At 36.4% G+C, this 72,089-nt stretch overlaps 1 protein-coding gene, 1 long non-coding RNA gene and 6 pseudogenes across 2 annotated transcripts; 4 read left to right on the top strand and 4 right to left on the bottom strand.

Moving 5' to 3' along the window:
• The first annotated feature begins 24,209 nt into the window (after positions 1-24,209).
• On the top strand, positions 24,210-36,370 carry LOC107031987 (non-structural maintenance of chromosomes element 3 homolog). The gene is made up of 6 exons (XM_015233528.2): positions 24,210-24,594; positions 28,318-28,616; positions 35,070-35,222; positions 35,347-35,452; positions 35,532-35,646; positions 36,093-36,370. The coding sequence occupies exons 2-6, from the start codon at positions 28,319-28,321 to the stop codon at positions 36,129-36,131; spliced, it is 711 nt and encodes a 236-aa protein (XP_015089014.1). The 5' UTR covers positions 24,210-24,594; position 28,318; the 3' UTR covers positions 36,132-36,370.
• Positions 36,371-38,866: 2,496 nt separating this feature from the next.
• On the bottom strand, positions 38,867-39,845 carry LOC107001086 (annotated as a pseudogene).
• Positions 39,846-40,324: 479 nt separating this feature from the next.
• Positions 40,325-41,512, top strand: LOC107001085 (annotated as a pseudogene).
• A 2,980-nt stretch (positions 41,513-44,492) lies between these two features.
• LOC107001084 lies at positions 44,493-48,572 on the bottom strand (annotated as a pseudogene).
• A 1,712-nt stretch (positions 48,573-50,284) lies between these two features.
• LOC107032431 lies at positions 50,285-52,663 on the bottom strand. The gene is made up of 2 exons (XR_001458362.2): positions 52,386-52,663; positions 50,285-51,083 (listed from the first exon to the last, which is right to left on the bottom strand). It is a non-coding gene; the product is annotated as an uncharacterized LOC107032431 (long non-coding RNA).
• A 923-nt stretch (positions 52,664-53,586) lies between these two features.
• LOC107001083 lies at positions 53,587-54,754 on the top strand (annotated as a pseudogene).
• A 2,430-nt stretch (positions 54,755-57,184) lies between these two features.
• LOC107001082 lies at positions 57,185-58,342 on the bottom strand (annotated as a pseudogene).
• A 240-nt stretch (positions 58,343-58,582) lies between these two features.
• Positions 58,583-70,934, top strand: LOC107001081 (annotated as a pseudogene).
• The last annotated feature ends 1,155 nt before the right edge of the window (positions 70,935-72,089 follow it).

Raw genomic sequence — 72,089 nt, 5'->3', positions numbered from 1 at the left:
AGTTTAACAAAAAATCACTTACAAGATCAACAAAACTCAATTTCAAGTTCATCAATGATCAAAATGTGCAATACCACTAAATGCAATGTCAAATACAGTGATGCATGTCTGACCTATGATACACATACACACATTGTCTCTTGGGACCCATGGTGGACATATTTGTCCATGCATCCATCCTGGAGTGCGATACGATCCTCGATAATAGTAACCATCGCGACGACGATACGTCCTTTGAAATATAATATTCATCGCGGCGCACGATACGATCCTCAAAATGATACATCCTATTATCACATAACACTTATCACAACCATGTCTCAGATCAATGCAAATGACATGCTCAAATAAAAATGAGGAGATAATCATTTTGATAACAAGACACAAGTGCAACTGTGATACAACACCAATAAATAAGCAATAAGCCTCCAAATCATTCTCAAACATCACACAAGGAAATACACGAATTTCATACGCTTAACAAAGGTTTAGAAATCCACTTGCCTCAAATAACCGACCAATCACTCCGGGATTTGAGTCTTCCGTTTTTGTCGAGCTTCCAAACCAATGCAATTTAAGTACATATTCACCATAATGTTTCAAAACTAACAACATCCATATTACTATAAGTTTACCTAGGCCCAGAAGATCACCCAAATCTATAATCAAGTTCCTAAGTTTCAAGCTTAGGGTTATGTCCCAGTTCTTTTCCAATATTCATAATTTGAATGGTATTTATATGATACGATAGTTCTAATATTTAATTATCTATCCCAATATATCAAAACTTAACTCATAATGTGATAATAATAAAAATTTAAGCCAAATCACCAATCATCCGCGGAAAGAACACAACATTCAAACCCCAATACGCCACTGGATACTCATTCTAATTCCTAATTTCCATCCACCTATGTACATAAATAATTACACATTAAAATATTCCTAAAAACTATTCACTATAATTTTCCAGAACCCACGTTGAACATCTACCAATTTCCAATTCTTTCATTTATGAAAAATATTTTGTCCTTTCTCTTTTTCAATATAAGGATTACTTTTCAACACTCACTCTCAGAACAAATTCACATTCATTCATACATATTGTCATAAGTTTGCCCTTATTTTCACTGCTTTAAGTTCGCTATACAACTTTTAGGATCACGATAGGACTTTCTTAGCTTGTAACATAGGCTCAGGGTTAGGTAGGGTATATTTAGGTATACTTTAGTGACTTGTTGCCCTCCTTGACATATCGGCTAAACATACCTCTTTTCATCATTTTATTTCTCCCAATTTCCCATATTCTTTTACCTTGATATTTTCCCTTCTTTCTTCATTTGTGTAAGTGACTCTCTTCTTTTCTTGCTTGTTTTTTTTATTTATTTATTTCACTTTTCTTTCAACTAATTTTTGAGTTACTTTACTTTTGTTCTTTCTCTCTCTTTGTTCTTTTAATCCCACTTTCCACAGCATTCCTCATAATAGCCACCCTCAACTCATGGCTTTGCCATGAGTCAAAGTACACAATACCCAAAGTTGGGTCAGGGCCATAAAAAGGGTTGTTTACTGCATTAGCTACCCTCAACTTATGCTTTTGGCTTAAGCTGAGGTACACATGTCCAAGGAGGGACCAGGGCCAACACATTATTCTCAGAAAAAATCAATTGGGGTGAAAAAGAAAGGTCTAGTTTAAGCTCAAATCATTTGGATCAAAGAAGGATTAATTTCATTTGGTTTTCTTTTATTTAGGCTAAAAATGGGCTATATTGAACAAGGGCCTATGATCCTTTCCTAATTGTCTATTACAGCTTACTTTTAGCAGGACTAACCAGGCAAGTTCTAGCTCAGTACAAATAGTGGACTATTCAAATCTTCCTCACACTCACTTGACATCTCATTACTCTACCAGATTATCAGACACCTAGTTCGAATTTTAGACTTAGGGTCATGCAGTGGTGTACCTCTATGTCATGCTTAGACCCACACATTTATCAATTACTATGCCTAGTCATGCATCATTTTCCATTTTATCAAGATATCATTTTAGCCATCATGCTCCAGAATTAAACTATGTACACAAGATATAGACATGCCGGTTCAACAGAAAAAGTAATCAGTCTTTTGGGGAAAAAGAACACAGGCAAGAAAACCCCAAAAGAGGATAGTGAATTGGGCTACTCAGACTTCACCCTAGCACTCACTTTCCATTTACCCCACCCCCAACAAAAAGACATGCAGTTGTCCCTAATGCATAAAAAAATTGAAATACAAGAGTGGTAGGTGAAGCAAACCTGGGGCGCAAAGCGCAGACGATCAGCAAGCTGGTGGGTCCGGTTTCCCTGAACCCACTACCTCTGTAATCAAGTAAGGGCCAGTCAGTTTGGACTTGAGCTTGCCCGGAAGCAAACGCAACCTAGAACTGTCTCAAAGCACCAAATCCCCAACCATAAACTCTCATTTTTACTTTTTAGTTCATCATCCTTCTTCATCTTTTCTTTGTGGGATTAGGCAGATACCGATTGGAGCTCAACACTCTGCCTCATGGACCTACAAATGTTGAAGGTCGCTTCTTCATTGGTCAACCAAAATTTCATTTGCCCCTTTTTCATATCAACTAAAGCTCTACCCGCAGCAAGGAATGGCCTCCCAAGAATAATAGGCACTTCAAAATCGACTTCACAATCAAGAATAACAAAATCTGCCGGGAATATGAACGACTCCACTTTTACTAGCACATCGTGGAGTATCCCTATAGGCCTTTTCACTGTTCGATCAACCATCAGTAATCGCATCGCAGTGGGCTTTGGGTCACCCAAACCCAACTCTTTGTAAATCGAGAGGGGCATGAGATTTATGCTTTCCCCCAGATCACATAATGCTTTCGCAAAATGTAATGACCCGACTGTACAAGGAAGAGTGAACGCATCCGGATCTTCTTTCTTTTGTACGAGAGATCTTGTAGCAATAGAACTATAATGCTGCATTCTATCATCATCCTCGAAAGTGACCATCTTTTCTTTGTAACCATATTTTTCATAAACTTGGCATAACCGGGCATTTGTTCTAGAGCTTCTACCAAAGGGACATTGATAGAAATCTGCTTCAACATTGAAATAAAACGTCGATATTTACCATCCTCGGTCTTTTTCACTATCTCAGAGGAAAGGGTGGTGGTGGTCTAGGCATGAGAATTACCTTTATAGGGACTTCTGCATCTTTTCCAGTGCTATCTTCTGCTTCACCACTACCCTCTTCCACCTTATTATTATCCTTTCTCACCTTTTCCTCATTTGACGGCATAGGTGGGTCAATGGTTTGCTTACCACCCCGAGTAGTGATTGCCATACAATGTGCATCATTTTTCGAATTTTGGTCAGTGTTGCTAGGAAGAGTGCCCGATTTCCGTGTGTTCACAATCGCAGATAATTAAGCCATTTGCAACTCGATCTACTTAATCGATATTGCATGTGTATCGACTTTTTACCCAATACCCGCTAAATCACTCCTTAACTCTTTAATGTGCTCATCACTAGCATTAAACCTCCTCATCATTTTGTGCAACATATCCTCAACTCGCGCCATACTATCTCCACCATCCCTAGGAGTAACATCATGATTTTGAGGAAGGACATAGGGCCTATTCTTATCATTTCTGTTACCGTAGTTACTTCTGTTGAAGTTGTTGTCGCGGTTGTAGTTTCTATCTCGGACATAATGACCCTCACGGTTATAGTTACCATAGTTCCGACCTTGGTTCCCTTGACCTTGGCGCCAATTATCCTGATTTGAGCCTTGGGCGCTTGGTCGGAAACCCCCCATCTGCTCATTTACTGCATAAGTGTCCTCCGCATAATAGCATTCATCATTAGGAGGTGGTGGTTTAGCCAAGTAGTTGACTGCATTTATCTTTTCTGCACCCCCAGTGACATGTTTTAGTACCAACCCAAGCTCAGTTCTCATCTGAGCCATTTCTTCACGAATCTCATCTGTGGCTGGGTTGTGAGTGGACTGCACTGCGAAGGTGTTTCTCCCTGTATCAGACTTCCTAGTACTCCAAGCCTTGTTATTCCGGGAGATTTTTTCTAATTTTTCAGCAATCTCAGCATAAGGACATTCTCCATAAGATCCACCTGCTATAGTGTCCAACACCGCTTTGTTGTTGTCATCCTGTCCCCGATAGAAGTATTCTTTCAGTGACTCATCATCTATACGGTGATTTGGAACACTTCTCAAGAATGAGGTGAATCTATCCCAAGAACTACTAACTGACTCTCCTGGTAGTGCCACAAAGTTATTCACTCTGTCTTTGTGGTTTAGTTTCTTGGAGACCGGATAGTAGCGTGATAAGAAGACATCCCTTAGTTGGTTCCAAGTAAAGATGGAGTTGTATGGGAGCTCAGTGAACCAAATAGCAGCCTCTCCCGTCAGTGAGAGAGGAAACACTCTGAGCCCTATTACATCTAGATCCAAATCAGGCCTCCCCACACAACTTTTACACACTGCCCTTACCTTAGCTATATGGGCATGTGGATCCTCAGAAGGTAGCCCTGAAAACAAACCTCTGGCAGTGAGCATTTGCATCAGACTACTAGTTACCACAAAAGTGTGGCCTGTGGGTAGAGGAGGCAAAACCAGTGGCCCATCCGAATCTGCTATGTCATCATAGCCTCTGTAGTATGCTTGGGGCCGTGGAGCGGGATTTTGTCCCCTCTGTTGATGTTCACCCGGAGCATCGGGTAACATCTGACCATGAACATCAACCGGAGCTGGGATGTTCTGGTTCGGATCCTCATCATTTATTCCCAAATTACGATTCATATTGCGCAGTGTACGCTCTAACTCGTGATCGTAGGGAAACAACGGTTCTCTTCCTCTCCGTGTATTTGGCATACAAGGAGGATAGTTCTCAAAAGAAATCAAAAACAATAAAACAAAGTAAAATCAAGAAAATATCAACTAAACTATAGTAATAAGTTCAAGTTAATCTAAAAGCTATTTTCCCCGGCAGCGGCGCCAAAATATGATACGCTCAAACTTACTTCTCAAATAAGAAGTAAAGCGGTCGTGTCAAGTAAATAACCCAACTAGTGAGGTTGGGATCGTTCCCACGAGGAAAATAGTCTAGACTTAACTTCAACCTGTTATTACTATTGTTCGGTTGATGACTTCCTTAGAAAGTAAAAACATAAACAGGGGGGTTTGTATTTCCTAATGAGTAAAAATAACTAACGAAATTGAAAGAGACACTTAACAGTTTTGAAAGTTGGAGTTTAATCAATTAATCAAAGTAACTAGGGTTTACGTGTTCCCCACAGGTTCATAACTTGATAATTCTAACTATAACAATTCTTTCCTAGTATCTTGCATGCAAAGTGATAAGTTATGTATTTCTAAATCCTTGGTCCGGCATCTAGAAAATCTCACTCCGCACCTTGGTCCGGCTACGTGTGTTGCTTTCCTAACCCTTATCTTTACCTCATATTAAGCATCGTATTCGATATTTGACTAAGTTATTACCTCGTACCAATCAATACTAGCCTATTAGATAGTCTACACTAAATCTATGTTAATAATTCTTTTCCTATTATCTACCTCCTTGGTCCGGCAAGTAGCATTAAGGCGAGTTCTAACGTTGATCATCCGTTAAAAAGACTTCTAAGCGAAAGAATTATTAATACATGCAAGACACTATTCGAGAATTGTTACTTTAGTTAGGGTTTATCTCATTATTTGCCTATGGTTCCCACAACCCTAGTTATGGAGTTTAGTTACTCATAGCCATAAACACAATATTCAAATATATTAAATAAGAATTCATGTACTTACTTCAATGAGAAAGAATAAAATCCAAAAGGTTGCTTGATTAATCACCAAAAATCACTTGCAAGAATTCTCAAAGTAATCAATAATCTCACGAAAAGTCTAATGATTATCAAGAATCTCACAATACAATGTTCACCAATACGGAGTTTTAACAATCTAAGAGTCTAACGATCAGGTGTCTAACCTCAAAAACGAGGTTTTTCGAACTATTTATAAAAAAACAAAAACCTAATTAAACAAGAATTCTAATTGCTGGAAATCTGCCAAAACGCGGCTGGGTCGACGGACCTCGCGACGGACCGTCGTGGTCACAACGGACCGTCGTGGACTCCGTCGTCCCATACTTGGTGCAATTTCTTCTGCTGCTTTCTTCATTCCCCTCGACGGCAAGTATGACGGACCGTCATAGGCACAACGGTCCGTCGATGGTCTTCGTTCCAAAATACTTCAACTCTCGGAATCTGGGTACTGGGATCACTTCTCTGAACTTCACGACGAACCTGCAGGACGGACCGTCATAGCCATGACGGACCGTCACAAGCTTCGTAATCCCACACTTGGTCAGACTTCCCCATCTTCCTTCAGCAGCTGCACTACGTTGCCACCTACGGACCGTCACAAGCACGACGGACCGTCATAAGCTCCGTAGGTGGTCTCTTCTGCATTTTTCCGCTCAAAATCTCCGCATTCAGCTTTGGACAGATTTCCTGCAAAACAAAGAGAAACTTATATCAAAATTAGCACAAAAAGGCTTTCGGACACACTAAACTTAAGGAAAAAGTATTAATTATACCGTGAAACCACGGTATATCAACACCCTCAACTTAAATTCGTTGTTTGTCCTCAAGCGACGCACTATGACTCACTACACAATCTTTGTACAATAGTATCCATGTTTTATCCTTTGCAATCATTTGGCTATCAATCCCGATTAATCTCATCAAATCTATGCATGCTATCACTATTAGGCTTGAATTTTGTGGGATCAGAACATGACACAGACTCACCATGCATTAACACCTATCCTCTTCAATTTCTCACCGAGGTGCTAACAATTCCGGTATTGCAACTAGTGTCCTCACTTTAGAACAAAATCCTCATTTTTCACACAATGATTTCAGTTTGAGTATAAGGATTACTTTTCAACACTCGCTCTCAGAACAAAGTCACACTCATTCATACCTATTGCCATAAGCTTGCCCTTATTTTCACTGCCTTAAGTTCGCTATACAACCCTTAGGATCACGATAGGACTTTCTTAGCTTGTAACATAGGCTCAGGGTCAGGTAGGGTATATTTAGGTATACTTTAGTGACTTTTTGCCCTCCTTGACATATCGGCTAAACATACCACTTTTTATCATTTTATTTCACCCAGTTTCTCATAATTTTTCACCTTGCTATTTTCCCTTCTTTCTTCATTTGTGTAAGTGACTCTCTTCTTTTCTTGCTTGTATTTATTGTATTTTTTTTATTTCACTTTTCTTTCAACTGATTCTTGAGTCACTTTACTTTTGTTCTTTCTCTCTCTTTGTTCTTTCAACCCCACTTTCCAGAGCATTCCTCATAATAGCCACCCTCAACTCATGGCTTTGCCATGAGTCAAGGTACACAATATCCAAAGTTGGGTCAGGGCCATAACGAAGGTTGTTTACTGCATTAGCCACCCTCAACTTATGCTTTTGGCATAAGCTGAGGTGCACATGTCCAAGGAGGGACCAGGGCCAACACATTGTTCCCAGAAAAGATCAGTTGGGGTGAAAAAGAAAGGTCTATTTTAAGCTCAGATCATTTGGATCAAAGAAGGATATTTCATTTGGTTTTCTTCTATTTAGGCTAAAGATGGGCTATATTGAATAAGGGCCTATGATCCTTTCCTAATTGTCTATTACAGCTTAGTTTTAGCAGGACTAACCAGGCAAGTTCTAGCTCAGTACCAATAGTGGACTTCTTCGAATTTTTCCTCACACTCACTTGACATCTCATCAATATACCAGATTATCATACACCTAGTTCGAATTTAAGACTTAGAGTAATGCAATGGTGTAACTCTATGTCATGCTTAGAGCCACACAATTATCAGTTACTATGCCTAGTCATGCATCATTTTCCAGTTTATCAGGATATCATTTTAGCCATCATGCTCAAGAATTAAACTATGTACAAAAGATATAAACATGCCGGTTCAACAGAAAAAATAATCAGTCTTTTGGGGAAAAAGAACACAGGCAAGAAAACCCCAAAAGAGGATAGTGAATTGGGCTACTCAGACTTCACCCTAACACTCACTTTCCATTTACCCCACCCCCAACAAAAAAAAACATGCAATTGTCCCCAATGCATAAAAATTTAAATACTAGAGTGGTAGGTGTAGCAAACCTGTGGCGCAAAGCACCGTCGATCAGCAAGCTGGTGGGTCCGGTTCCCCAAAACCCATGTCCTCTGCAATCTGGACACCCTCAGTGGTGTCCTTAGTAACAACCGCACTATCAGTAGTGGCTCCTGCTATCTCCACAGTGCGGGAGCTAGACGCCCCAGCCGCTAACTCTGATGCTCTCATCTGGTGCGCCTCCTCCTCAGCAAGTGAGGCTCTCCTCGCATCCTCCATCTCTCGGTGCTCCTTCTTCCGTGCTCGCGCCTCGTCCTCTGCTCGACCCCTACGCCTCTTGGCATTATCTCGAGGGGGAGGTGGTGGAATCTCTGAAGTGGCAAATAGGGCCGCCAACACTGTGTCTTCAGCAGGCTCGACAGAAGGGGCCTCAGACTCCAGCACCCTAGCCTCTAAGATCGTGTCGATATTGCACGAAGACTGTCACTGCAGCCTGAAGAGTCGACACATCCACCGGAGGGGCTGGTCGGGCTAACACCCTCAACTCAAAGGCGTCCAAGCGCTGGTGAACCTCAGTGATCTTCTGCTCTGTATACTGGACCATTTTCCACTCTAGGCGCTCTTCTGACTCAGTAATCGACTTCTGCATCCACGGCTGGATATGATGCAGAAGTGTAGCCATTTGTGCCTCTAATTTTTGGACCCTAGCAAGCGGGACCAGTACCGGTAGAGGGGTTGTGCGAGAGGAGCTCGGGGCAATGCTACTACCCGGGATAGACTCGACCAGGGTAGTGTCAGTGGACGCCGCCTGTGTAGCCGTGCGGGCCTGGGCTACCGTATCAGCAAGATCATCAGCAAGTGGGGGCAGCTCTGGACGGGGCCCTCTGCGTGGAGACAACTCATTGGCCTCATCTCTGATAAGGCCGACGTCAACAATGCCCTGCGGGGTCTTGAGCTGATCTACGTGCCATATAGGCACACCTGTGGACCTGCAGAGAGCAAAGATCATGCACGGGAAAGGGTAAGTAGTACTGACCTTGGAAGCCCTCTCGTCCATTACCGCCTGTAGAAGCCACGCGAAGTCCACCTCGAACCCGGCTATCATCGTCACCATCAACACTGCTCGATCCCATGTAACGATATTATCAGCAGCTATGGGGGAAAGGCAGTGACGGACAATCAGCCACAAGAACTTTGCCGTGAAAGTGAGGTTGGCCTTCTTGATGGCCCCCTTTGGCTCAGTTACCCAGTCGGCACCCTCTCCATCAACTGACAGGTGCAGGGCCATCCACCTCTCGGTGGTCTCTCTCAGTGATGTCTCGCGCAGGAACTGGCCATCTTTAACTATCTGCCAGCGATAGTCAAACTCGGCAGTGAGAGGGGTCCGAGTAGCATCAACACCCTCGCCGTATAGAAACCGGCGGATGGCAGGCAGGGAAATGTCAACCTGTACGCCCCGTACTCGGACCTGCTCCAGTGGGGCCTGTTTAGCGGGGGCAGCCCGCCTATCTATCTGTGATCCGAGAGTCGCTATGTAGGATGCGTAGAACTCTCATACCATTTCTTCACTGTAAAGTCCCAACGGACGTGTTGTCCACTCCAAGTGATGCCTGATGAAGAGATTGTGGATCTCAGGCATCGTTGGGAGACTCCCTGTAAGGACTCGCCGCTCCAAGGTGAGTANAGGCACACCTGCGGACCTGCAGAGAGAAAAGATCATGCACGGGAAAGGGTAAGTAGTTGTGACATTGAAAGCCCTCTCGTGCATGACTGCCTGTAGAAGCCACGCAAAAATCCACCTCGAACCCGGCTATCATCGCCGCCATCAACACTGCTCGATCCCATGTAACGATATTATCAGCGGCTGTGGGGGAAAGGCAGTGGCGGACAATCAACCACAAGAACTTTGCCGGGAAAGTTAGGTTGGCCTTCTTGATGGCCCCCTTTGGCTCGGTTACCCAGTCGGCACCCTCTCCATCAACTGACAGGTGCAGGGCCATCCACCTCTTGGTGGTCTCTATCAGCGATGGCTCGCGCAGGAACTGGCCATCTTTAACAAGCTGCCATCGGTAGTCAAACTCGGCAGTGAGAGGGGTTCGAGTAGCATCAACACCCTCGCCTTATAGAAACCGGCGGATGGCAGGCAAGGAAATATCGACCTGAACGTCCCGTACTCGGACCTGCTCCAGTGGGGCCTGTTTGGCGGGGGCAGCCCGCCTATCAATATGTGATCGGAGAGTCGCTACGTAGGATGCATAGAACTCTCGGACCATTTCTTCACTATAACGTCCCAACGGACGTGCTGTCCACTCCAGGCGATGTCTGGTGAAAAGATTGTGGATCTCAGGCATCGTCGGGAGACTCCCTGTAAGGACTCGCCGCTCCAATGTGAGTGTTCGAGTCATAACTCCTTTGTCATTCAGGAACTTGGCGTCGGAGTAGACTTGAAATAGCCCGTCGACACACCACCGTTTGGGCTGGTCAGTAGCCGGGGTGAGGGCCTGAGCTGGTGAACCTGATGTGGATTCCGAACTGTCAACCTCATCAGACGAGGCCGACGCTGCAGCGGTAGCGGGTGCGGGAACCTCAGCAGAGCCGGAGGCTTCCTCTTACCACGATACTCCTAAGGAGCCAGACGCTCCGTCTTTATTTGTGGCTGACCCAGAGGGTGTGCCGGTCAGTGTGCGCTCCTCATCAGACTGGGAGGCAGTGACTACGCCGGACGCCACCTTTTTGGGTGTGGCTCTGGGAGCACGTGCAGCACGGGAAGGGGTGGAAGTGCCGGGGGCACATACTCGGGGTCACGCTCATCATCCTAGCCAATGACCATGCGGGCAGACAGGGCGACAGACTTCGATCGCCCGCGTGCGTAGATTCGGTCTTGCTTGGGTGCCATAGTAGATAGTACCTGTAAAGGATCAATATTTGTATGAGAAGTGGCAAACAAGACAAGCAAAACCACAAAAACAATAAAAATAGTATGTCATTACTATGGTAACAGGGACACACGACGGGCCTGGTGACGGCTAGTCGTGACTATGACGGACCGTTATGGGGTCCGTCTTGTTTTACTTAAACTACGTATATATGGAGAACCCTGAAGGAGAGTCTCTGACTAGTATGACGGTATGTGCAGGACGGACCGTCACAGGTACGACGGTCTGTCGTAGGTGTCCGTCGTAAGACACTTGAAAAAAAATATGGAGACCCTTAGGAGAGGGGTCTCTGATCGTCATGACGGTCATGCAGGACGGACCGTCGTGAAGACGACGGTCCGTCACATGTGTCCGTTGGGGGACACGTAGAAAAAAATGAGAGACCCTTAGAAACAGGGTCTCGGACAACCAGAACGGTTGTGCAGGACGGACCGACGTGAAGACGACGGTCCGTCACATGTGTCCGTTGGGGGACACGTAGAAAAAAATGAGAGACCCTTAGAAACAGGGTCTCGGACAACCAGAACGGTTGTGCAGGACGGACCGACGTGAAGACGACGGTCCGTCACATGTGTCCGTTGGGGGACACGTAGAAAAAAATGAGAGACCCTTAGAAACAGGGTCTCGGACAACCAGAACGGTTGTGCAGGACGGACCGACGTGAAGACGACGGTCCGTCACATGTGTCCGTTGGGGGACACGTAGAAAAAAATGAGAGACCCTTAGAAACAGGGTCTCGGACAACCAGAACGGTTGTGCAGGACGGACCGACGTGAAGACGACGGTCCGTCACATGTGTCCGTTGGGGGACACGTAGAAAAAAATGAGAGACCCTTAGAAACAGGGTCTCGGACAACCAGAACGGTTGTGCAGGACGGACCGACGTGAAGACGACGGTCCGTCACATGTGTCCGTTGGGGGACACGTAGAAAAAAATGAGAGACCCTTAGAAACAGGGTCTCGGACAACCAGAACGGTTGTGCAGGACGGACCGACGTGAAGACGACGGTCCGTCACATGTGTCCGTTGGGGGACACGTAGAAAAAAATGAGAGACCCTTAGAAACAGGGTCTCGGACAACCAGAACGGTTGTGCAGGACGGACCGACGTGAAGACGACGGTCCGTCACATGTGTCCGTTGGGGGACACGTAGAAAAAAATGAGAGACCCTTAGAAACAGGGTCTCGGACAACCAGAACGGTTGTGCAGGACGGACCGACGTGAAGACGACGGTCCGTCACATGTGTCCGTTGGGGGACACGTAGAAAAAAATGAGAGACCCTTAGAAACAGGGTCTCGGACAACCAGAACGGTTGTGCAGGACGGACCGACGTGAAGACGACGGTCCGTCACATGTGTCCGTTGGGGGACACGTAGAAAAAAATGAGAGACCCTTAGAAACAGGGTCTCGGACAACCAGAACGGTTGTGCAGGACGGACCGACGTGAAGACGACGGTCCGTCACATGTGTCCGTTGGGGGACACGTAGAAAAAAATGAGAGACCCTTAGAAACAGGGTCTCGGACAACCAGAACGGTTGTGCAGGACGGACCGACGTGAAGACGACGGTCCGTCACATGTGTCCGTTGGGGGACACGTAGAAAAAAATGAGAGACCCTTAGAAACAGGGTCTCGGACAACCAGAACGGTTGTGCAGGACGGACCGACGTGAAGACGACGGTCCGTCACATGTGTCCGTTGGGGGACACGTAGAAAAAAATGAGAGACCCTTAGAAACAGGGTCTCGGACAACCAGAACGGTTGTGCAGGACGGACCGACGTGAAGACGACGGTCCGTCACATGTGTCCGTTGGGGGACACGTAGAAAAAAATGAGAGACCCTTAGAAACAGGGTCTCGGACAACCAGAACGGTTGTGCAGGACGGACCGACGTGAAGACGACGGTCCGTCACATGTGTCCGTTGGGGGACACGTAGAAAAAAATGAGAGACCCTTAGAAACAGGGTCTCGGACAACCAGAACGGTTGTGCAGGACGGACCGACGTGAAGACGACGGTCCGTCACATGTGTCCGTTGGGGGACACGTAGAAAAAAATGAGAGACCCTTAGAAACAGGGTCTCGGACAACCAGAACGGTTGTGCAGGACGGACCGACGTGAAGACGACGGTCCGTCACATGTGTCCGTTGGGGGACACGTAGAAAAAAATGAGAGACCCTTAGAAACAGGGTCTCGGACAACCAGAACGGTTGTGCAGGACGGACCGACGTGAAGACGACGGTCCGTCACATGTGTCCGTTGGGGGACACGTAGAAAAAAATGAGAGACCCTTAGAAACAGGGTCTCGGACAACCAGAACGGTTGTGCAGGACGGACCGTCGTGAAGACGACGATCCGTCACATGTGTCCGTTGGGGGACACGTAGAAAAAAATGAGAGACCCTTAGAAACAAGGTCTCTGACAACCAGAACGGTTGTGCAGGACGGTCCGTCACATATGTCCGTTGGAAAAGGGTGCTAGGGCTTTTGGAACGAACCCTACGACGATCCGTCGTGGGTACGATGGTCCGTCATTGGGGTCTCGTTCTGTATATCAGTGACAGAACTGGGAGTACCCCATGCATCCCCGATGAACCCTGGTCAAACTCGTAGTGTTTTGGACCTACATTTGTCTAACCCAACTACCTAGGAAACTAGCAATGCAAAAGCACCTATGTCTAGGGTTGTAAACACGGCAATTTCGAACATTTTTAACCTAGGTTAGACAGAATCTTATAAAAGAGACGAACATATGATGAAGAACTAAGATAATACTAATTAATAAACAAAAATGCAAGATAAATGAGTAGAAATTAGAGACACATACTTAGAATTGGAGAAAAACAAGATGGGCAAGTACTCAGTGACCAAGAAGACACCCACAGCAGTAACTCCGACTAGTAGATGATAACTTCTAGGGCTTTGGAGAATTTTGGGGGAACAATGATCGAGGGAGAGAATGTGGAAGTTGAAAAGAGAGGGAAATGGGAGGTAAAATGAAGGAATGGGGTGAAATGAGGGGTTAGGGGGTTTAAACGGTCTGATTTTGAAAAAGACTCCAGCCGGGTCGGGTCGGGTATGACTCATTAATGACGCAACGACTCCCCGACGACGGTCCGTCTCAGTTGTGACGATCCGTCGTTGGGTCCGTCGTGTGTGACCTAGTTTGAAAATAATAGAAAAAATGTACCTGGTACGACGGAGGCATACGACGGTCCGTCGCAGGCGCAACGGTCCGTCGATGTATCCGTCAGTGGCTGCTGCATAGTAATTTTCTGCAGAATTTTATGGTGATGTGCCTGCAAATTTAAAAACCCATTAGTAGAAAATGCTACCATTACTAAAAAGGCTATAAGTATTGGGTTGCCTCCCAACAAGCGCCTGATTTAATGTCGCGGCACGACTGGGGACACTTGATTACTCAACCTTCATCAAGATGGTTTGACTATATTACTTTATTCCCCGATGTTTTATGCCCAAAATAGAGTTTTATTCTATCTCTATTCATCTTAAACCGCACTCCCTCCTTGGCTTTTAACTCAACTGCTCCATGAGGGAATACTTGGGTAATCAAGTAAGGGCCAGTCCATTTGGACTTGAGCTTGCCCGGAAGACAAGGCGACCCAGAACTGTCTACAAGCACCAAATCCCCAACCATAAACTCTTGTTTTGCATTTTTCTGTTCAGTCTCCTTCTTCATCTTTTCTTTGTGGGATATGGCAGATACCGATTGGAGCTCACCACTCTGCCTCATGGTCCTACAAATGTTGAAGGTCGCTTCTTCATTATTCAACCGAAATGTCATCTGTCCCTTCTCCATATCAACTAAGGCTCTACCTGTAGCAAGGAATGGCCTCCCAAGAATAATAGGCACTTCAAAATCGACCTCACAATCAAGAATAACTAAATCAGCCGGAAAGATGAATGACTCCACTTTTACTAGCACATCATGAAGTATCCCTATAGGCCGTTTCACTGTCCGATCAGCCATCAGTAGCCGCATCGCAGTGGGTTTTGGATCCCCCAAACCCAACTTCTTGTAAATTGAGAGGGGCATGAGATTTATGCTTGCCCCCAGATCACATAATGCTTTCGCAAAATGTAATGACCCAACTGTACAAGGAATAGTGAACGCACCAGGATCTTCTTTCTTTTGTACGAGAGATCTTGTAGCAATAGCACTACAATGCTGCAGTCTATCATCATCCTCGAAAGTGACCGATCTTTTCTTTGTAACCAGATCTTTCATAAATTTGGCATAACCGGGCATTTGTTCTAGAGCTTCTACCAAAGGGACATTGATAGAAAGCTGCTTCAACATTGTTATGAAACGCCGGTATTTACCATCCTCGGTCTTTTTCACTAATCTCTGAGGGAAAGGTGGTGGTGGCCTAGGCATGGGAATTACTTTCATAGGTACTTCTGCATCTTTTCCATTACTTTCCTCTGCTTCACCACTACCCTTTATCACATTATCATTATCCTTTCTCACATTTTCCTCAGTAGATGGCATAGGTGGGTCAATGGTTTGCTTACCACCCCGAGTAGCGATTGCCATACAGTGCGCATCATTCTTTGGATTTTGGACAGCGTTGCTAGGAAGAGTGCCCGGTTTCCGTGTGTTCACTGTCGCAGATAATTGGGCCATTTGCAACTCGATCTGCTTAATCGAAATTGCATGTGTATCAACTTTTTGCCCAATACTAGATAAATCACACCTCAACTCTTTAATGTGCTCATCACTAGCATCGAACCTCCTTATCATTTTGTGCAACATATCCTCAACTCGCGCCAAACTACCTCCACCATCCTTAGGAGTAACTTCACGATTTTGAGGAGGAACATAGGGTCCAATCCTGTCGTTTCTATTACCATAGTTACCCCTGTTGAAGTTGTTGTCGCGATTGTAGTTTCCATCTCGGACATAATGACCCTCACGATTGTAGTTACCATAGTTTCGACCTTGGTTTCCTTGACCTTGGCACCAATTATCCTGATTTGAGCCTTGGGTGCTCGGTCGGAAACCCCCCGTCTGCTCATTTACCGCATAGGAATCCTCCTCATAATAACACTCATCGATTGGAGGTGGTGGTTTAGCCAAGTAGTTGACTGCATTAATCTTTTCTGCACCCCCAGTGACATGTTTTAGTACCAACCCAAGCTCAGTTCTCATCTGAGCCATTTCTTCACGAATCTCATCTGTGGCTGGGTTGTGAGTGGACTGCACTGCAAAGGTGTTTCTCCCTGTATCAGACTTCCTAGTACTCCAAGCTTTGTTATTCCGGGAGATTTTTTCTAATTTTTCAGCGATCTCAGCATAAGGACATTCTCCATAAGATCCACCTGCTATAGTGTCCAACACCGCTTTGTTGTTATCATCCTGTCCCCGATAGAAGTATTCTTTCAGTGACTCATCATCTATACGGTGATTTGGAACACTTCTCAAGAATGAGGTGAATCTATCCCAAGAACTACTAACTGACTCTCCTGGTAGTGCCACAAAGTTATTCACTCTGTCTTTGTGGTTTAGTTTCTTGGAGACCGGATAGTAGCGTGCTAAGAAGACATCCCTTAGTTGATTCCAAGTAAAGATGGAGTTGTATGGGAGCTCAGTGAACCAAATAGCAGCCTCTCCCGTCAGTGAGAGAGGAAACACTCTGAGACCTATTACATCCAAATCCAAATCAGGCCTCCCTACACAGCTTTTACACACTGCCCTTACCTTAGCTATATGGGCATGTGGATTCTCAGAAGGTAGCCCTGAAAACAAACCTCTGGCAGTGAGCATTTGCATCAGACTACTAGTTACCACAAAAGTGTGGCCTGTGGGTAGAGGAGGCAAAACCAGTGGCCCATCCGAATCTGCTATGTTATCATAGCCTCTGTAGTATGCTTGGGGCCGTGGAGCGGGATTTTGTCCCCTCTGTTGATGTTCACCCGGAGCATCGGGTAACATCTGACCATGAACATCAACCGGAGCTGGGATGTTCTGGTTCGGATCCTCATCATTTATTCCCAAATTTCGATTCATATTGCGCAGTGTACGCTCTAACTCGTGATCGTAGGGAAACAAGGGTTCTCTTCCTCTCCGTGTATTTGGCATACAAGGAGGATAGTTCTGAAAAGAAATCAAAAACAATAAAACAAAGTAAAATCAAGAAAATATCAACTAAACTATAGTAATAAGTTCAAGTTAATCTAAAAGCTATATTCCCCGGCAGCGGCGCCAAAATTTGATACGCTCAAACTTACTTCTCAAATAAGAAGTAAAGCGGTCGTGTCAAGTAAATAACCCAACTAGTGAGGTTGGGATCGTTCCCACGAGGAAAATAGTCTAGACTTAACTTCAACCTGTTATTACTATTGTTCGGTTGATGACTTCCTTAGAAAGTAAAAACATAAAAAGGGGGGTTTGTATTTCCTAATGAGTAAAAATAACTAACGAAATTGAAAGAGACACTTAACAGTTTTGAAAGTTGGATTTTAATCAGTTAATCAAAGTAACTAGGGTTTACGTGTTCCCCACAGGTTCATAACTTGATAATTCTAACTATAACAATTCTTTCCTAGTATCTTGCATGCAAAGTGATAAGTTATGTATTTCTAAATCCTTGGTCCGGCATCTAGAAAATCTCACTCTGCACCTTGGTCCGGCTACGTGTGTTGCTTTCCTAACCCTTATCTTTACCTCATATTAAGCATCGTATTCGATATTTGACTAAGTTATTACCTCGTACCAATCAATACTAGCCTATTAGATAGTATACACTAAATCTATGTTAATAATTCTTTTCCTATTATCTACCTCCTTGGTCCGGCAAGTAGCATTAAGGCGAGTTCTAACGTTGGCCATCCGTTAAAAAGACTTCTAAGCGAAAGAATTATTAATACATGCAAGACACTATTCTAGAATTGTTATTTTAGTTAGGTTTTATCTCATTATTTGCCTATGGTTCCCACAACCCTAGTTATGGAGTTTAGTTACTCATAGTCATAATCACAATATTCAAATATATTAAATAAGAATTCATGTACTTACTTCAATGAGAAAGAGTAAAATCCGAGAGTTTTCTTGATTAATCACCAAAAATCACCAACAATCAATGATAATCAAAAGTCTAACAATACAATGTTTACCAATACGGAGTCTAACAATGATCCAGAGTCTAACAGTCTAAGAGTCTAACTAATAATACCGAGTCTAACTATATGGAGTCTAACCTCAAAAACGAGGTTTTTCGAACTATTTATAAAAAAATAAAAACCTAATTAATCAAGGACTCTATTTGCTGGAAATCTGCCAAAACGCGGTTGGGTCGACGGACCTCGCGACGGATCGTCGTGGTCACGACGGACCGTCATGGACTTCGTCGTCCCATACTTATGCAATTTCTTCTGCTGCTCTTCTTCATTACCCTCGACGGCAAGTATGACGGACCGTCATAGGCACAACGGTCCGTCGAGGGTCTTCGTTCCAAAACACTTCAACTCTTGGAATATGGGTACTGAGATTACTTCTCTAAACTTCATGACGAACCTGTAGGACGGACCGTCATAGACACGACGGACCATCACAAGCTTCGTAACCCCACACTTGGTCAGACTTCCCCATCTTCCTTCAGCAGCTGCACTACGCTGCCACCTACGGACCGTCACAAGGACGACGGACCGTCATAAGCTCCGTAGGTGGTCTCTTCTGCATTTTTTCACTCAAAATCTCCGCATTCAGCTTTGGACAGATTTCCTTCAAAATAAAAAGAAACTTATATAAAAATTAGCACAAAAAGGCTTTTGGACACACTAAACTTAAGGAAAAAATATTAATAACACCGTGAAACCACGGTATATCAGACACTCGGTCGGAAACCCCCCGTCTGCTCATTTACCGCATAGGAATCCTCCGCATAATAGCATTCATCATTAGGTGGTGGTGGTTTAGACAAGTAGTTAACTGCATTTATCTTTTCTACCCCCCAATGACATATTTTAGTATCAACCCAAGCTCAGTACTCAGTGAACCATATAGCATCCTCTCCCGTCAGTGAGAGAGGAAACACTCTTAGCCCTATTACATCCAAGTTCAAGTCAGGCCTCCCTACACAAGTTTTACACACTGCCCTAACCTTAGCTATATGGGCATGTGGATCCTCAGAAGGTAGCCCTGAAAACAATCCTCTGGCAGTGAACATTTGCATCAGGCTACTAGTTACCACAAAGGTGTGTCCTTGTGGTAAAGGGGGCAAGACAAGTGGCCCATCGGAGTCTGCTATATTGTCATAGCCTCTGTAGTATTCTTGGGGCCGTGGAGCGGGATTTTGTCCCCTCTGTTGGTGTTTACCTGGAGCATCGGGTAACAACTGACCATGAATATCAACCGGATCTGGGATGTTCTGGTTTGGATCATCATCATTAATTCCCAAGTTTTGATTCATGTTGCACAGTGTACGCTCTAATTTGTGATCGTAGAGAAACAGGGGTTCTCTTCCTCTCCGTGTATTTGGCATACAAGGAGGATGATTCTGCAAGAATCAAAAACAATAAAACAAGGTAAAATCAAGAAAATATTGACTAAACTATAATAATAAGTTTAAGTTAATCTAAAAGTTACTTTCCCCGGCAGCGGCGCCAAAATTTGATACGCTCAAACTTACTTCTCAAATAAGAAGTAAAGCGGTCGTGTCAAGTAAATAACCAAACTAATGAGGTTGGGATCGTTCCCACGAGGAAAATAGTTTAGACTTAACTTCAATATATTATTACTATTGTTCAGTCAATTATTTCCTTGGAAAGCAAAAATGATAAAAGGGGGGTTTTCTATTTCTAAATAAAGGAAAATAACTAGCGAATTAAAAGAGACAACTAACAGCTTCAAATGTTGGAGTTTAATCAATTAATAAAAGTAACTAGGGTTTACGTGTTTCCCACAGGTCCATAACTTGATAATTCTAACTATAACTATTCTTTTCTAGTATCTTGCATGCAAAGTGATAAGTTATGTATTTCTAAATTCTTGGTCCGGCATCTAGAAAATTTCACTCCGCACCTTGGTCCGGCTACGTGTGTTGCTAAACTAACCCTTACTTTTACCTCATATTAAGCATCGTATTCGATATTTGACTAAGTTATTACCTCGTTCCAGTCAATACTAGCCTATTAGATAGTATACACTAAATCTATGTTGATAATTCTTTTCCTATTATCTACCTCCTTAGTCCGGCAAGTAGCATTAAGGCGAAATCTAACGTTGGCCATCCGTTAAAAAGACTTCTAAGCGAAAGAATTATCAATACATGCAAGACACTATTCTAGAATTGTTATTTTAGTTAGGTTTTACCTCATTATTCACCTATGGTTCCCACAACCCTAGTTATGGAGTTTAGTTACCCATAGTCATAATCACAATATTCAAATATGTAATATAAGAATTCATGCACTTACTTCAATGAGAAAGAATAAAATCCAAAAGTTCACTTGATTAATCAGCAAAAGTCACCAACAATCAATTACAAAAGTCTAAAAATATTCAAGAGTCTCAAAATAATCAAGAATCTCACAAAGAGTCTAAAAAATAATCAAGAGTCTCACAAAGAGTCTAAAAAATAATCAAGAGTCTAACCTCAAAAACGAGATTTTTTGAACTATTTATAAAAAATAAAAACCTAATTAAATAAGGACTCTATTTACTGAAAATCTGTCAAAACGCGGCTGGATCGACGGACCTAGCGACGGATCGTCGTGGTCACGACGGACCGTCGTGGACTCCGTCGTCCCATACTTGTGCAATTTCTTCTGCTTCTCTCTTCATTACCCTCGACGGCAGGTATGACGGATCGTCACAGGCACAACGGTCCGTCGAGGGTCTCCGTTCCAAAACAATTGAACTCTTGGAATTTGGGTACTCGGACTACTTCTCTGATCTTCATGACGAACCAGCAGGACGGACCGTTATGTCTACGACGGTCCGTCACTCACTCCGTAACCCCACACTTGGTCAGAGTTCCCCATCTTCCTTCAGCAGCTGCACTACAATGCCACCTACGGACCGTCACGGGCACGACGAACCGTCACAAGCTCCGTAGGTGGTACTTTTCTGTATTTCTTGCTCAAAAACCCCCCGCATTCATCTTTTAGACAGATTTCCTGCAAATAAAGAGAAACTTACATAAAAATTAGTACAAAAAGGCTTTTGGACACACTAAACTTAAGGAAAAAACATTAAAAATACCGTGAAACCATGGTGTATCACAATACCCATCAAATTATCTATGCTCAAATCAGCCAACCAATATATTAAAACTTTGATCAAACTTACCATAATAAAGAAAATAAAATAAAACTAAAATTATACGGCATCAAACAACCTAATCCACTTACAGTGATATGATGTACACCCATTCTAAATTCTTAAATTGTAACTTCTGGAAAAAAAAAGGAATCATTGGCCAATCACCACTTCACTCCCTTAATAGAAATCTAACATTGATAAAGAATTAAGGGTTGAAAAAACAAAAGAAAAAGAATACACTGTCCTATCTGATCCAGAAACATACGAAGCAAATCCTTCCCCTCCTACTTATTACAATATTATTTTCACACACATTCATATGCAGAAATTAACGAAAATACGTAGAGCACTTGATGCAGTACTTGAAGCAGCTCGAAATTCGCAATGCCGGAACACTCTGCCTCTTTCTTTTTTTGATTCTTTTTCTTATTCAGTTATGACCCATTTAATTCACTTTAACCCATTGGCCAAGTCGTATAGAATATTATTAAGTGATCGCTTTAGTTCATGAATTATCGATTAATTAACTCGAGTTAAATAAATATTTAAATTTTCCAAAAATGACCTTTCAGGTTATTACACTTTCCGTTTAAATACTGTCCTTTTTTAAATTGAACCTTATTTTTTATTGCCTTCTAGAAAGTTTTGTTTAATTTTTTTGCCCTTGTAACTCTGAATTCCTTTTGCTCTATCACAAACAATTATTTCTCCAATAATAATATTTAAAACTCACTCCCTTGAATTACCCTTGTCTACGAAATCATTTCAAACATTGGCATCAATAACAATCTCACTATTTCTTTTTATATTTTTTCTTCTTCTTTATTGTGTAGTCAATGCATTAGTAAAAATAAAATTAAGAATTATGAAGGTTGAAAGTGGAAGAGGACACAAATACATATTAAGTTAAAAATAATTAAAAAAACACAAATTATAGTGAAAGATGAAAAGTCTAATTGATTTTTTTAATAGAGAATATGAAAATAATCAATATAGTTGAGAACATGAATAGAATAAACAACTTAATTGGAGGAAAAAAAATAATTTTGTACCGAATAACCAACAAATATATACATTATTTTGCTAAAATATTAAAACATTTCATTTGACATTTCTCTTAAATTTTTATATGAATATTTAAGATATATTTTTTTTATATTAATATGAGAACACTACTAAAAAATAGTAAATACCGTTCTCAAATAAAAGTCGGTAATTTTCGACTTTCGAAGATTGGTATGGTTAAAAAGAATAAAAAATAATTTTTTTAGAAAATCAATTACAAGGAGTCGGTTTTTATGGAAAATAAAGCGGAAAAATCAAATAGCGATCTTTGAAGGTCGGATTTTTCTCAAAAAATGAACTACAATAAAAATTGACCTCTTGATGTCGGTATTAAATAAATCAATATATAACAATATTTTATTTTTTCTCTATTTAATGTAAAAACAAAATTGAGTAATATTTTGAATTAGTTTTATTTAAATCGTCTTCCGAAGGAGATTTTGTGTAAAATAAAAAACAAAAAAATTATAATATCGACTTTCGAAAGTTGATAAAATTAAATAGTATGTAGTTAAATTAATTTTTATTAAAATATTTATATGTGACTTTCAGAAAATTGATGAATTAATATTTTCAATTAACTTAAAATAAATCGTCCTCCGACGATTTTATATAAGTTCAAAAATAAATTAATTTAAAATAATGACTTCCTTATGTTAGCATTATTAATTAGCATGACTATTTTTTTATTTATCTTACAATTTAATGTGACACCGACCTAATGAGATCGATATTTTTTTGCTTAATCTAATTACTTTTAATAAAAGTAACATCCGAAGGTCGTTTTTTTTTTTATTTGAAGACATTCAGAGGTCGACCTGTTTAAAATATTCCTATTAATCATAATTTTGCTATTATGCATAATACTAAATTTATAATTTATGAAATAGACAATTGAACATCGTAAAGTACTATACAAAGCAAATTCTATCAAGATTTTTACGTTCGCTCTTGAATGAATATCAAGTGTAGTGATCATACCATAGACAATGACATGTAAAGGACAATTCATCGGAGAATGAAATATGTGAATTATATACTCGTCGAGTAGTTTAACAAATCAAGTCTTATATAATGTTTCAGATATGAAATATATTATCAATCAAAGAAATACTGATGATCAATTTAAGGATATTTATATATTAAGTTTGATATTGATAAATTTCTGTTGATAAATAAAATTAATTTTTTTATATATATTGTTGACAATCAATTTTGACCGACTTATTCGATTAAAATACATATTTTTAAAACATATTACGAGTTTAAAATCTTAATTGATTTAGTCTATAATTATATATTATAGTATCACTAATTTATAAAAATTATCAATTATTATTATTAAATTATTATATATATGATCCACAGTTAAATTCGAAATAATTATTTTTATTTAATTTTTCCTTAAAATTTAGGTGTATTTAATTTATATAGAAATATTTTAATTTATATAGTATTTTATTAATTGAATAGCATTTCCTTAATCTCTCCTTAAATCATTTAAATCATAACCTCTTTTGTTCAATTTGTTTAATGCATAGCCCTTTCCAATCCTATTTCATTTTCAATTTTATGTCAATTATGGCCATTTGTTTATTTCAATTATAACCTTTCACTTTTTAATTATAAACTATCTGATTCAATTCAATTCTCAGCAGCTTTCATCTTTTAATCTCAACCATTTGTTCAGCCAAGTCAACTACAAAATCACATCTTGATCGTCCATATCATTTAAATAAACCAACAAAATTACCAAAACCCGAAGCATTCTTCATTCATCTTCGTCACCTCTAGTCTCTATTCTCCTAGCAGCTCAGCCGAAGCAGCGAACGCCGCCGGCCAGCGAGCAGCCGCGAAAACCAGCCGGCAACCGAGCGCCGCCTCTGATACGTTCTTCACGCCAGAAAGTGCAGGCCGCTCCGGCCAGAAGCAGCGCGAGGACCAGCTCCGACCGGCGAACCTCTTTATCTCTTCTCCTCCGCTCCAGTGACGACGACAACAACAAACAGCGGGGCCATCTGCTGTGACCAGCGAGCGTCGAGCAGCCAACTCCGGCGAAGGTAAGGACCGGCGAACCCTATCGAAGACGACAACAACAACATCGAGACCCTCACATCTCCATTCCTCTCCTCTTTGGCGTAGTTCTAGTAATCCAGGTATTTTATTATTGATCACACATGCATAACAGTACTTATAATAAAGCTAAATTGAAGTTTAGTCGGACTTTTACATGGTCCAACAATTTCTGTAAATAACTCTAATATTAGAGCTGTAAAACTATTCAAATTTATTTAAGCTCTAGTTATATGAGACTAGCAAATCTAGATAATCGAACTTGGGATAGAAGGACAAACAATGTTCGTGAATGTAGATTTATTAGGAGTCTAGACTCTCTAGAGAAAAATTAACTCTTGACTCACTTCAGCCTTTTTCTCAATATGAAACTGACACTTTGAAACAATAGAGTTCATTCCAACAATCTTTGTATGGAAACAAGAAGACATACTGATTCCCAAGTAATTCATGACATTTCTCAGTCATCTTATCCAAGAGTCAGTTGTATGGAAGTCAGTGAGCACTCTTCTGCATTTATTTGACCTGAAGTCCGTCTTTGTTTGAAAGATTTATACAAACACACCACTGGATAAAACAAACAAGAAACCTCAGAATTAACTAGTGGAGCTTAGGTATAAATAGCCATGTCCTATTGGAGAGCCATTCAAGTCAACCAGGCAGAAGCAAGAACATTCAGTCACTCCTGCTAATGTTATGTATGCACATATGAAAATTGAAAGGCTGCATGAAGTAGAAGAATCAAGTCAAACCATTTTAGCTTTGAAGTATGGAACCCACTAAAATGCGCACATTGATAAGGACTCAACTTCTGAACTCCTCGAGTGCACAACATTTTTAAAAACTAATTTCAGCATATCTGTTATGTGTTTAAATTTCTAAAGTTCAAGTACAATTGTTTCATATAATGTGTTTGTGTCCATCTAGTATTGATACTTAACATTAATTTTGTGATAATTTGTTCCTGTCCATCGAGTGTTTGCTTAGATTTAGATTAGGTGATAATGTATTTGCTTAGCATAAGTACCAACACTAGACAAAATTGATTTTTCTTGCAAGATCAAATTGTGTCCATCTAGTATTGATACTAAGCTTTAATGTGTGTTTGCAGACATTAGTACCAACACTAGCTTGCAAGATCAATTTGTGTCCATCTAGTGTTGATATTAGGGGTGGGCATTCGGTATTTCGGTTCGGTTCGGTTTTTTTTTTCGGTTTTTTCGGTTTTCGGTTTTTGTAAATTGCGTACCGAAAACCGAACCGAAATACCGAAAATACAAAAAATTAAACCGAATACCGAACCGAAAACCGAAATACCGAAACCGAAATTCTGAAAAATTTCGGTTCGGTTCGGTGTTTCGGTTTTCCGGTGTTTATGCCCACCCCTAGTTGATATTAAGCTTTAATTTCGGAATCAGTGTTGTGAAAGGCTATCGCCTCATCGACAATGGCGAGAGTCGAAGCAGGGCGACCCTTCATCGCCTTTGAGCTTTGTGGCGAGGTGATCTCCAAAAGGCGACACCATGGTGACAAAAGATGAGAGACCTAGAGGCAATAAAGTCGGGAACACCTTTTGTATTATCTTAAAAAAATGCGACCAATCTAGGGCTTTAAAAGTAAAAGGGTAATTTCAGGGTTTTCGACTAGACTCCTTCGAGGCTTCGACGACCAACCAGACTTTTCCGGCTACTCCAAAGTCCAACCAATACATATTTCTTTAGATATCTTCTTTCTTCCTTAATTTTGTTTCCTCTACTTCAGACTTCAGAGTCACTTCACTTCTGTTTTAACTTTTTTTTCGGTTTTTTTCTCATCCAAATTCAATATTTGCTAATGTGTTATTGCTATTGAGAATTTGATTATTTACATATGCAATTAAATATTTGAACTTTTTGTATAAATTGGTATCACATTTCAAGAAGACGAACGCGTTACCGCTTGCCTTGCCTTGTGGCGTGGCAGACCCTTTGCCTTTTATCGCCTTTCGCCGTCCAGAACACTGTTCAGAATAATGTGTTTGTTAAACATAAGTACTCAACACTAGGTGATCCTTTGATGACAAAATTGATTTTCTTACAAGATCAATTTGTGTCCATCCACTGTTCACACTTAGCTTTAATTCAAAAATAATATATTTGTTAAGCATAAGTACCAACACTAGTTGATCCTATTGATGACAAAATTGATTTTCTTGCAAGATCGATCTGTGTCCATCTAGTGTTTATTCTAAGCTTTAATTTAGGAATACTGTGTTTGATAAGCATAAACACCAACACTACTTGATCCTATTAGTTGGTGGATTTAGTCGTTGCAATTAATTCAAAAGTAGTTATAGATAATGTTGTTTAGTTGTTGAAATAAGTTCAAATAAAGTTTGGTCAACCCCTAGCCAGTTTGACTCATTATTTAAAATAATTTGGTTTAGTTGGTGTATTTAAGTCAAAACTAGTTAGAGTTAAATAATTGTTTCGTTGTTGCGATAAATTCAAATAGATAATGTGGTTTTGTTGGTGAGTTTAGTTGTTAGTTGTTTTAATAAGTTTAAATAAACAATATGGTTTAGTTGGTGAATTAGTTCAAAACTAGTTAGAATTAAAAAGTTGTTTAAATAAGTTCAAATAAATTATAATGTTGTTTAGTTGGTGGATTTAGTTGTTGGAATTAACTCAAAACTATTTAGAGTTAAAGTTGTTTAGTTGTTGAAATAAGTTCAAATAAATAATGTGGTTTAGTTGGTGAGATTAATTCAAAACTAGTTAGAGTTAAAGTTATTTGGTTGTTTAAGTAAGTTCAAATAAATAATGTGGTTTGATTGGTAGATCTAATTGTTAGAATTAAGTCAAAACTAGTTAGAATTAAAGTTGTTTAAATAAGTTTAAATAAATAATTTGGTTTAGTTGGTGGAATTAATTCAAAACTAGTTAGAGTTAATATTGTTTAGTTGTTTAAATAAGTTCAAGTAAACAATGTGGTTTAGTTGGTGGATTTAAGTGAAAACTACTTAGAATTAAAAGTTGTTAAGTTGTTTAAATAAGTTCAAATAAATAATGTGGTATCAGTTTTCAAAAAATAAGTTGAAATAAATAATGTGATTTAGTTGGTGAAATTAAGTGAAAACTAGTTCAAATGATGTTTGGTTGTTTAAATAAGTTTAAATAAATAATATGACTTAGTTGGTAGATTTATTTGTTGGAATTAAGTCAAAATAATTAGTTTTGAAGTTGTTTGATCGTATTTTAGTTTATTTTGAAGTTGGATGCAGTTTATCTTGAAGAAGATCAATGTATGTGTTTAAAAATGGTGTTAGCAACTCTTTGGGCTGTTTTGGTAGAAATATGCAGGTGGATAACTGAAATTGCTGTTTGTAGCAGAAAACCGGCCTCTGGAGGTCAGCATCTCAAAAATAAATAAAACAAAAAATAAAAGATACCGACCTCTTGAGGTTGGAATATATAAATAAATCAAATAAAAAATAAACAATATCGACCTCAAGATGTTGGAATATTGGAGGTAAAAAAATACAAAATATAAAATACCGGCCTCCAATGGTCGAAATTTAAGAATTAAGAAAAATAAAAATAAAAATATACTGATTTCCAGAGGTTGGAAATATTATTAATTTTTCAAAGATTAAAAATTAATTAATACTGAGTTTTCAAGGGTCACACCAGGTTTGCGTAGTGCGGGGCAGATTTTTATCCTATGCATGGCTTTCTCTCGTCACAAAAAAAAGAATTTTGTATTTCCCCCAAACCCAGTTTCAGAAACTCAAATTTACTCAAGTTATTGCCAATTTTTAATTGCAGTATGTCTAGTTCTGGGGAGGATTTTTCTCAATTTGGTATTTCTGTTGAGGAGAAAGACAAGCTTGTAGCTGAGGTGATTCGGTATGTATTATTCAAGAGTGAACAGAGTTCAAGTTGCCCTGTAAAGAGGGAGGAGCTAACCCAATTGATCACCGGCAAAAATTATCGTCAAAGAAATCTCCCTGCTTTTGTTATAAATGAGGCAAAATCCAAACTTTCCTCTATTTTTGGCTTTGAAATGAGGGAACTTCAACGCTCTCGCTCTTCCGCTCCTCAAAACCCTCGTTCATCTCAGCAAGGTTTTCTTTAAACTATCTTCTTATTTTATTGAATGTTCTTTTATTTCGAAAGTTTAGTTGGATTAGAACTCCCAATAATGTGTACTGTATGTAGCATGGGCCAATTCGTGTTATCTTTTTTGCAGTTTATGAAGAGCTTGCTGTTTATTCACCTCATCAGGTATTTAGAGAAAAGGCCTTCCTCAAGTATAGACCGCAGTAGCAACCAAAGTTGTGGCCTTGTGTTTTATGAAGTGATTGAGAGGCCTGAAGTCTTAGGTTCAAATCCTAAAATAAAACAAAAAAACATTAGGTGATTCTTTTTTTATGTCCTAGCCTTGATGAATAGAGTTATCTGGTACCACTGTTGCTATTGGGGTATCCCGTGGAATAAGTCGCTGGCCCCGACACAAGAGTCTTGAAAAAATGGACACAACCAATTTTGCTCCCAATGTTTCTTTCTATTTTTAGTTTGGAGTAGATAGAGAAGATTTGATGCATTCCTGAGCGTCTATTGGATGTTATAGGAGGGAAATTCAGAGTTCAAGAAGAAAAAAGTAGAGCCTCTTCTTGACTTGCAAAACATTAGCCAGGTAAAGGAGGATGGGTTGCACTAGGTTAATGGACAATGTAAAAATAGAAACTACTATTGGGTTACTCAAAATGCACCCATCTAGGAAGGGAATACATTGCATCCATGGGTGGTGTGAAATGAGGGTTCTAAAATATCAGAACAGATCCCGTGAATTCATATAGCTAACGTAAAATAGTTTAGCATTCTGGTTTAGTTGATTGTTGATTGTACTGAGTAACTAAAATCTTGCGTGTTGAATATTTCTTTAGGTAGTTGATTTATTTATCCAACAAAGAAAAAAAAATCTGCAGGCATACCATTCAAAAACTCCTCTTGCGTTCCATTTGAATATCTTTTTGAGTAATTTTAGTTTTCATACAAATTTTCAAAGAACTCAAGATATACCAATCATCAAAAATTTAGACATGTTTCGTAGAAGTAGCAAACCTAGGTCTGCAAGGCTGATCTTGAGCTTGCTGACTTGATTTTAGCAACACCGTTTCCACTAAGATCTTTTGTTATCTGTAGCTCTTTAAACATTTTTATAAGCTTCCTCAAGCTTTAATCTTTCAAAGATTGTTTATTGCCATTGCCAGCGGTGCATATACTCCAAGATGAGAATACTTTAAACTGACTCAACTTTTTGGTTGGATACTGGGAATCTAAGGCAGCATGAAATATCCAGCAACACATTCTTAGGAGACAGATTATAGGATACTGATGTAAGAGTTTGATCTGTGAAGTTACTTCAGCTTCTAGTGCTCTTTCCTCTTCTTCTCTTTTCTTATATATGGTTGAGCCTGCTTGTCAAACCCCACTTGGATAACTAGCGTCTTTTCTAACTCCCCCCTTGATGAGGCCCCTGTCATGGTTGGAGAGAGTCCTTTTCACTAGACTATCCTCTTTTGTCAGCTTCTAGTGCTTAGTTATGGAAATCTATGTGAGATTGTTTGCTAATGGGCATATCAGCATTCCTTGCATAAAACGGAATTAGAAATTTCCTCTCGGTTTAGGTATTCATGTTTTATATTGTCTGAAGCTTACGATCTGAATTTTGTCATGGCTACCCATAGGATTGAGTTAAAAATTTATTTCTGCACTTGATATTTTTTTGAGAATGATGACTTTTTTCCCCATTTATCCACAGGTATACTACATCAAAGTAGCTCTCCCCTTTTAAAAGTATTACAAACTAGACCGACTCCATCTGTGCTTTTTGTCACATATAGTCTATAACTTTCTTCTGACTGTACTAAAACTTTCTGTTTACACCAAAAATAATAAAAATTATACAATTCATCTTGAATTCTGCAAATTGTTCTTCTTGCCCTCAAAACATCTTTGATTCCTTTCGTTCCACACTGTCCACCATATACAAGCTGGGACAATCCTCCATCTCTCCTCCTTAATTGTAGTATTGCCTATATTGATCCAACAATTTAGGAGTTGTGCTATGTTTCTTGGTTTCACCCAAGTGATCTTCCTAAGGCTGCCGAATATTCTCCATAATTGATCTGTCCATTTGCAATGCAAAAAGAGATGGTTGACTGACTCTGCCTGTTCCCCACACAAATAACATCTTGAGCATAGTTGGAACTTCCTCTTCTTTATATTGAGAGCACTTCTTTGCTAGTAACCATGTGAAACAGTTTACCTTGTATGGGATTTTGGGTTTCCAATCATCTGCCATGGCCAGAGCTGCATCCTGTCATTTAATTTGAATGATTGAGATCTTTATAAGCTGATTTGACACTGAAAACCCCTTTGCTGCCGATCTTCCACACAACCTTGTCTTCTTCCCTAGTCAGATTGCTGAATTGTGCCATTGTATCCTGGAAGGCCACTATGTTCCCATCTCCAAATCATTTAGATTCCTCCTAAGATGTAAGTTTCACCCCTGTCCTGTCCACATTTCAGCCACAGTTGCGTTTTGTTGAGAGCTTAGTGTATACAAGTCTGGGAATAATTGTTTCAGGGTTCTTAGGGCTATCCATCTATCCTCCCAAAATGACACCTTCATTCCATTACCCACCTGGAATCTTATTCTAGAACGAAACAGAGGCCAAAGATTTCTTACTGCCCACCAGATACCACATCCATATGGTGTAGTTACCTATTCCCCATTTCATATATTTCCCTGATCACCTCTCTCCATAGCATATTGTCTCTTGTCATAAACTTCCAAAGCCATTTCAACATTAGGCTTTTGTTTTGTTTCTTCATGTACCTAATCCCCAGTTTCCCCTCTTTCGTGTTTCTTATGACCTCTTCCCACTTGACTAGATGAAACTTCTTTTTATCTTCATTTCCCTGCCAAAAAAGGTCCAGTTAAGTTTACAGAAAACAACAATCACAGGGCAGCTGGCTTACCAGGTCCTCCAAATGATGTCCTGAGACAGCCTTTTTGAAACGAGTTATCCACTTCCCACCATGGCAATAAGAAGCATCCTTCACAGACAAATATAAATATAATCATGAAATTAAGTGCCCGTTTGATTGGCTTATTTTAGGTGCTTTTAAGCCAAAATAGCTTTTAAGCAGTTTTGAAGTGTTTGGGTAAAGTTAAAAAGTGCTTATAAGCACTTAATTTTAAGCCAAAATAACAAAAATAAGCCAAAAGCCATAAGTTAGAAATCCTAACTTATGGCTTTTGGCTTATAAGTTGTAAGCCAAAAGCCAATCCAAACAGGCCCTAACTCAGGTAAGAGATATACATAGTTAAGGACTTTAACAAAATTGAAGACACAGAAATGCAATAGTTAGCATGAGCACCAAAACTAACCTCCCATAAAGGAAGAATACCCTCCTTGAAAAGATGCAAATAAGTTGGGCTGGGCAATGCTGATGGACGAGCCAAGTGGCAGTAGCAAAACCAAAAACCTTCAACTCTGGATGATGAACACAAAATAGATCGAAAAGGCAGTCAAATTCACGTAAAGCCAAAGACCAGAAATAAGTTGACTTACAGTACTAAAATCAACAATTTTCTTTATATTGTCCTCGTACGATGTTTGTGTGCGAACCCCAAATTGAGTATACCAGAAAACAAACTTGTTCTGATCATGACGATGAAGCTAAGTGAGTACCAGAAGCACAATTCATAAAAGATAAAAAGTAAACATGGCTAGAAAATAATACTGTGCTTATGGAACTACAAAGTCGTGTCCCTAGCATATATTTTTTTTATATAGTGGGAAAACAGAGCATGATAATAAGCTGCAAGCATATCCTGTCATCATATGCGCATGCTCCTAGACATATCTGCAATTCTAAAACCCTCCTGGCCTGACTGGCACAGTGAACATGCTTGTTTTGGCCATCTCCAAAGAAGAAATGCAGAAATTGCATGCGCATCACAAATGTGACCACCGATGTGGGTGTTGATTGTTTTAAATAGTAGCCTTCGCTTTCATTCGTATGAACCAAGTTTTCCTTTTAATCCGTAACAAGTATCTGCCTTATGTTTGTCACTGCTGATGGATTTTTAAGTGGTGTCTTGCTTGAAGACTTCTTCACTAGTGTCAGGCAGCTTGTCTGAGTGATACATTCTGGCGTCTTCTTGCCAAGGAGGATTTTGCATAGTATTCAGTTCGCCAGTGAAGAATGTGTGGGGCAGCATTAGATATGAGATACACCAAGGGACAAAGAACATGAACAACACCATCCACATTACCCTCATCATGATCAATTCCTGATTGTTTTCTCCAACAACTTCTATAGTAGTGACTAGTGTCTGAAACATGAAAATACTGGTGACTTCCACCCACCTTAATCTCACACTCACTATCCTGGGATGCATCAGGTATGAGAGAAACAAGGGCTGGAGACTATGAGCTTCACTCTCCATAGTGGCCTCAGCATAATCAACTTCAGATTCTTCAATGGGTTCTTCTTGTCCAACAACTTCTACAGTATTGACTAGTGTCTGAAACATGAAAATACTGTGACTTCCACCCACCTTAATCTCACACTCACTATCCTGGGATGCATCAGGTATGAGAGAAACAAGGGCTGGAGACTATGAGCTTCACTCTCCATAGAGGCCTCAGCATAATCAACTTCAGATTCTTCAATGGTATCTTCTTGTCCAATGACTTCCATAGCAGCAGCTGGTGCATCCACATTAGCCTCAGTATGATCAACATCATATTCTTCCATGGGATTTTCTCCAGCAATTTCCTGACCATGAGCTGCACTGTTGACACAATGCAGAATGATAAACTTCATATTCTTCAATGGGTTCTTCTTCTGTAGTATCTTCCATCTTTCAGACACTGCGCCTCTTCATGGAAATCTATGTTTGTTCTGGATTGTCACTCACAAGTTCTTCCATCAACTCTTGTTTTCCTGCAACGTCGATTTTACATTCTGCAGCCTCATCCACTAGACATTCAAATATCTGATTAAAATTATCTTCTTCGTCTCCATTTTCTGCCTCAAATAAGATGTATCACCACGATGGGGCTCATCCTGTTCATGCGGCTGTTTGGTCAGAACCACATTGCCATCTTAATTACTATTCATATCATCACCCAAGTTCTGGTTTTTGTTCTGAAAATCTTTTTCCTTTTTAGCCTCAGCATGATCAATTTCAGATTCTTCCATCGGTTCTTCTCTTCAGATCTGTTGTTATTGTGACCAAGTGTGGCTTCCTTTGAGCCCTCTTATGCTTTTGTATATAAAGCAACAAATACCAGGGCACTGCCAGTGTCTTGTTGAAAACCATCTTCCATGTCTACTTCATGTTGTACCAAGGTATTTGAATCTTGACCTGATATAGTATCTGATTTATTCTTCATGTTCAAACTCTCAAATGATTTCAAATCAAAACCATTTTGTCTAATTCTTCAGTCTATTGAACAGAATTCTGCTCAGAGTCCACCTCTAAACTTTCATAAGTTTCTTCAAAAAATGCATCAAACGTGATGGTTCCTGACTCTTCATTTTCTTGTGTGCTAGATTCCTGCATAGGTTTCCAGCTAACTTCACTGATTGATGAGTGCTATAGACTTTCCTAACTGAACTTTTTGCCTTCTCTTCCTTTCTCTGGCTAGTGAGAACCGCTGCTCGTGTCTTTGGAACGTCTTTCTTTTCTTCTTCAATTTACCCCGGTCTTCTCTTTTGGTTCACACTCCTTCATTTCTGTTTCCAGCTTAGTGCGAAGTGAAGTTGTTACTTACACCCATCTTCTGGTAGTTGGTAATGCAGGAGTCTCATGCATATCATTTTGGGCTTCATCGAAGTCTCTTACCAATGCTCCTCTTTGTCAAGGTCTCCAAAGTTTCCAAGTCATGTTATGTTTTATAGTTTGGGAACCAGTTCGTGGTACACTTGTTACTGCTTCTGACTTCCAGGATACTTTATGGATGGGTTTGCAATATCAGATTCACTTGTTTTCAAGGCCTCTTCAATCCCATCACCAAACTCAATAGATTGAAGAGAATTGGCCATGGTGACATTGTGATGCTAGCTAAGATTTTGTTCTTTCACTTCTTGCAGAGAGCTTGCAATTCTCTCCTTATGAGGCTGTGGATATCATCTGTGTTTGAATGAAACAGGGAAACAATCTGCGATTGTTGGGTGTGGGTGGGTGAGGGATGAGGTTTTTGTGAGCGATACTTGGATTTTCCATCTGATTATCCCTAGATACATAGTACAAAGTGTGGATATTTGCTACTTGTAATAAGTAATCTTCAAAAACAAACTAAAGTTGGAACTGTGATGTATTTGTGTAAGATTAGTGTGTGTTAGTCGTATTCATAATTGAGGCTTGCAAAAATGGAATTCTTCATTCTAAGCTGCAAACTGTTTTAGTGTTGTTAATCTATTCGGAATCATAGGCTGGTGTATTTTGTGGTTGAATTGTGTATTTTCAACATGGACTTTTTCATGATGGACAGTGGCAGCTGATGCAAAGTCGTATATTCTCAGAAGTCAGCTACCTGCAGATGCATACAAGGCATTTGTGGAAGATGAAAATAGATCACACGTCACCGCTCTTACTTTTGTCGTTACTAGCATTGTTCGTCTTGCTGGTGGCAAAATTAATGAAGGTATATTTGCAATTTCATTTTTGCTTGAACATATTTTTCAATTCCTAGTTATTCCATGTCTTTTACTTCCTAATATCTAATGAGAGGAATGAAGCTTACATTTGCTGCTATCATTGTGTTGAAGAAAATCTTTGGCATCATTTGAGACGACTGGGATTGTCTGAAACTGATGAAAGTCATCCTGTTCATGGAAATCTCAAACTAGCATTGGAAGCAATTGTTCAACAAAGGTTAGAATTGACAAACCAGAGGATTTCATGTCCATGTCATACAGTTCTTCGTTGTGTTCTGATTTTTTCACGTCCACAGATACTTGCACAAAGAGAGAGTTAATGGTCCAGAAGGTAATGCAACGTTTTATGAACTTGCTGAGAGGTCACTAGATGGGCCAATTAATGATGGAATGAAAGAGCATATAGCAAAGGTATTATTCAGACTTTTGTTGCATCTTATGGTTTTAGTATGCCATTATCTCCTATTTTAGTCTGCTGCAAGGATACTGCTTGTTGTATAGAGTTGCATTCACCTGGATTATGAACTGAACTGTCAATCTGAATCATTGTGTCAATAAGCTTTTGCTGCGTCCCTATGGTTCCCAGAGTAGATTTGTATGGATATCATTATTTGTTGCAAGAAATGTATCCGCTAGATTCCCAATGTACCACAGTCCGTGCATCAATAAAATATATGCTTTTTTTCTTCCTATTTGGGAAGCTGGGTGATAACTCTAGCAACCAATCCCACAAATAGAAACTGTGTCTAATTTACATTAATACATGATGCTTGTTGCAATTTGACAAATTTGCCATTTGGTCAACTCCGAAATTCCAAATGGCCTTTGCTAATTAACCTTGAACTATCCCTTTGCAGATTGTGAATAAAGATATCACCTCGGTGGATGCTGACTAGTTTCTTTACTGCTGTCTGGGATTCGTCACAAGTGTTTTTGGCCATAGTTCCTCCTAACTGTATGATATTGGTTTTTGAAGCTGTTAAATTGGTATGATGTTTTAGATTTTCGTTCTCTGTCTATTTTTGTGAAATACAGCCGTTCATGTATTTACGCAGCTGAATTGATGTTATTCAATGATCCTCTTCTTTTGTCTGGCATACTAATCAATATATATGTTTATAGAAGCATTGATATAGCCCCTTGTATAGCCAAAATCTTTGGTTAATCGTGCGTGAACAAATAATATTTGACAATGTATCATCCACTTTCTTTATTTGGTTAATCGTGCGTGAACAAATAGCTAGCAATCCAGATTTAATTAAGTTGTTTATTTTGGAGATGTGCTTCAAAATTCCAATACAACACAGGGAAACTGTTTTTGAAGTTTGCCCTGTTGTCAGCCAAGAATAAAAGAGTGCTGTCTTTTCCGAAGGCAGCGAAAATGGTTCCTTTTTGCTGTGTTGGTAGCTTGAAATCAGTTTCAAATGCTGTTAGAGGAGAAATATATTCATTTACCATGTTGCTTGTTACATGTCCCAAGTTGGGAGGATTCTACTGTGTAATAGAAACTCTGTTTCAACGATGGCATGCAAGCTCTCTTGCTCATGGCTGTCGTAAGTTAGGTTAACATGCACCGAGAGAGCATGTGAAATGGGAAATGTCTTGAAAGGGATTTGAAGGGTAGTTATGTCATTGATCAATCTGATGCTTGGTATTAGTAATAAACGAGTGTTAGTCATACATGGTTAAAAAAGTGTACCAAACAAGCATTATTATACATGGCTAAAAAAGTGTACTAAACAAGTACTAATAATACACAAAGCTAATCCAAGATTAAAGATGCACATGGAGAGTTGAAAACTAAGATTAAAGATGGACATGGAGAGTTGAAAACTAATTCTGAAAGCATTACTAAAGTGTTTGTAGACTACTATAAAGACATCTTAGGTGAGACAACTTCAAGTAGAGTCAAAGCTAATACTCTTACTAATGAGCACCAATGAAAGAGTTCACACATACAAGGATGTGAAGATTGGATGTTTGGGACTGGGAAGAATGAAAAAGTTGTTGATTTTTTTACGGGAATGGTGAACAACTTTATTAATCACTTTCACTAATATTGCCCTCATTCCAGAAGTTCATTGTCCAAGAAAATGCTAGTCAATACAGACAAATATCATGTTGCGGTGTAGTTGTCGTTAGGTAGTGTGTATTAGAATAATGCTCTAGTAGACAAGGAAGATGTTGCTCATATAGTAGCAGATAACCATGCAGACTTTATTCTAGGAAGATCTATGATTCATTATGTGCTTATATGCCATTATTTGTTCAACCATTAGAAAGACAGAGTACGGAGCCTAAAGGGTACAAAATATTAATAAAAATTTCAAAACGGTATATAAAATTTTATATACCGTTTTGGAATTTTTGTTAATATTTTGTACCCTTTGGGCTCCGTACTCTAGAAAGACAACTCATAGATGCCTCATGAAAGTTGATGTCAAAAACGCCTATGATATGTTAAGTTGGAAATTTCTTGAAGAATCAGCTGATGAGGAACATTTAGTCCTGTTGTTTTTGAAGATCTTGTGTGAACCTCTTTGTATTAGCAATGACCTAGTTTTGAAACAAACTGCTATATGGAGCAATGCAACATCTGAATCATGTACTGGAACTCGAAATCAAACTTCGAGTGACATATACTTGAAAATATGTAACGGAATATTTGATTTATACAATTAAGTCCTCATATAATATGCTTAGGTCCAGCTTTTGAAATGCATCCATTTGGCCATGGCTGCAAATGGACAATTGAAGACGGTATGAAGTTTAGATGGTTTTGTTGGATTTCGACCCATGGTGCTTGTCTAGATCAAAATAATGATTTTTCTTGATTAAAAAAGGGGTACACTGCACCCAAACATATCAAAAAGATAAAGGAGAACTATCCATGCTTGTGTTGTTTAGACAATCTAGAATGAGAAAAATAGAACGAAGACAAGGTCGCAACAATGCATACTAGGTATAGATCCTTAAGACTTTTGGCCCTTTGCAACCCTGATATTTATAGGTCTCTTTCTCTTTCGCTATTGTACATGGTCCGTTACTAGCTTAGTACTTCATTTACTAAGTGAAGAATATGCACTTGGCTTGCTAAAAAACCAACTAGTGTGGGTTGAACTAAATTAAGCATTATGCATTTACTTCATCACGCCATTTTCGACATTAGGGAGAAATGAAATGGTAATAATGTGCAACTGCATATTCAGCCAAATAGTAAACCAGTGCAATTGATGAGACATAAAACACCTTATTGCCGGATTTGGCAACCTTGAAAGAACTAGCCATATTTAGCTCAAAAAAGCTAAAACAATTAAATCAATCAGATAGTAACATCACAGTAACTACAAGAAGATAAAGTGACAATCAACTAATAGTCATAAAAATAAGAAACCACAACAATTAAACTGAAAATACATAAAAAAGAAATAGGAATACAATAACAACTAATGTAGTGCAAGTAAATGGAAAACAAAACTTCAACATTTAGAACATTATAATTATCAAATACCAATTTTGATAAAACTATCTTTCACTTCTGCTACCTTGAAACAAACATGAACTTTGCTGAAATACCCTATCTTTTGATCTTATTTTTCATTATGTATCGATAAGTTTTGTAGTCCAGCTATTAATTAAGTCCATAAGCCTCCATTCCTCCCCAAAACCCATCCGAGTAGACACTGTTCTTTTTGAACAAAATAAGTGATTCCCTGTAATTCTAAACATAACAAGTGAGACATCCCTCGAATACCAAGATCTCCATTATTTGGATCATAAGAAACCATATCAGTTCTCCTAGTTGAATACAAAATGTCACAGTTGTTCCTAAATCGAACAACTTCCTCCATAGTTGCAACCAAATATATACAGTACAATCTACTCTAAGATTCCAAAAACTCCATACTGCTTCATCACCCATAATTCACACAAGCGCCATCTATCTCCCTCCTATAATTAACAAAAACAAGTGATTCTTCAAATAACATAATCGGTAAATTTGTTGGAGTTACACTAACTAAAGCATTCAATAACATAACATCCCCAAACACCTCATCCACTATACTAAAAGACATAACTAAACTCAGAATTCCACAACCATTCGAAACCACATCATACACAATCCAATGTACAACTCCATTAACAAAAGCCCGAGACCACATAACCTCCATCATGCAATATTTAATCTGAACTCCTACCACTCTCCTCCAAACTCACTATTAATTGGATAAATTGCAATATCAAGAGAATCATTATACCTGAACATAATATTCATATGATACACAAGTCTAACCAACTTATAGTCATAAATCTCAGGCAAATCAGAACCAAATCCAAGAACAAACACATGAGGTGACTAAGTCTTAATTGAAGGAATATGTATACTTATAAACTTATGAATAAAAGGGTTCCACAGAACAAGACTCCGCAACTCACCAAGCAACTCATCATACAAACACACGATTGGTGAGGTGAGCAGAGATGAAAGGAAAATTGGTGACGAGTGAATGGTACGATTTGTAAACAACTGTGAATCAAATTAAGGATTTAACAGGTAGTTTCAGTTGGATTTCTCTCAAAAGCTCGGAACCAAAGTAGGCAGAGTCGAAATAAGTCGTTGGTCAAATTTGAGAGTAAGAGGGACAAGAAGAACCCTAGTTGTGGAAGACATTTGTTGTAAAATTTGGTTGAAATATAGGGATGTCAATGGGCCAGGGCAGATATAACTTTTGAGGATCGGGGCGGGACGAGGCGGGGTAGGACAAGCTTAGATATTCTTCTAATAAAAATCATGCGGTGCAGGGTGGGTTGCGGTTTTTGAATAAATGCTAAAAATCGCTTTATTTCACTTATCTTCTTGCTTTCTTTTCCTATAAGTAAAAGAAATGGCTTAGCAATTTTAGTATTTACTCTAAACCTGCGACCCGTCCTGCATCGCATGATTTTATTAAAAAAATATCTAAACTTATCCTTCCCTGCCTTGTCCTACCCTGCCCCTCAAAAGCTATATCTGCCCCAGCCCCATAGAGATTTATTTATTTAAAGCAAATTTTATAAAAATTGTGTTCCACAACAATGGTTCTTCCTATCTCTCCATTTTCCTCTCAAATCTATCAATGACTAATTCTGAATCTGCCTACTTTTATTCCGAACTTTTGAGAGAAATCCTATCGAAACTACCTGTTAAATCCTTAATTCGATTCACAATTGTTTGCAAATCATCGCATTCACTCATCACCATTTTTTCTTTCATCTCCGCTCACCTCGCCCAAACCCCACATTCCAACACCTTTCTTGTTAGTTGTTACGTCAGAACTCGCAAAAGAGAACACCATTTGTTGTTTCAAGAATCGACCTTTTCCTTGCATCTTAAATAGGAACTGAATTTCCCTTTCAAATGCCAAGAAAGGTATTTCAAAATTTGGCTGATCAGAGTCTTGTTCTATGAAACCCTTCTATTTATAAGTTTACCTGTGCCTTCAATTAAGCCTTAGTCACCTCATGTGATTGTTCTTAGATTTGGTGTTGATTTGATTGAGACTGATGACTATAAGTTGATTAGACTTGTGTATCATACGAACATTATGTTCGGGTATAATGGTCTCCTAAGATTGAATTTTTTTTTATTAATAGCGGGGTTTGGAGGAGAGTTGTAGGAGTTGAGATAAACCATTGCATGGTGGAGGTTATGTGGTCTCGGGATTTTGTTAATGGAGTTGTACATTGGATTGCGGATGATTTGGTTCTGAATGGATGTTGAATTTGGAGTTAGTTACGTCTTTTAGTATAGCGGATGAGGTGTTTGGGGAGATTATGTTGCCGGATGATTTAGCTGGTGTAACTCCAATAAATTTATTGATTATGTTGTTTGAGGAATAACTTGTTGTTGTTCATTATCGGAGGGAGATAAATGGCACGTTATGTGAAGTATGAATGACTAAACAGTGTGGAGTTTTGGAATCTTGGAGTAGATTGTACCGTATAAATTTTTTTGTAGGTATGGAGAAAGTTGTTAAATTTAGGAACAACGCTGACATTTTGTTTTCAACTAGGAGGAATGATTTGGTTTTGTATGATTCAAATAGTTGACAAAATACAGATCTTGGGGATCTCTCACTTGTTTTATGTTCAAAATTACAGGGAATCACTTATTTTGCTCTAAGGGAATTCTGTCAATTCCGGTGGGTCTTGGGAGGAATGGAGGCTTATGGACTTAATGAGTATCTGGACTACAAAATTTATTGATACAATAATGAAGAATGTGATAAGAGGATAGGGTATTTCACCAAAGTCTCCCTTATTTCCTAACAATAAAATTCTTTTTTGGAAGGGCCAGTAACAATGCGATAATCCATAGATAAGCAAGAAACTGAAGCCTCTCTTTTTATTTATGATGTACCGGCTTGAATTCACTTTCAGTTGCGTCAGCTGTGGATATAGACTAGGCTAAGGCTTAGGTAAGGCTTGACTTCTATTTTCTTCACTTACACCTTACACTTCAGCTGAGTCTAACGAGGCTCAGGTGCGGAGCCTTCCACTGTGGACCGAGACTACACAAAAAGGATCCCAGAACAAGGAAACACCTTTTTAATTGTCTTAATAACTGGATCAGACTGAAGAATCCGATTTTAAACGAGACAAACAAACGTGGTTGTTTCAAGGTAGTGGAAGTGAAAGTTGTTTTTATCAAATTCGGTATTTGATAATCATAATGTTCTGAATGTCGAACTTTTGTTTTTCGTTTCCTTGCATTACATAAATTGTTCTGTATTCCTGATGCTTTTTGATGTATTTCAATTTAATTGTAGTGATTCCTTATCTTACGAATTTATTAGTTGATTGTCATATTATCTTTGTGTAGTTACTGTGATGTTACATATCATCCATTTTATTATTTTTTATGCTAAATATGGCCAGTCCTTTAAGGGTTGCCAAAACCGGCAATAAGGTGTTTTGTATCTCATCAACTGCACTGGTCTAACTATTTGGCTAAGTATGTATTTATGCACATTATTACCATTCCATTGCTTCTAGTGTGATTTGATAGTCATAATTTCCATACTTTACTGATGTCGAAATTGACGTGATGAAGTAAATGCATCATGCCTACTTTAGCTTAACCCAAATTAGTTGATTTTTTAGCAAGCCAAGTGCATATTTTTCACTTTGTAAACTAAGTACTAAGCTATTAATGGACCCTGTACTATAGCGAAAGAGGAAGAGAGACATGTAAATATCAGTGTTTCGAAGGGCCAAAAGTCTTAAGTATCAATACTTAGTAAGCATTGTTACATCAGTGTTTTCAAAAACGTTTTTGGGGTGAGTCCCAGGGCGAGTTTCGGGTCGAGGCGTACCAAAAACGCTCTGGGGCGTAAATTAAAACGTAGATCCATAAGGCGTAAGTCCTAAAATTCAAGGCGTAAGCCCTGAGCATAAAAACGTAAGTCCTGGGCGTAAAAACGTACTCCCGAGCGTTTTTTACTTCTTTTTTTATTTTTTTTCTTTAAATCATATTATTATTATTGATTAATGATATTTCTCAAATAATAATTTTAATCATTTTTTCTTCATTATTGAATATTAATTCTCATCTCACATAAAAATCATAATTCATTGAATAGTTTACTTTTGCTTATTTTATTAGTAATAAAACTATAAAATTGAGTATACATGTGACTACGCCCGTAGATCCATGAGACTTACGCCCCATTTCTCGATGCTTACGCCTCGCCCCATACTGTATAAAACGCCTCTACTCACGCCCTCGCCTTCTAATACTGGTTGCGACCTTGTCTTCTGTTTTTGTCATTCCAGATTGTCTAAACAAAACAAGCGGGGATAGTTTTTCTTATCTTCTTGATACATTCGATTATGGTGTCACCCATTGGTCCCCTAATATATTGAAACTTTTTTTTAGTAAATTGCATCCTCTCATTGAACTTGGCTGACCTCAAGAAGATTGCTTTTTTGATTTTGTTGTATCACAAATTGTGTTCCATTTTTGTATCAACATAAAATATTTTGTTCTATTTCTGTATCAAGATAAAATATTTCACCTTCTCAGCTTTTTGATAGTTGGACATTTTTGTGTAGCAACTTTGTTATACAACAAAAAATTATGATTCCTCCTTTCCTTTTTAGTTGTCATCTTCTGCTTTTCAAGATAAAATATTTTGTTGCATATTTCAAGTATATATGTCACTCAAAGTCTGATTTTGAGTTCCAACACATTATTTCAGATGCTGCATTGATCCAATTAGCATCTTGTTTACTATCCCTAGACTGAGATCATAGATCGTCTTATTTCTATTTTCAAAGCGACGATCGTCACCTATCTAAGACAAACACTTTTCAAGCTCAGCAAACCTAATTCTTTCAGCTTTCTGATAGTTGAAATGGTCCTAAGGGAGTCTTTAAGTGCTTCAAATTTTCATTTTCTTAGTTTTTTTTTTATAGTTGGATAATTTTATGTGGTTTCCTTATTGTACAAAAAAAATCGTTGTTAGCAGAGATTGTAACTGGAGATCTATAATACAAAGACATTCAGTTAGCACTTCTTTACTTTGCTATGTTGGGAAAGCGCGACAACATATATCTCAATTTTGTTACAAGAACTCAATATAGTAGCTTCTTCAATATGATTCAAGCAACATAGTTCGAAAATTGCTTGAGGTCATATTGATTCGACTGGTGTTGTATGAATGTTAAGTCCAATTAAGATAACGATGCTACTCTTCATTGTATATAGATCATATGTTATCAGAACGATCCAAACTCGAAAGACTTGATTCCTTTTCTGCCATTGATACCTCACATCTAGGGCTCAATGAATACGAATACATATACCAATGTATGTTGTAAACTCAATCAAGTAATCAGTATAAATTCTTGATTAATAGAAATAATCTTGGGCTTTCTTATTAGAGCTAAAAGTTGCTTCACCAGAGCCTCTGCTATGAAAGTCAGCCTTTGCCGGATTTGGGACTCTTGAAAGGACTAGCTACATTTAGCTCAAAAGACCAAAAACAATAAAATCGATGAGATAGTAACATTGCAGTAACTACAAGAATATAATATGACAATCAATTGATAAAGATAAAAAATCACAACTATTAAACTGAATATACATAAAAAAGAAACAAGAGTACAATAACAACTAATGAAATGCAAGTTAATGGAAAACAAAAGTTCTAACATTCAGAACATGATAATTATCAAAAACCAAATTTGATAAAACATCTTTCAGTTTCACTACCTTGAAACAACCACAAACTTTGGTTAAATACCCTACCTTCTGATCACATTCTTCATTATTGGTTAAATACCGTACCTTCTTGTCACATTCTTCATTATTGTATCAATAAATTATGTAATCCTGCTACTCATTAAATCCATAAAACTCCATTCCTCCAAGGAACCCACCCAAATTGACATTGTTCCCTTGGAGAAAAATAAGTGATTCCATGTAATTCTGAACATGAACCAAGTGAGAGATCCCTCGAATACAAAGATCTGCATTTCGTACACTATTTGGATCATAAGAAACCGTATCATTCCTTCTAATTGAAAACAAAACATCACCGTTGTTCCTAAATCCAAAGACATTCTCCATACCTGTAACCAAATATATATATTACAATCTACTCCAAGATTCAAAATTTAATACTACTTTATCACCCAGACTTCAAATGAAGCTCCATCTATCTCCCTCCCATAATTAACAACAAGTGATTCCTTAAACAACATAGTCGATCAATTTGTTGGAGTTACACTAGCTAAAGCATCCGGCAACATAATATCCCCCAAACACGTCCTCCACTATACTAAAAGACATAACTAAACTCTGAATTTCAAAACCATTCGGAAACCACATCATACACAATCTAATGTACAACTCCATTAACAAAAGTCTGAGACCACATAACCTCCACCATGCAATGCTTAATATCACAACTCCTACCGCTCTCCTCTAAACCCCACTATTAATCAAATAAATTTCAATCTCAGGAAGACCATTATACCCTAACACAATATTCATATGATGCACAAGTCTAACCAACTTATAGTTGTCAGTCTCAAGCAAATCAATAACAAATCCAAGAACAAACATATGAGGCGATTAAGGCTTAATTGAAGGCATATGTATACTTATAAACTTTTGAAAAGAAGGGTTCCATCGAACAAGACTTTGTAACTCACCAAGAAATCATCATACAAACATACGATGCCATTGCAACTTCCAACAAGTTTGAAATACCCTTGTTTGCATTTGAAAGAAAAATTCAGTTTCGATGTAAAATTCAAGGAAAAGGGTCAATTCTTAGATTCTTGAAACAACGAATAGTGATCTCTTTTGCGAGTTCTAACGTAATTCCTAACAAGAAAGTTGTTGGAATGTGGAGTTTCGGTGAGGGGAGAAGAGATGAAAGAAAAATTGGTGATGCGTGAATGACATGATTTGCAGACAACTAGAATCGAATTAAGGATTTAACATGTAATTTCGGTAGGATCACTCTTAGAAATCCGAAAGCAAAGAAGGCACATTCAGAATCAATCACTGATCAATTTTGAGAGAAAGAGGGAGAAATAAGAGGAACACTAGTTGTGGAAGCCAATTTTGCATTTGAAAGAAAAATTCAGTTTCGATGTAAAATTCAAGGAAAAGGGTCAATTCTTAGATTCTTGAAACAACGAATAGTGCTCTCTTTTGCGAGTTCTAACATAATACCTAACAAGAAAGGTGTTGGAATGTGGAGCTTGGGCGAGGAGAAGATATGAAAGGAAAATTGGTGATGCATGAATGAAATGATTTGCAGACAACTGTGGATCGAATTAAGGATTTTACATGTAATTTCGGTAGGATTTCTCCTAAAAATCGGAAGCAAAGAAGGCACAGTCAGAATCAGTCACTGATCAATTTTGAGAGGAAGCGGGAGAAATAGGAAGAACACTAGTTTTGGAAGCCAATTTTTGTAAAATCTGCTTTAAATATAGGGATGTCAACGGGCCGGGTATAACTTTTGAGGAGAGGGGGGGGGGGGGTGGAGGCGGGGCAAGGTAAGTTTAATTTCTATTTTAGTAAAAATCATGTGGTGCAGGGTGAGTTGCAGGTTTGGAATAAATGCTCAAATCACTAAGCTATTTATTTCACTTATCTACTGTTTAGGACCTTTAGGCCAGAAAATCCAGCAATCATATACTTACCAGATTAACCTTTTATTTGTGTTTTATTAGCTTAATCCTATAACTTATTCTTAATGAATCAGTAATTATGTTTTTTTTTTCCTTGTGTTATGTTAAGTCAGAATCCATTGTTTACCTATTCTTGGGGATTGCTCCAAGTCTATATTCATATGGGTGAATTTATAGAGTTATTATGTTGTAAGTTAAGGTTGGATGAGGATTAATGTATGTCATTTATGATTTATGACCTAGAGCCCTCCATCATAATTTTATTACAAGTTTAATTTTAATTATGACAATTGATTGGAAACATGGTTTCCTCCTCAAATGATAGTTGAACATCTAATATTTTCCAACTTTGATTCTTTAGTACTAATTGTTCTTTTGTAATTTGTGTTAGCCCCTAAATACTTGTAACTCAGTTTTTATAATGAAAAATAATTCTTTCCTCATGAAGCACATATGTGAAATTCATCCAAGTACAAGACGGAAAGAAGCAATCACTTTTAACGAGGGGAAATTTGGTCGCTGAAAAATCATATTCCGGTCGTTATTAACATATAACGACAGAAAAATAATGTCGTCGCCAGTCGCTAAAAGCTTCGTGGTTAAAAGTTAACGATCGGATTCCATGTTCGGGCGTTAAAAATCTTTAGCGACAAGAAAAAATCTGGTCGCTTTATGTAATTTTTGGCGACGAAAATTTCCTTTCACTAATTAACATGTCGGTCGTTAATAACATTAGATTACAGAGGTAAATATGTTCCTTATCAGTTCTTTTAGTGAAACAATATTATATTTTTGAATTGTTTGCAAAGTTCCAACTCAGTCTAATTATTACATGATTATTATTGTAAATATGTATACAAAGCACATTAAAATTTTACGAGAAATATTATTTCATATAAAGATTCATAGAAAATTCCAAAGAACTAAATTATCATATCATCAAAAGTATATCTGTCAACTTTATAATTTATTAAAAACATAAAATATAAAAATAGGTAGCAATGGAAACATATTTAGCAACTCTTGATAAAAATACACATTTGTATCGCTAGTCTTCAACTTGTTCTTCAATACTTTTAGTTGTTAGACTTGCTGATCTGCACTTTATTTGTGGATAGATTCTTAAGACTCCAAATTTTGTTATCTGTAAAAAGAAAAAGTACATGTTAGTTTAGTAACAGATGCTAGCTTTTTTCTACAAAATCAAAATTAATCAATATAAAAATAAATACAACGTTACGAGCTATTTAATTAAATTTATTGGACAAGAGAACTTAATTTAGTTGAATGGAACTGTCCAAAGAGAGTTTTTCTCTTCTTTTTTGAATAAGAAAAGTTCAATTTGAATATTGAAGACTGGACTTATCACAACAAAAGGTATGCAATAAGAAGTGAACAATTACATAAATAGGAAGTCGCACTAGTTATACATCCCTGTCATTTGATTTTTCTTATATTGTATTCATACCTAAGGAATATAAGAGGGGTATCGGAAGTTAAAATTGTACCACAAATTACAAGTGCAAGTATTTCAGATTAGAGACAATCTTTCTGTTTATGTGGCAACATCATGATTATCATATACGCTAATGCCTCACTTTTTATAAACATTATACCATTTTAGGTCTATGGCAACACTAAATTTGGACAACGCTTATAAAGTATTGCCTTAAATACTTTGGAAACGCTTTTAAAGTCTAGCCAAAGATTTTGACTTTTTGCTACACTAATATTAGCAACACTTCTAAAGTGTACTCTTTAATGGGATAACCTACACTTTATTAGGCCAAAAAAAAAAAATTAAAGAAATATCAAAAAGAATAAAACATTAAAGAAATAAAAAAGGCAACATTTTCCTAAAACTTCAGCTGAAGCTTCCATTTTCAGCTGAAGAACACCATTTGCAAGAACTCAAGAAGAGGATTGAAGAACGGAAGAAATCGATTTTTACTACGATTTTCGTCACATTTCTGTCAAACTTCAGCTGAAGAACACCATTTTCAGCTGAAAAACCGAAGAGCACTGCGATTTCTCTGATGATGAACTGAAGAAGACGATTTTCCTCTCAGAGCTTCGTTGTTCAAGATTAGAGAGCTGAAGAAGACGATTTTCTTCAAAGATTCGTGGGTAAACTGCTGTTCCATCAGATTTCCATTTGAAAATTGAAAGAAAATGCTTCACAAATCAACTTGTCTCATGTCTTAAAGCTTTAGGGTTGTTGGAATAGAGTTGATCAGGTAAGAGATTTTATCTTCAAAAGTCTAAATTATAGCTTTAAGATTTTGATATTTTTGTGTGTCAGTCAAAAATTTAAGTTAGGGTTTTTATGTTCTTGTGTTGTTGATACGAATTTTGTTAATTTTGGGAGTTTAGTTTGTAGTTGTATTACGTATAAATGGGCAGATTATCTTTGACAGACTAATTTTTCTCTTGAATGTAGAAGTTGAAGTTAAGTCGCCTTTATCTGAAGAACAGAGTTGTAGCTAAGTCGTCTTTCTTCGAAGTACTGAAGTATTGAAGCTGTTGATACTTACGATATTTTCTCCCTAATATAGATTTCGTCAAGTGTAAGTAGCTACTCTACATGAATTTCAAAAGGTTTTAATGTCTGTTTTAATGTTACTGTTTTTTTAGTCTTCCTGAGTTCATAGTTGTGCTCGCCTTAAGCTTGGTTTGTTCCTTTGTTAACCATATTGATTCTGTCTTGTAGCTGTTTGCTGGTAAAAATTTTCTTTTTTCGACTACATGTCTTGAAGTGTGTAGAAGTCATTTTGTTGTTTCTCTAGTGCATTTTCAAGTATACATCAGAAACTTTAGTTCAATATTACTTAGTTGTTTTGGGATCACCTCGTAGTATGAATTTGCTAAACTTGCTCTGTAGTTTGAGTTGCACTATATAGAAAACGAATCATATTCCTTAGAGATAGGAGATATAGGATATATTTTTCAAGTCTAGAAGGGGTGCAATAACTTGTGAGAGCGTTTTGCAAGAGCTGGACATTACAGTTATGACAAATAGAAAATTTCTTCCTATAAAGGGATCTATTAGCAAAATAATAGTAATAGACTTTAACTTTTGTGAACGGACAGTAAATAACTTCTTATTTTTTACAATAACAAGTAACTGTGTATGACAAGTTTGATTGGTGACCTCAAAAATATATTTTATTACCTTCTATAACTGGTAAAACTACATTGATCGCGTAACATGCTTTAATTGTTAATGTATATAACTTAACTCCTTAGTAAAGCAATTATTTCTACGTCTTTAATTGTTTTATTTATTTTTCTACTTTCAACTTGAGGATTATGCTTCCTTTCTTTTCTGCTAACTATTACTAGCAATAACAGAATAGAAGTAGAAGATTTGTTTTTGTAGTAGGGACAACCTGTTGAGTTTTAGATATTGTTGAAAGTGAGGCTTGCTTCATCTAAGGCAACACTTTTAAGCGTGACCAATAACTCTGAAAAGGCAACGCTTTTAAGTGTAGTCTAATGAAAAATAGGTGTTGCGAATGCACGTCTTCAAAGCATGCCCTTATACCTATTTGGCTACGCTTTATAAGTGTAGCCAAAGATGGCAACATTTAAAAAGTGTTGCCTAATGTCAAAGGTTACGCTGTCCAAAAGTGTAGCTTTTTATCAAAGCCCACACTTTTTGCTAGTATCAACACAGGAACTCCAACACTACTATCAAGAATGATCTGCTTCAAAATAAATAAAAAAAAAAGAGATTTATTTTTTACACTTAATTAAGCAACGTTAGGGATCAGGTTTGTAAGTATATGATATCCTACTCTACAAAAAGTTTTCCTTTTAATTCAACATTATGAGATGTTAAATGAAGAGATATTAGTGCTAAATTGTTTAACCAATCTCATTTATAAGTTTGAACCGTAAAAAATATAGGGCACAATTTTACATGATAACAAAGAAGAGGTCCTATATTTTAAATGTCACTACCAACTATTATCAAGAAAGTATTTTACATATGAAAAGATCAAGTTCGCACACGAGAACAAAAGATAATCTACTTAAATGTAACTAAGAGTATATAAAAGTGTCTCTGTCTAACGACTTGAGATTAGTGGTCAGTTGGCCACACAAAATTAAAGAACTGGCACCTTGTCTTTATTTGTTACACCCGAGAACCACAGAAATTGGTACGAGAAAACTTGATGGTAGTCATGCTAGAAAATATTTTCTTTATATTTCATTCACCAACTAAGGATTGAGAATAATCCTAGAAGAATGAGAAGATGCCAAGCTCTGCATAGCTTTAAGTTTGAAGAAAAAATGGTAGTTCTTATGAGGATAAAAAGTTTCAATAACTAAGTTGATGAGTTAATTATAAGAACTTGGTTGTTTAGTATAACTCAACAGCCACGTAGTTCTCTGATTCCTTTCTGCAGTATCATTGATATAATGTTGTCGTAGCTCAATGTTGATCATCTCTTTACGTATTGACTACAATTCTTTTTCTCCTCTTTTTTGGTTAAATATGAAACTAAATGTTCTCACATATAATGAGTATTAACCATGTCTTAATATTTTATACATATCCCAAATAAAGAGTGTCATGTGAGCTTCTCTCTTATCATAACTCGAAAATACATTTTCCCTTTTCAGGATAGTCTGCTGATCATAAGAAAAAGCTGCAGCAAAGGCTTATCCATCAACTCTCCATCAAATCAGTTTATAAATATATTCAGTGCATGGAACAGTGAAAAATGTGATTTTTACTTCATGCAAACACCTCTAAATCAAAATTAACTACTAATAAAAATGGAGAAAGGAATATACAAGGATTGTCAAGAAATTCAGCTCAAAAGGATGATACAAAACATAGTGCGAACAACTTCCGTATCTGCGGATGATAGTACAACATAAAAATTCAAAATTATAAACTACATATATTTCATTATAGTTTCAACTCACTGTAATATATAACATTTATTGCAGATATTCTCTACTATATAATGAACAACATTGTCTTAAAAGCACACCACTTGCACATCCTTATATATATGAGTAAACTTGTTATACTTCTAAACAGTGAAACTAGAAATTCGTTAGTTATGTTCTGTTAGTTTACGTAGTCCTCGCAGAAATAGGATTCCCATCAAGCATAGCTCCAATGTGTCCCATAGTTCTTGACATTATTAGTGGTTATATTGAGGGCGAAGATCTCCACCAGACTTCATAAAATAAGTTGTCTTTTGGTTGGGTGTTTGCAATTTTTTAATTTCTTTCACTCCAAATGCATAGTGAATTTGCTCTCTCTATAACATTTTCTTTCGATGCCTAAACAATCTTACTCTTTTTTATTTATCAATTATATGTTTTTTTTAACCATGCGACATACTAAATGTGTATGTGTAGAACAAAGGTTCTTCTATTTCATAGTAACTATATTAGATACACTACAACATCAGAAATAAATATTTATTTCTTATCTAGTTCGTGGGTTTAAAAGCCTCCAATTGAAATAGAATTAGTCATCTTTCTCTTTAAATTCAAAAGCATCACTGCCTGTCACTTCGGGTGCAAAAAAATACTTTAGTTTATCTCTAGAATGGTAGAAAGGATTAACCAAATCATTCAATAATCACCACCGTTATTTTCAACCAAAGATACCACCAAATATCTTCTAAGCTTAATAACACAAGCAGATTAAAATATTAATAAAAACAAGTAGACTGAAAACCATATAAAAAGAACCCTACTTGAAACATAGTGAGTAAATTTATGATCAGACAAACTATGTGTTCCCCAACTGCAATTGATGGTTAAAACTGCAGAATTATAGCTAAATGAGCAGGAAATAAGAATGCTAGTTCATTTGGGCAACTACTGATGTCGATTTGTAGTCCAAACAGTTCAAAACTAAAATAGCTTGCTTTGATGTAAAATGGTCGCGAAAACTGCAATAGATGAAAAAAATAAGAATACCATACCCATATCCAACGCACTGAATCACGTCTCTAGGTTTTAGGTAGTCTCCAACCCTTAATCTCCATAGATGTAATTAAGATGCTTGCTTACTAGGGCCTTCATCGCCGATTGAGATTGTATCGGCTCCAAATCGACAAATTGAAAGAATTTTGGCAGAAACTCCATTCCTTTTAACAAAACCTAATATATTTTTGGGATAAAAAGAGAGAATTTTGATGTTTATGTTTCTCGGGTTTGGAGAAAATTGGGAAAAGGTAGCGGGCCTTAGTTTTTTAATCAATTACTTTATTTTAACGAGGGAATATTATTAATTTTAAGAAACATATATTATTCATTAATTAAAATTGAACAAAATAAACCATTAACAACCGGAAATAAAATTAGTCGTTATAAATACACTTATAACGACTGGATTGATTTCCCTTCGTAAAGTATTGGCCGCTAAAGGTCAAGTCGAAGAACAATTAATACCAAAGAATTGAGGAAAGTAACACGTGTGAAAATTTTTATTATTAAAACTAATTTACAAGTATTTAGGGGCTAACACTAATAACAAAAGGACAATTAACACCTAATAATTAAAGTTTTTTAGAAAATATTAAACGTTTAACGATCATTTAAGGAGGAGACGAAGTTTTCCAATCATTTCCCACAATTGAAACTTATAATAAAATAATGATGGAGAGCTCTAGTTCATAAGTCATAAATGTCATATATTAATCCTGATCCAACCTTAACTTACCACATAATTACTCTATAAATTCACCAATATTTGAAAATAGACTTGAAGTAATCCCCAAGAATAGCTAAACAGTGAATTCTCACTTAATATAATACAAGGACAAAAGAAACATAATAACCAATTCTTTAATAATAAGTAATAAGATTAAGGTAATAAAACACAAATAAAAGGTTAATGCGGTAAGTATAAGATTGTTGGATTTTTTGGCCTAAAGGTTCTAAATAGAAAAGTTAAAGTAATAGCTTAGCGATTTTAGCATTTATCCCAAACCCGCAACCCACCCTGCACCGCATGCATGACTTTTATTAAAAAATATCTAAGCTTTTCCTGCCCCTCCTCGTCAGCCCTGTCAATCAAAAATTATATCTGCCCCGACCCGTCGAGTCGACATCCCTATATTTAAAGCAAATCTCAACGAAATTGTGTTTCTTGTCTCTCCTTCTTTCTCTCAAAATTGATTAATGATTGATTCTGACTTTGCCTACTTTGGTTCCAAACTTTTGAGAGCTATCCTATTGAAACTGCTTGTTAAATCCTTAATTCAATCCACATTTATCTGCATATCATGGCATTTCACACATAATGAATTTTTTCTTTCAACTCTGCTCACCTCGCCTAAATCCCACATTCCAACACCTTTCTTGTTAGGCGTTACATCATAACTCGTAAAATAGAGCACTATACGTTATTTCAAGAATCGTCCATTTACCTTTGATTTCATATCAGAAATGAATTTCCCTTTCAAATGCCAACAAGGGTATTTCAAAATTGTTGCGAATTGCAATGGCTTAATGTGTTTGCTTGGTGAATTGCGGAGTCTTGTTCCATGGAACTCTTCTATTCATACGTTTATAAGTATACCTATGTCTTCAATTAAGCCTCAATCACCTCATATGTTTGTTATTTGATTTGGTGCTAATTTTCTGAAACTGTTGACTATAAGTTAGTTAGACTTATGTATCATATGAATAATATGTTTGGATATAATGGACCTCATGAGATTGAAATTTATTCGATTAATAGTGGGGTTTGGAGGAGAGTGGCAGTATTTGAGATTAAGCATTGCATGGTGGAGGTTATGTGGTCTCATGCTTTTGTTAGTGAAGTTGTACATTGGATTGCGTATGATGTGGTTCCGAATGGTTGTGGAATTAAGAGTTTAATTATGTCTTTTAGTATAGCGGATGAGGTGTTTGGGGAGATTATGTTGCCAGATGCTTTAATTGGTGTAACTTTAACAAATATATCTGTTATGTTGTTCGAGAAATCACTTGTTGTTTTTAATTATGGGAGGGAGATAGAGATGACACTTTATTTGAAGTATCAGTGATGAACTAGTACGGAGTTATAGAATCTTGGAGTACATTTTATTGTATATAAATTTTGTTGCTGGTATGGAGAAAGTTGTTGGATTTAGGAACAGATGACGACGTTTTGTTTTCAACTATGAGGAATGATTTGGTTTTTTATGATCCAAACAATGGACAAACTACATATCTTGGTATTCGAGGGATCTCTCACTTGTTTTATGTTCAAAATTATAGGAAATCACTTATTTTTCTCAAAGGGAACAATGTCAATTCAGGTGGGTTCTTCAAAGAAATAAAGGTTTATGGATTTAATGAGTAGCTGAACTACATAATTTATCTATACAATAATAAAGAATGTGACAAAAGATAGGGTATTTCACCAAAGTTCGTGGTTGTTTAGTGGAAGTGAAAGTTGTTTTTATCAAATTTGATATTTGATAATTATAATGCTCTGCATATTGAACTCTTGTTTTTGATTTACTTGCATTACATTAATTGTTACTGTAATCCTGTTGCTCTTTGATGTATTTTCAATTTAATTGTTGTGATTCCTTATCTTTATATCGGTTGATTTTCATATTATCTTCTTGTAGTTACTGTGATGATACTATCTGATCGATTTCATTATTTTTGGTTTTTGAGCTAAATATGGCTAGTCCTTTGACAGTTTTCAAATCTGGGCAGAAAGGTGTTTTGTGTCTCGTCAATTGTACTAGTCTAACTATTTGGATGAATATGCAGTTATGCACATTATTACCATTTCATTGCTTCTACTGTGATTTGATAATCATAATTTCCATATTTCTTTTTGATGCTGAAAATAGCGTGGTGAAGTAAATGCATAATGCCTAATTTAGCTCAACCCACACCAGTTGAACTTTTAGCAAGCCAAGTACATATTATTCACTTTGTAAACCAAGTACTACTGTACTGAGCTAGTAAATATCAATGTGGCAAAGGACCAAAAGTCTTATGGATCTATACTTGGTATGCATTGCCGCGACCTTGTATTCTATTTTTATCATTCTAGATTGACTAACCAAAACAAGCGGGGATAGTTCTCCTTATCTTCTTGATACAATCCAGTATGGTGTCACCCATTGAGCCCCTAATATACTGAACAAATAGGTCCATATTAAAAAAACCTAGTAAATTACATCCTCTCATTGAACTTGGCTGACCACAAGAAGATTGCTTTTGATTTTGTTGTATCATAACTTGTGTTCCATTTCTGTATCAAGATAAAATATTATTTTTTTGCATATTTTGAAGTATAGATGTTACGAAGTCAGATTCTGCCTTCCATAACATGATCTCATAGTCGCATTAAATTTCTTGTTGTTTTTGGAGAGATGATCATCACCTATGTTAGATAAGCATTTTCCAACCACAACAGACCTAATTCTTTCAGCTTTTTGATAGTTGAAATGGTCTCAAGGGAGTCTTTAAGTTCTTCTTCAAGTACTTCAGTTTCTTCCACTTTCGTAGCTTTTTGATAGTTGGACATTTTTTTGTTGCAACTTTGTTGTACAATAAAAAATTATGATTCCTCTTTTCCGTTTTAGCTTTCATGTTGTGCTTTTAAATATAAAATATTTTGTTGTATATTTTCAAGTATATATGTGTAGCTCTCAAAGTTCGATTTCGAGTTCCATCACATGATTTTAGATGCTGCATTGATCCATGTAGCATCTTATTTACTATCCCTAGACTGAGATCATAGACCGTCTTCTTACTATTTTTCGAAGCGATCATCAGCACCTATCTTAGAGAAATTCAAGCTCAGCAGACCTAATTCTTTCAGCTTTCTTATAGTTGAAATGGTCTCAAGGGAGTCTTTAAGATCTTTAAAAAATTTCACTTTCTCAGTTTTTTTGATATTTGGATAATTCTTCATTGCACAACAAAAATCTTTGTTAGCGGAAATCTGTAACTGAAGATCTACTATACAAAGACATTCAGTTAGCACTTCTTTACTTTCGGGAAAGCGTGATAACATATATCTCAATTTTGTTACAAGTACTCAATATAGTAGCTTCTTCAATATGATTCAAGCAACATAGTTCGAAAATTGCTTGAGGCCATACTGATTCGACTAGTGTTGTATGAATGCTAAGTCCAATTAACATAATGATACTACTCTTCTTTGTATATAGATAAGATGTTTCAGAATGATCCAAACTCGAAAGACTTGATTCCTTTTCTGCCACTGATACCTCACATCTAGGGCTCAATTAAAACGAATATATTTACCAATGTATGTTGTATACTCAATCAAGTAATCAATATAAATTCTTGATTAAAAAAATACTCTTGGGTTTCTTATTAGAGATAAAAGCAACTTCACCAGAGCCTCTGCTATAAAAGTCAACCTTATTGCCGAATTTGGGACCCTTGAACGGATTAGTCATATCTAGCTTTAAAAAGTAAAAAAATGAATTCGATCAGATAGTAACATCACAATAGTAACTACAAGAAGAGAATATGACAATCAACTGATAAATATAAGGAATTACAACAATTAAAATGAAAATACATCACAAAGAAATGGGAATATAGTAACAACTAATGTAATGCAAGTAAATGGAAAACAAAATTTCAAATACTCAGAAGATTATAATTATCAAATACTAAATTTGATTAAATCATCTTTCACTTTCACTACCTTAAAACAACCACAAACTTTGGTGAAATACCCTACCTTCTGATCACATTCTTCATTATTGTATCAATAAATTATGTAGTCCAGCTACTCAGTAAGTACATAAACCATCATTCCTCCCAAGGACCCACCCAAATTGACATTGTTCCCTTTGAGAAAAATAGGTGATTCCATGTAATTTTGAACATAAAACAAGTGAGAGATCCTTCGATCTGTATTTCATCCACTATTTGGATCATAAAAAAACAGATGATTGCTCCTACTTGAATACAAAACGTCACCGTTGTTCCTAAATTCCATAACTTTCTCCACACCTGCAACCAAATTTATATAATACAATCTACTCCAAGATTAAAAGATTTAATACTGCTTCATCACCCATACTTCATATGAAGCGCCATCTATCTCTCTCCCATCATTAACAACAACAAGTGATTCCTCAAACAACATTATTAATCAAATTGTTGGAGTTACACCAGCTAAAGCATCCGTCAACATTATCTCCCAAACTCCTCATCCGCTATACTTAATGACATAACTAAACACTCAATTCCAGTGCCATTTGGAACTACAGAATACACAATCCAATGTACAACTCCATTCACAAAAGTCTGAGACCACATAACCTCGACCATGTAATGCTTAATATCAACTCCTACCACTCTCTTCTAAACCCCACTATTAATCAAATAAAATTCAATCTCAATAGGACTGTTATACCCGAACACAATATTGATATGATACACAAGTCTAACCAACTTATAGTGTCTAGTCTCAGTCAAATCAACACCAAATCCAAGAACACACATATGAGGCGACTTAGGCTTAATTTAAGGCATATGAATACTTATAAACTTATGAATATAAGAGTTCCATAGAAGAAGACTCCGTTACTAAACAAGAAAATCATCATACAAACACACAATGCAATTGCATCTACCAACAATTATGAAATACCCTTGTTGGCATTTGAATTCCGATGTAAAATCCAAGGGAAATGGTTAATTCTTAGATTCTTGAAACAACAAATAGTGCTTTCTTTTGTGAGTTCTAACGTAATGTCTAACAAGAAAGGTTATGGAATGTGGGGTTGGGCGAGGTGAGCAGAGATGAAAGAAAAATTGGTGATGAGTGATTGCCATGATTTGTAGATAACTATGAATAGAATTAAGGATTTAACAAGTAGTTTCAGAAGGTTTCTCTTAAAAATTCGGAAGTGAAGTAGGTAGAGTCAGAATGAGTCATTGATCAATTTTGAGAGAAAGAGGGAGAAACAGGAAGAACCCTAGTTTTGGAAGACAATTTTTGTAAAAATTGCTTTAAATATAGGGATGTCAACGGGTCGGGGCGGATAGAAATCCCCCCCTCAAAAGCTATATCCACCCCGTTCCGTCGATATCGCTATATTTAAAGCAATTTTTATCAAAATTCTGTTCCACAACTACGGTTCTTCATGTATCTCCCTCTTTCTCTCAAAATTGATCAATGACTGATCTTGACTTTGCCTACTTTGGTTCCAAACTTTTGAGAGAAGTCCTATTGAAACTACTTAATAAATCCTCAATTCGATTCACAGTTGTTTGCAAATCATGGCATTCACTTATCACCAATTTTTATTTCATCTCCGCTCACCTCACCCAAACCCCACATTCCAACACCTTTATTGTTAGGCGTTACATCAGAACTCGTAAAATAGAGCATTATTTGTTGTTTCAAGAATCTAAGAATCGACCCTTTTCCTTGGATTTTACATCGGAACATAATTTCCTTTTCAAATGCCAACACGGGTAATTCAAAATTATTGGCAATTTCAATGACTTCACATGTTTGTTTGATGATTTGCTTGGTTAATTGCGAAGTCTTGTTCTATGGAACCCTTCAATTCATAAGTTTATAAGTATACCTATGTCTTCAATTAAGCCTCAGTCACCTCATATGTTTGTTCTTTGATTTGGTGTTGATTTGCCTTAGACTGATGACTATAAGTTGGTTAGACTTATGTATCATACAAATACAGTGTTCGGGTATAATGATCCTTCTAAGATTGAAATTTATTCACTTAATAGTGGGGTTTGGAGGAGAGTGGTAGGAGTTCAGATTAAGCATTGCATGGTGGATGCTAAGTGGTCTCAGACTTTTGTCAATGGAGTCGAAAATTGGATTGGTTATGATATGGTTGTGTAATTCAGAGTTTAGTTATGCCATTTAGTATAGCGGATGAGGTGTTTGAGAAGATTATGTTGTTGGATGCTTTAGCTAGTGTAACTCCAAAAATTTATCGATTATGTTGTTTGAGAAATTACGTGTTGTTGTTAATTATTGGAGGGATATAGATGACGCTTAATGTGAAGTATGGGTGATAAAGGTGTTGGGATTTAAAGGTGTGAACATGAAATGAAGGGTGTTGACTCTCTTGAAGGGTTGTAACTATGACGAAGGGTTGTGAACTTTATAAAATGATGTGTTCTTTCCAAAGGATTGTGACTGTTTGAAAGGTGCTTTATTGAAAGTGTTGTGACCTTTTTGAAATGTTTTCTTCTTTACAAAAAGTTGTGACCTTTACCCTTTGTTGGCTATAATAGAGATGTTTATATCATTTTTTTGCATCGAATTCTTCCTTTCTTATGCATACATTTCTTAAAACAAAGTCGATCGATCATATCTGTGTGTGTGATATGTTGCTGTCATTTTGAGTTCGTTGAAATTATCGAAGTTTGAGATATCGCTATTTCTTTAATGGTTAATCCGTTTTATTTTGAGAGGAATTAATCTGCAACCTCGAATACTTGAGGGGATTAAATTTTTTAAGGACACAGTGGGTTCTGTGGACTCGGATAGTTCTTTGTGTGTTCCTCTTCATCTTTTATTATTTTTGGTTTGCTAATATGAATACAAGACAACAAGCTTAAGAAATTTAAATATTGATAGAATTTTCTGTGGTAAGAAAATTACTTTTATTTTCTCTTTTTTTTTGTTGGAAAAAAAAGAAGAACAAAAGAGAATTATATTATCACATGATAAAAGAGATTTGGGATGAATTAGTACTACTTTAATAAGTTCGAGTATATTTTCTGTAGTATGGTTTTCTTGGATGGGTAAGATTTTTCTTTATTTTCTTCCCAAGTGCATCGAAGCAATTCACCCCTTCAGTTTTCTTTTCAATAAGAAAAGTTATTCTATGCATAAATGTTAAGATATTCACTTTAAATTTTTTTTCTATATTCTTGATTTAATATAACTATGAGAAGTAGTAAATGAACAATTGTTGTCTCCTAACAATATTTGAACATGAGTTTAGTTTCTTGTTGAAATTAATTGTCCTTTTGAGAAAAATAGAAATATGATGGAAACTGAGAAAAGGAAAAAAAAATTAGCAAGGAAAGTGACTTGCATGAAATTATTGCTGACATACAGAATATGATTCAATGAGAGTAAAAATCAGAGTCTATCTATATTTCCCTTGATTATTTTTTTCCTATCCTGTATAAGTTATGAGAATTATTTTATAAACGTTAGGATAGATGGTCATTATGTGATGACCTCATAATATATGTTTATTAGTACTAATATATATTCTGTTTAAAGGGGAAAATTTTTTTGTAGTTTTCTACTCCATGTGAAATTTGATTGTGCTTGACTTTTGAAGGATAAAATATTTTGATTTTTTTTGCTCCTTCAGTTTGAAGAATATAAGAACTTCACAAACAAATTAGGTAGTGCATTGGTTTGAAGAGTTCACCAATTTGTTAAATACTCTGTTTGAATAAATATCTGAATTGAAGAGTACAAAATCTTTGTCAGGAATATTAAGGATAAATGATTTAATAAAGATAAAATCTTCATCGTTAGATAGAAACAGTGTTCTATTTGACGTTTCTAGATATTAAAACCTTTTTGGTTTACTACTCTGTCTAAATGTGAAACCTATTCGAAGAATATAAAAATTTCAATAGGTTTTCCTTTTAGGAAAAGATTTTGGATTTACTAATCCTTTTTCTAGTAGGAAAAGGTTTAGGACTCTATAAATAGATACATGTTCCTTCTAACTTAATCAGCATTCACAATGTAGTCTTAAAGACTTTGAGAGTTTTGGTTAGGGGAAGAATTTATGGGTTACAAGCTTGATACTTGTGTGAGCCTTCCATATATTCCGAGTGAATTGGTTGAGGTTGTTTTCCTTTGTATTTTGTACTCTCATATTTATAGTGGATTGCTCATCTCCTTTGTGGACGTAGGTCGATTGACCGAACCATGTTAAATCTTTGTGTCTTTTGGTATATTTCTCGTTGTCTTCTTACTCGTGGTCTTTTGAGGTTTCCATTGCTAGCTTCCACATTTACACCTGCTTATTTTCGGTCCTAATAAGTGGTATCAGCGCCAGATTCAATGATGGAGTCATGTTCAATGGTTCGATAATCGATGATTGAACCAGGTTAGAAAGAGGTGTTCATCTTGGCGGGTGTAGTTCTAGCCGCAACCTTTTTGACAGTAATGAAGATTGTTATTGGAGAAATTGTTTCAGAGAGGTTCTCTCTGTTGATACATAAATTTTGCAAAGGAGATTATGGAGAGGAGAAACAAGTTGTTGAAGATTAAGTGAAGAAGGTGGACAAATTTATTTTGTCAGAAATTCAGGCCAAGGGGGAGATTTGTTGGGTTTTATTTGCCCTAAATTTCTTACCATAAATAGGTTTTCCTTTTAGGAAAAGGTTTTGGATTGACTAATCCTTTTCTTGTAGGAAAAGGTTTAGGACTCTATAAATAGAGGCATGTTCCTTCTAACTTAATCAGCATTCACAATGTAGTCTTAAGGACTTTGAGAGTTTTGGTTAGGGAGAGAATTTATGGGTCACAAGCTTGATACGTTATCACTTGTGTGAACCTCCCATGTATTCCGAGTGAATTGGTTGAGGTTGTTTCCCTCTGTATTTTGTACTCTCATATTTATAGTGGATTGCTCATCTCCTTTGTGGACGTAGGTCGATTGACCGAACCACGTTAAATCTTTGTGTCTTTTGGTATATTTCTCGTTGTCTTCTTACTCGTGGTCTTTCGAGGTTTGCATTGCTAACTTCCACATTTACACCTGCTTATTTTCGGTCCTAACACATTCTGTTAACGATTAGAAGAGTATAAAAAGTTCATCGTTAAACTAGAAACAAGTTGTATGAAGATTGAATATTTATTGTTAGTATTCTAAATACTAAGTGATCTGTCTAATTGTGACAAAAAAAAAAGGAAAAATAAACACCAGTGACATACAATTAGTAATTTTTGTGCCTACAATGAGTGTTTATATGGATTAAATCTCTAAAAGAAGGTTTCGTGTTGCCAATGTGTATTTGGATGGTATACAATATGAAAGCAGGAGAAAAATATGTGGAAAATAATTTAACATACTTGAAAAATATTTTTGAAAACATATTTAAAATGTGGGGGTTCTTTACTTGTGATAAAGACAAAATTAGACGTACTATCTAATTTAAATTTCAAAGTACAAGATATGAAATTTGATGACATTCTTGTATTATGTTATACTTACTAATTTTTTGGAGTATATTTGATATTCTGGTCTTTGAGTCTCTCTTTACTAGTGTATATAATATGACTAGTATAAAACCACAAGATTATATTACTCGTTCAAAAGAATTGTATTTTTTTATGAAAAAGTTTCACTTAAAATATTGTGATTTTCATGAAAAGAAATGTCTATTTAAATATTTTTTGCTTATAGACATGAACTCTGGTGAAAAATGATTCGTTATGCTTGTGTTGTCAAATAGACATTTGGGTCGTATAGCCCTTATTGTGCTGATGAGACTAACCGAACCAGCGAACCAAATCAAACAAAAAAAAATGACTTGTGGTTTTGTTTGGTTGGTTTGGCGGTTGAAAAAAGCCCGACCACTCTTGGTTTAGTTTGGTATTAAAAAAAAAGTCAAATTGAACCCAATCAAACTGATATATATATATATATATATATATATAGTTAGTTAGTTAGTTAGTTAGTTAGTTAGTTTATAGTTTTCAATGTTTATGTATTTTATTTCAAATTTTAGCTTGTAAAACTTGTAAATATTTATTTTGTATTAAGACCCGAAGTTACAATTATATTGTTATAGTTTTTCAAATTCGAAGTTAACAATTTACTTTGTAAAATATTTTGTTTTGTATTCAGTTTTTCTCTAACCTTTAATCTTATTAATTTAATTTAATGAACGTTGATACTTCAAAAAAAAATATTTTGTACTCATGTGAAATTTATCATCTTTTTGAAATTTTCTATTCATTTAATATTTTTTAAGTTTATCTTATCACACAGGTAAGTGAAAAATATTTGGTCTCTTTTTCAAAAACCGTACAGTTGTAAAAAATGAAAAAATAAAAAAAAATTCGAAAGAACAGGCTAAAGCGTAAAAAGAAAAAAATCAACTTTATGTGATTTAATTTGATTTTTAAATTTAATAAACCAACATATTTGGTTTAGTTTTTTAAATGAAAAAAACAAACCAAACCAACCTATGTACACCCCTAACTATAGTCATCGGTAATTCTATAACAAATTGAATGTTATGGAAAAGTCCTTCTGAAAAGGACATATGACAATGTGTTGACTCTAAAACAATGTCTGTATTTGAGAAATTTATAAAAAATTAAAGAACAAAATATTTATGGGAAAAGGTTACCTCAAAGAATGTCTTTTCAAATTTAGTATTTCTATTTGTTCTTACTTGCTTGAATCAAATTGTTTGTGACACAAAAGCTCGGGCATGTCTATTAGTAAACCTTGCAAAAACTAATCAACTTAGATGTTTACCTAAATTCTAGTGCAATAAATCGAAATGTCCAGCATGTGTTGTTGAAAGAAATTTTAATACCTTAGAATTGATTTACACTGACATTTGTGATATGAAGTCAATACCATCTCGTGGTAAGAAAAAGTGTTTTGTAACTTTTATTGACAATTGCACTAGATATTGTTATATTTATTTGCTGAATGTTAAGGATGAAGCAATAGAAACATATATGCAATATAAAACTGAAGTTGAAAATCAGTTAGATAAAAAAATTGTCATGATTAGATAGATGTGGAGAATATGAATCTTCTTTTGCAGAAATGTATTCGGAAAATGGAATCATCCATCAAATTACTGAACATTCTCACTTCAATCTAATGAATTGTTGAATGGAAAAAACGAACTTTGAAGGAAATGTTGAATGTTCTATTTCTAAGTTTAGGTTTACCACATAAAAAAAATTGTGTGTGTGTGTGGGGGGGGGGTGCTATCATTATAGCAAATGAGAACAACAAAAAGTTTTTCTGTTCAGAAAGAGAGAAACAAAAAGTTTTGTTCGTTAGTAAAGTGAGTAACAAATAAAAAAACAAAAACGTTTGTTTGTTAAGAAAGGGAGCAACAAAAATTTGTGTTTGTTCAGGATTGTTGTATCCTGATAGAGAATTGCTTGTCCTCCCTTAAAGTATATACAAGCAATAACTCTTGAAAGATAGTGATCTAACAATTTCCAATACAGTTTATTTCATAAATGGAGAGTAGGGAACTATCGAATAGTTAAGTGAACAGTCTAAACGACCTTGGAAAGAACCAAAGGAGAATGAACTTGATAAAGAGATTTAGAGGCGTAGTAAATGTCAATGGACAAATTACTTTCTCCGAGTTTGATTTTGTAACATTTCCTCTTGAAGATGTGTCTCATATATTCTAAAAGTTATGTCCTTTGTGGACTCATTCTCTTTTTAAAATGGCTGCCAATAGTAAGATAGATTCAATCTTGATCAATCATATTTGAGAAATAAATTTTTGGGTTCAAAGTGGATCTACAAAAGAAAAAGAAAGTTGATGAAACTATTGACAAATACAAAGCAAGATTTGTGATCATAGGCTTTAGACAATAAGAAAACCTTGTTTGACACATAATATTCACTAACTAGAATTACATCAATTTAGATGTTGATTGCCCTAGTTGCGGTATATTGCCTTCATATTCGTCAAAATGGATGTGAAAACAGTTTTTTATATGGGAAATTAAAGGAAGAAAGTTACATGGAATAACCCGAGGGCTTTGTTGTTCTTGAAGAAAAGAAAGTCTGTAAACTTGTTAAGTCACTCTTGGACTAAGAACAAGCGCCCAAATAATGACATGCGATGATTGACAAAACTATGTTGGCAAATGAATTCAAGATTAATGAATGTGATAAATGTTTTTACATTAAAGACACTCCAAATCACAAGGTCATTGTTTGTTTTTATGTTGATTACATGTAAATCATCGAAAGAGATATTTCTGACATAAATGCTACTAAGCGTATGCTAGAAAGTAACTTCGATATGAAAGATGTTGAAGTTACTGATGTGATTGAAAATTTACTTGACAAGTTCAAGCATTTGGATTTCAATATTGTCAAAGACACCAATAAATGTGAGATTTGTACTTCAAAGGAATGAAGGCAAAAGTGACTCACAATTAGATTGTACTAGATTATTGAGAAGTATGATATATATCATGAAGTCATGTGCTATATATTAGTAAACTGAGTCAGTTCATGACTAATCTCAATCAAACTCATTGGATGACAATAAAAATAGTTTTGGAGTATCTAAAACATACGTAGAAAACTATTGCTTTGCATTATAACTAATATTCAACAATGTTGAAACAATATAGTGATGCAAATTGAAACACCAGGTCAAATGAAGCAAAATCCACGAGTGGATATGTATTTACTCTTGGTGGATGAGCAGTCTCTTGGAAATCTTCCAAACACAAATGTATCGCTCGCTCTTCTATGAAATTTGAGTTTATTCTAGATAAGGCCAATGAAGAAGTTGAATGACTCCAAAAAAATTTGAAAGATTTTTGGCCCAAACCTTTTAGCTCCAGTATGCATAAACTGTGAGACTTAATTTACAGTAAGTAGGGTATGGAACATGATGTATAACAGAAAGACTCATCATATATGACGTAGACATAATATCGTTATAGAACTACTCTCTAGTTGAATTATCATAATTGACTATGTAGAGTCAAAAAATAATGTGTCGGATCCACTCATAAAAGGCCTAACTAGAGAGGGAGTTGATAGATTATCAAAGGGAATGGGACTATGGACGAGGACAAGTCATTGTGGCGGTAACTCTACCTAGAAGACTAGAGATCCCAAGATCTAGGTTCAAGGAGATCAAACAAAGTCATTAATGACGGTTCAACATTGTTAAAATATTTTTTATGGTCCATTCTTATGATAAGACAATGTTCAGTGACAAGGATAAAAACATTAGGACTTTTTAATGGTTTCTAAGTTTGATACAGGATATATCAAATAGTGTATCTACGGGATAAAACATTTATAAATCACCTATGTAAATGTGAAGTGTAAGCCGCTTCAAGAAGAATTCGTTAAGGTCAGTTCCTTACGCACTTATAAACCAAGACGTGTTTATGGCTAAAACGAACAAAACAATGAGAACCAAAAATAATTCAAGGGATGATTGTGTGACTTATGTTATCTAGGTATACACCAAATCACGACGGTTCAAACATATCAAATCTACTGATTGACCGAGTATATCCGATATGTGTTCACTATGGAAAGTTCAAAGGGAAACCCACTTATCCAGATGCAATCAATCCTTACTTACGAATCACACAATTTTTCACTCTTATGTTTGAACAATAGTCATTCCCTATTCATGTGGGGGATTGTTGGGTTTTAAAGGTGTGAACATTAAATGAAGAGTGTTGACTCTCCTGAAGGGTTGTGACTATGCCGAAGGGTTGTGACCTTTATAGAATAATGTGTTCTTTCTAAAGGATTGAGACAGTTTGAAAGGTTGTGCTTTTTCGAAAGTGTTGTGATCTTTCTGAAATGTTTTCTTCTTTCCAAAGAGTTGTGACCTTTACCCTTTGTTGACTATAATAGATATGTTTCTTTCATTTTCTGCATCGAATTTTTTCCTTCTTATGCATACATTTCTTAAAAACAAAATCGATCGATCGTATCTGTGTGTATGATATGTTGCTATCATTTTGAGTTCGTTGAAATTATCGAAGTTTAAGGTACCACTACTTCTTTAATGGTTAATCCATTTTATCTTAGGAGGAATTAATCTGCAACCTCGAGTACTTTAGGGGATTAAATTTCTTAAGGACACACAATGAGTTCTGCGGACTCGAATAGTTCTTTGTGTTTTTCTCTTTGTCTTTTATTATTTCTGATTTGCTAATCTGAATACAGGAGACAATAGAAGGAGTATGGAGTGTTGGAATCTTGGAGTAGATACAATGTATAAATTTGGTTGCAAATATGGAGAAAGTTGTTGGATTTAAGAACAACGATTACATTTTGTTTTCAACTAGGAGGAATGATCTGATTTCTTATGATTCAAATAATGGACGAATACAAATCTTGCTATTCAAGGGATCTCTCACTTGTTGTATGTTCATAATTAGAGGGAATCACTTATTTTCCCTAAATGGAACAATGTTAATTCGAGTGGCTTCTTTGGAGGAATGAAGGTTTATCGATATAATGAGTAGCTGGACTACATAATTTATGAATACAATAATAAAGAATGTGATCAAAAGGTAGGGTATTTCACCAAAGTTCGTGGTAGTTTCAAGGTAGTGGAAGTGAAAGATGTTCTTATCTAATTTGGTATTTGATAATTATAATGTTCTAAATGTTGAACTTTTTCCATTTACTTGTATTCCATTATATGTTCTCTTTGATGTATTTTTAATTTAACTGTCATTATTCCTTATTTTTATCAATTGAATTTTATATTATCTTCTTGTAGTTACTGTGATGTTACAATCTGATCGGTTTCATTGTTTTTGTTTTTTTGAGCTATATATGGCTAATCCTTTCAAGGTTTTCAAATCTGGCAGTAAGGTGTTTTGTGTCTCATCAACTGCACTGGTCTAACTATTTGACTGAATATGCAGTTATGCACATTATTACCATTTCATTGCTTTTAGTGTGATTTGAATATTATGTGATGAAGTAAATGCATAATGTCTAATTTAGCTCAACCCACACTAGTTAGTCTTTTTTACACAGCCAAATGCATATTCTTCACTTTGTAAACCAAGTAGTAAGGTAGTATAAAAGCTAAAGAGAGAGGCTTGTAAATAGCAATATTGCAAAGGACCAAAATTTTTAAGGATCTATACAAAACGAGAAGGGATAGTTCTCCTTATCTTCTTGATAACATTCGAGTATGGTGTCACCCATTGAGCTCCTAATAAATTGAAAAATAAAATAAAATCTCATTGAACTAGGCTGATCTCTAGAAGATTGCTTTTGATTTTGTTGTATCATAACTTGTGTTCCATTTCTGTATCAAAGTAAAATATTTTGTTGCATATTTTCAAGCATATATGTTACAGAGTCAGATGTTGCGTTCCATAACATGATCTCATATATCACATTTTTTGTTGTTTTTGGAGAGATGATCATCACCTATGTTAGATAAACATTGTCCAACCACATCAGATCTAATTCTTTCAGATTTTTTTATATTTAAAATAGTTTCAAGGGAGTCCTTAAATGCTTCAATTATACAACAAAAAATCGTTGTTACAGGACATTCACTTAGTCACTTCTTTAATTTCGCAATTTTGGGAATGCACGATAACATATATCTCAATTTTGTTATAAATACTCAATATAGTAGCTTCTTCGATATTATTCAAACAACATAGTTCGAAAATTGCTTGAGGGTATTCTGATTCAACTGATGTTGAATGAATGTTAAGTTCAATTAACATAATGATGCTACTCTTCGTTGTATATCGATCGGATGTTTTCAGAACAATCCAAACTGGAAAGACTTGATTCTTTTCTGCTGCCACTGATACCTCACATCTAGGTCTCAATGAATGTGAATATACATATATATTAATGGTTGAATTCTTCGACGATGACTCCTAGAAGATCCAACTTGATTACAAATACAATTCACATAAGACGAATATATAATCATAATCGAATTGCAATTAGGAGTGTGCATCGGTCGGTTATGTTCGGTTTTATATATTACAGATTTAGGTTATTGGTTTTTAAATACACTAAATCAATAATCAAACTAGTAAGATGTTTTTATCGGTTTTAAGTCGTTAACGGTTCGTTTTTTGGTTTAACCAATTAGAAAATGTTCATAAAATAAATATATGACTTCCAACATTTTATCGTGACAAAAAGATAATATTATTTATTTAATGTTCATAAAATATAAACAATAGTAACTAACATGAAAAAATATATATAAGTGCAACACAAATAAAAGAACTAGGACAATACTGTGAATTGAAAGTTAAATGACAAAGGTAGTAACCAATAAGGTACTGATATTAATATTTATGTAGGGTTAAAATAGTAAATTACTATAGTCTTAGTGGGTTATGTGCTTACCCAGTAAAATAATATTAAAAACCCAAAACTGAATCGCTAATCCGTGAATTTTTTATAAAATTATTAAAAACTCGTTAATCCAATAACTAAATAACAATAAATGAATAATATTTGGGATAAGGCACAAGTACCCCTTAGACTATGATCGAAATTCTAGAGACACGCCTTAACTAAACTAAGGTCCTATTACCTTACATGGCACACTCAGTGACTCCATGTAGTTGAGGCGCATGGGAGATATTTGAATGTTACATAAGCCAAAACAATGTACAAGATTACAAAAAAAAAATGGGTTCAGGGGGTAATGAAACTTTAGTTTAGTTAATATGTGTCTCTGACATTTTAGACATAGTCATCTAAGGGGTACTTATGTCTTATCCCATAATATTTTTTAAAATTTGATCTTTTGATCAGTTCAATTTGTGCACGCTCCTAACTACTGCAAATAGATAACATAACGACTCCGCGTTAAAATATAATGCATACTTGTGTTGAGAATTGTTGCGAATATAATTTTATGAAATATATTTTAATAATAACAACAACATAGAAACAAATCTCATGTGCAGGGAAGACACTCAAAGGAGCAGCAATGAAGAGTTATCATCTACAATGCAAGGAAGTAAACTAAGATAAGGAAATGAAATCATCTGAAAGAAAGAAAAAAAGATTTGCTGTGACTTGTGATTTTGTGATCAATCAACAAATCACCTCTAAATCAAAAAAGGAAAGATAGTACTAAGATTTGATAATCAAAACCAAGATTTAGATGGAGGATTAAGACTCGAAGAATAGCAAATACTCTGTATAAGGCATACATAAATTTCATATTGACGGTCGAAAAGAAAACAATCACACAAACATATCTTATATGGACATGTATACTCAATCAAGAAATTAATATGAATCCTGAATCCTAAATTGAAATAAACGCCCTTGGATTTTCTTAGTAAAGCTAAAAGCAGTTCAGTAAAGCCCGTTATTAAAGTTAGCCTTACCAAATGAAATAGTTACACATTTCACATGAGCTTGTATATTGTCTCTTTGCATACACACAGAGTATTAAAGTATTTCCAAATGCACAGACTTGACATCCATGTTTTAAAAAACTTTTCTTTATATTGCATTTGTTTTATGCCGTTTCATATTGAAATGCGTTCGGTTTAGTTTGAGTTGAGCCAGGTAAGTTCTTCAGTTTCTTTCAAACTTATGTCTTGTTTTAGAATTCACCTTGCATACTCGTACATTCAATGTACTGACGCCATTTGGTCTGCATATTTTATGATGCAGATACAGGTAACTAGGATCAGAATACTGCGCTTCGTTGATCCAGTTGAGCATTCAGAGTTTTATGGTAAGCCTCCTTGCCTTCTGGAGGATCCCTTTTATCGCTTTCAGTATTAGTTAGTTCATTAGGATGCCGTGGGTCTTATCCCAACTTCCATCTCAATTATTTTAGAGGCTTCATAGACAATCAGATGTTAGTTCATTCGTCATTATCTTGTTATTGACTTATTTTCATATTTGAGTTGCCATTTTTGCTAAGTTAAATGTTTATTTCTGAATTATTATGAGTTTACTTTTGAGACTTTTGAACTATCTTGTGCTTGAATTCTCTTCTTCTTGCTTAAAAGTCTTCCGCTAAATAAGTAAGTCATGCCTAGGGTTCGCTTGGGGCCACCAATGGTTATCGTGTGTTAGTCCCGCCTATGGTGTAGGCTCAAGGCATGACAACATGATCCCTATGCTTCATTCCTAGACCCTTTCTACAATAGGCGTCGACTACCCATGAAGTTGTTTACGAGTTGTAGATGGTGGTCATGGTTACTCTACAGCAACTCGACTTTCATCATATGGGATCTATGAGTGGACCATATGGTTCGTAGAAGTTAGTACGGATCGTAGATGCCCTCTCGTAGACGGTCCTTCCATTTTTTAAGAAGGGATATTTTAGTCTTTTCCCCCATTTAAGCCTAAGCTTCAACGGTTTTATACATAATTAAGGTCCTTTTCAATATAGTTCAACCCTATCTTTTTCGTAATCACTCCTAAGACTTAGAGCAAGGATTCAAGAAGAAAAAACTAGGGTTTCAAGAATCTTCTTCAAGAATCATGATCTTTTCGGAATGTAAGACTGTTTATAGTGTTGGACTAAGTTGAACCTTATTCCCTACATCTAAATTCAGTAAGAATAAATTCTAGGGTTTTACCTAAGTTCCATGAATCTTGAATTTGCTACAATACTGTGTATTCTGAGTTCGAATCATTGTTCATGTCTATTTTATCACAAGCAATCCTATTTTAGTTGAGGATCACTTAGGACATTTGCATAATTATTTTTGAGCGTGGATTTTGCAATTAAAGTATAATTATTTTACCAAATCATTTAAGAAGAGCTTTAAGTGAACACCAACGGTTCCAAGTACATTCATTTGTTTTGAAAGGCTTTACTAATTTAAGAAAAACATAAGAGTTTCAAAAGCATTTTCAGTCCATTAAAGTAAAAGATCAGTATATGCTTAAAGAATTACCTGAGTATTATCTCAATCCAGATATTAT

The sequence above is a fragment of the Solanum pennellii genome, chromosome 10 (genome assembly GCF_001406875.1).
Source record: "Solanum pennellii chromosome 10, SPENNV200".
NCBI classification, from domain to species: Eukaryota; Viridiplantae; Streptophyta; class Magnoliopsida; order Solanales; family Solanaceae; genus Solanum; species Solanum pennellii.
Note: the sequence above shows the minus strand (reverse complement) of the source record. Positions and strands in the feature narration are given on the sequence as shown.

What these genes read in the sequence shown, in the direction of transcription:
- LOC107031987 (XM_015233528.2), top strand. Translation starts at nt 28,319, where the DNA reads ATGTCTAGTTCTGGGGAGGATTTTTCTCAATTTGGTATTTCTGTTGAG. An exon ending in CCCTCGTTCATCTCAGCAAG is followed by an intron (nt 28,617 to 35,069) that starts GTTTTCTTTAAA and finishes CATGATGGACAG; the next exon opens with TGGCAGCTGATGCAAAGTCG. An exon ending in TGAAAGAGCATATAGCAAAG is followed by an intron (nt 35,647 to 36,092) that starts GTATTATTCAGA and finishes ATCCCTTTGCAG; the next exon opens with ATTGTGAATAAAGATATCAC.